The sequence below is a fragment of the Heloderma suspectum genome, chromosome 2 (genome assembly GCF_057233095.1).
Source record: "Heloderma suspectum isolate Gila_16-S chromosome 2, 16-S_ref, whole genome shotgun sequence".
In the NCBI taxonomy this organism is placed as follows: domain Eukaryota; kingdom Metazoa; phylum Chordata; class Lepidosauria; order Squamata; family Helodermatidae; genus Heloderma; species Heloderma suspectum.
In genome coordinates, this window is record NC_139459.1 from 407,107,914 (window position 1) to 407,178,888 (window position 70,975).

The window sequence follows — 70,975 nt, forward strand, 5'->3', positions numbered from 1 at the left end:
TCAAGACTCATAGAATAGCAGGGTTGGAAGGGGCCTACAAGGCCATCGAGTCCAACCCCTGCTCAATGCAGGAATCCAAGTCAGAGCATCCCTGACAAATGGCTGTCCAGCCTCGTCTTGAAGGCCTCCAGTGTGGGAGAGCCAACCGCCTCCCTAGGGAAATGGTCCCATTGTCATGTTGCTCTGACAGCCAGGAAGTTTTTCCGGAGGTTCAGCCGGAATCTGACTTCCTGTTGCTTGTGTCCATTCTTCCATGTCCTGCATTCTGGGAGGGCTCATGTAATTGAGTTTTAATAGAAGCATTATAGCTTCCAAATCCTGGGAAGTACTAGTTCCCCTCTACTCAGCACTGGTTAGGCCTCACCTGGAGTACTGTGTCCAGTTCTGGGCACCACACTTTAAGAAGGACGCAGACAAACTGGAGAGGGTTCAGAGGAGGGCAACAAAGATGATCAGAGGACTGGAAACAAAGACCTGTGAGGAGAGACTGAAAGAACTGGGCATGTTTAGCCTTGAGAAGAGAAGACTGAGGGGAGATAGGATAGCACTCTTCAAGTATTTGAAAGGTTGTCACAGAGAGGAAGGCCAGGATCTCTTCTCGGTCATCCCAGACTGCAGGACACGGAATCATGGGCTCAAGTGACAGGAAGCCAGATTCCGGCTGAACATCAGGAGAAACTTCCTGACTGTGAGAGCAAGATGACAATGGAACCAATTCCCTAAGGAGGCGGTGGGCTCTCCCACACTGGAGGCCTTCGAGACGAGGCTGGACAGCCATCTGTCAGGGATGCTCTGACTTGGATTGCTGCCTTGAGCAGGGGGTTGGACTCGATGGCCTTGTAGGCCCCTTCCAACCCCACTATTCTATGATTCTATGCGTTTTTCTTGTTCTGTTGTTATGGCAGCACAGAAATTCTAGGATGCAGGCTGAGGCAGGAGCTAAAGGTAGGCATTGGCCCACTTGGCACGACTGTGCCTGGGGAAATAAGCCACCGTGGCTTATTTCCCCCATTCATGTGCCAGTCACAGGTCGGGGGATTCACATAATTACCCTCATCAGCACAGCCAGGGTGGCTTGTTGCTGTGGTTATGGAGACAGGACAGCCCAGATGTTTCGGATGGCTTGTTATCCGCAGCAACAAGCCACCCTGGCTGGGTTTGCCCAACACAACAAGCTGAGCTGAGAAGGGTGGTCTGCTAATCCCCCCGGGCCGACCAGCAGCTGCAGGCTGGGTCACAAGTCACCATGGCTTGTTGAGCACCCTGCGATTGTGCGAAGCAGGTCAGTGACTTGCAACCCCCTGGGATGTGGCCCACGACAGACATCTCAGAGCAGAAATCTCAGATGCAGCGCAAATTACGTCAGGAGGAGCTAGAAGAGACGGCAACTCTGGTGAGGTCATGACAACCACCACCACCACCCCGGAAAAGGTTTCTTCACTGAGTTACTCCCTAACTTAGAGGCGGATTGTTCTATTTTAACACAGCCACATCCAGGCACAGCCCCCACCTTCTCTTAAGAATCAAAGACCAGCAAAGCAGCCCTCCCCAACCTGGCGCCTTCCAGATGTTTTGTACTTCAGCTTTGGCCAAAGGCCAGGAATGCTGGGAGTTGTAGTCCGAAGCAGCTGGAGGGCACCAGGTTGAGCAAGGCTGCCTTAGAGCAATGCCCAGCCGTTGAATGGACCTGACTCCTCCCCCTCGGTGGGTCACTATTTCTCTCTCGGGTCCAAGGGTTGCACATGCCTAATTCCAGCACTGGAACACTCAGCTGCCCCAGATGTTTTTTAACTGATCGTGGCTCTTGTCCCCGGAAGTCGGCTACCTTCTGTTGCCCACAGAACCACACCAGCCGTGAAGTGGGGATTGGCTATCGTGCTTCTGCCTTTGGATCGGGATCACTGGTAGCATGAGGAAAGTTCTAGAGACGTAACACAGAGATATAGTTGTCAAAGAAGCAACAATTGGATATTTTTGTTTCGTTATATGACATTTTCTTCTTTTTTCTATTTTAGAGCAGACACAGAATACTGGAAGATCCTGTCCTTCTTGATTGCAGTTCAGGAGATCAACCAGAATCCCAGGTTCTTACCCAACATCACCCTGGGCTACAACATCCATGACGACTATTTTGAAGCAAGAATGACCTCTGACGCTTTGCTAGACCTGCTCTCTCCTGGCCAGGCAAATGTTCCCAACTACAACTGTGGAAGATGGAATCCCCCGTTGGCTGTTCTGGAAGGGGCCGACTCTGACGTCTCCATCCAGATTTCAACTGTGTTGGGCATCTACAAAATCCCACAGGTGAAGAGGGGTGTTTGCAGGCTGAATCTCATTCTCCTTTGAGTTTCTCTGCAGAATGATCAAAATACTATCCAGAGAACTTCAATGTTAACTTCTCTCCCCCTGAAAATAGGAGGCATGGGGAATGATCTGGATTCACAGTGAGGTGCAAAAGGTTAATGCCCCCCTATCCCCACACCAGGGACGCAATCAGTACTGGGGGGGGGGACTCTGGGTATTTGTGAAAGAAAAGTCCTGCATCAAGGGCAAATCACATGATTAACTATCCTGGGTTCTGTTTCTTTGCTGGGAAAATGGGGTGAACCATTGGGAATTTCCTTCAATCATGGAGATGCAGGAGATCATAGAATCATAGAATAGTAGGCTTGGAAGGGGCCTACAAGTCCATCGAGTCCAACCCCCTGCTCAATGCAGCAATCCAAGTCAGAGCATCCCAGAGCATACCAAGCAATCCAAGTCAGGGAAAATTCTGGAGCAGATTATCAAGCAATCCATCTGTAAGCACCTTGAAAACAGTGCCGTGATTACTCGAAGCCAACATGGATTTGTCAACAACAAATCCTGCCAGATGAATCTGATCTCATTTTTGGATCAAGTCACCTCCCTTGTGGACCGTGGGAATACTGTAGACATCATATACCTCGGCTTCAGCAAAGCTTTCGACAAAGTGCCCCATGATCTCCAGATGAGCAAACTAGCTCAAAGTTCAACATTTTTATTAATGACTTGGAGGAGAAGGTGCAGGGAATGCTGATCACATTTGCAGATGACACCAAATTGGGCGGGATAGCTAATACTTTGGAAGACAGAAACAAAACTCAAAGTGATCTGGACAGACTGGAGCGCTGGGAGAAAACAACAGAATGACATTTAATAGGGATAAATGCCAAGTTCTGCACCTAGGAAAAAGAAACCAAATGCACAGTTACAAGATGGGGGATACCAGGCTCAACAACACTACAAGCGAGAAGGATCTTGGAATTGTTGTTGATCACAAGCTGAATATGAGCCAACAATGTGATGTGGCTGCAAAAAAGGCCAATGCTCTTTTGGGCTGCATGAATAGAAGCATAGCTTCCAAATCCCGGGAAGTACTAGTTCCCCTCTACTCAGCACTGGTTAGGCCTCATCTGGAGTACTGTGTCCAGTTCTGGGCACCACACTTTAAGAAGGATGCCAACAAACTGGAGAGGGTTCAGAGGAGGGTAACAAAGATGGTCAGGGGACTAGCCCTATGAGGAGAGACTGAAAGAACTGGGCATGTTTAGCTGTGAGAAGAGAAGACTGAGGGGAGATAGGACAGGGCTGTTCAGGTCTTTGAAGGGTTGTCACAGAGAGGAAGGCCAGGATCTCTTCTCCATCATCCCAGAGTGCAGGACATGGAATAATGGGCTCAAGTGACAGGAAGCCAAATTCCGGCTGAACATCAGGAGAAACTTCCTGACTGCTAGAGCAATACGACAATGGAACCCATTCCCTAGGGAGGCGGTGGGCTCTCCCTCATTGGAGGCATTTAAGACGAGGCTGGACAGCCACCTGTCAGGGATGCTCTGACTTGGATTCCTGCATTGAGCAGGGGGTTGGACTCGATGGCCTTGTAGGCCCCTTCCAACCCTACTGTTTTATGATTCTATGATTTAGTTGGGAAGCAAAACAAACTAACATTCTCTTTCTTCCTTTGTCAGGTCAATTATGGTTTTGTTTCTCATGTTCTGAGTGATAAAACTCAGTTCCCGTTTTTCTACCCAACGGTCCCCAAAGAAGGAACCCAGTACCCGGGGATTGTCAAACTGCTCCTGCATTTCAGATGGACAATGACAGGTCTCTTCGCTCCAGACACCGACAACGGAGAGAGATGTGTGAAGACCTTGACGCCTGAGCTCAGCAGGAACGGTGTCTGCGTTGGTTTCACGCAAACCATCCCAGAAGTGAATAATAAAAAAGTGGTGATCCGTTATCCTTCATTCCACAAGTGGAGACAAGTCAATGCTTTTGTTTATTGTGCAGAGACGAGTTCCTTCTTAAATGGATTACACATTATGCAAAATATAATTAAAATGTTGATGAAACCTGTTGTAGGGAAAGTCTGGATCACAACCGCTTTGTGGGACATCACCTTGGAGTTGATTCACGAAGTATCTTTCCAACACATCCATGGTCTTTTTTCCTTCTTCATCCAGACAAAGACTCGGACAAAATATGCTGATTTTCGATCCCTTTTCTCTCCTATCAAAACGTTTGGGGCGAAGGCATTTAGCTGCTCATACGCGAAGCGTGCGTGGTCTGTGAAAGGCTGGACAAGATGCAGGGAGAAGGAGGACCTGGAGTTCCTGCCCCAGGAGGACCTGGAGAGGTTCCTGTCCCTAGACAACCATGTCATTTACAGTGCCATCCAGGCTGTGGCCCGAGCCTTGGATGCCGCTTCTTCGTCCAGCTCCCAGAGGAGGGCGGTGGAGGGGGGAGGCAGGCTGGACGTGCAGAGGCTGCAGCCATGGCAGGTACTCCCTTTCCCGTCTCGGATAGCTGTGCTGACTGTGACGGTCTGTTGTCCGGTTCCAGCCTGAGTGCCTTGGATTTAGAACCCAAGAATATCAGCAAATGAGGGGAAAGGCTGGATTTAACAGAGCCCCTCACTGGCCGACCCCTCTGTGCTGCCTGGGCCCACTCCTCGTGCCCCCCGCCCCAGAGGAGGACCCCACCCACCCACCTGCGCTCTGCCCGGGAGCTCCCTTGGGCCGGGGGAACAGCGGTGCCTCTCTCCGAGCCCTCTGGCCGCCTGACTGGGCAGCTACTTGGGCGCCTCCCGGGCGCCACTGGGGCGTGTCCCTCCCTCCCTCCCCCGTCTGCCCTAATCGTTCTGGTGACAATTACGCTAGTGCCAAGCTGCACTTGCCCCCATTATTTCTCCACTATGTGCAGAACTGTTTCTTGCATAGAATCATAGAATAGCAGGGTTGGAAGGGGCCTATAAGACCATCAAGTCCCACCCCCTGCTCAATGCATGTTTTTATAGATAATAATTTTGTGGTGGGAGCATTTTTTAAACTTAACTTGTACAATTCCATCATCCCTGAGGCAAGAAATTCAGATTTTTCTCCATAGCACATTATGAACATATAATATTTACAGCACAATCTCCTGTTACCCAGTTTTTTTCTACGCCCCAGTTGTAACCTTCCCTTATAGGGGAGAGGCTCCAGCCCCTTGATCATTTTACTTGCCCCTTTCTGCAATTTTTCCAGCTCTACAATATCCTTTTTGAGGTGCAGTGACCAGAGCTGGACACAGGATTCCAGCTGTGATCACATCATGAATTTGTACGCAGGCAGTAAGATGTTGGCAGTTTTATCTGTAGCAGTGTTTCTTGCGTCTGTCTTCTTAACAGTTGTGCACTGGGAGCATTTTTGTAACCCACTAGTACAATTTGATGCCTGAGGCAAGAAATTCAATGTCTTTCCCAAGCACACAATACAAAAATATTTTCTATGGCAAATCCTTATAAGGCAAATCCTATTGAGCTCAGTCAAATATACTCCCAGGTAAGTGTGTCTAGGACTGCAGTTTTAAGAACATGAGACGAGCCCTGCTGGATCAGACCAAGGGTCCATCTAGTCCAGCATTCTGTTCACACAGTGGCCAACCTGCTGTTGACTGGGAACTCACAAGCAGGGCATGAGCGCAACAGCACCCTCCCACCCATGTTCCCCAGCAACTGGTGTACACAGGCTCACTGCCTCTGGTCCTGGAAGTAGCACATAGCCATCAGGACTAGTAGCCACTGATAGCCTTTTCTTCCAGCAATTTGTCCACCCCCCTTTTCAAGCCATCCAAACTGGTGGCCATCACTACATCCTGTGGTAGCAAATTCCATAGTTTAACTCCACATGGTGTCAAGAAGTCCATCCTCTTATTTGTCCTGCATCTCCTACCAATCAGCTTCATGGGATGACTCTGGGTTCTACTATTTGAGAGGAAGAAAAATGTCTCCCAACCCGCATTATCCACACCATGCATAATGTTGCACACCTCTGTCATGTCTCCCCTTACCCCCGTTTTTCCAAGCTAAACCATCCCAGCTGCTGTAACCTCCTCTCAGAGGGGAGAGGCTCCAGCCCCTTGACCATTTTAGTGGCTCTTTTCTGCACCTTTTCCAGCTCTACAATATCTTTTTTTAGGTGTGGTGACCAGAACTGGACACAGCATTCCAAGTGTATAGGGGCAGTATGATAATGCAGTTTTATTCTCAATTCCTTTTCTAATCATGCTTAACATGGAGTTTGCCTTTTTTACAGCGGCTGCACACTGGGTTGACATCTCCATCGAGCTGTTCACAACCCCAAGATCTCTTTCCTGGTTGGTCACCACTAGCTCAGATCCCATATACCTGAAGTTGGGATTTTTTGCCCCAACGTGCATCACTTTACACTTGCTTACACTGCACTTCATTTGCCATTTGGATACTCATTCTCCCAGTTTGGAGATATCCTTTTGGAGCTCTTCACAATCCCTTTTTGTTTTAACCACCCTAAATAATTCCCTGTGGGACCCCACTATTTACTTCCCTCCATTGGGACAATTGAGCATGTATTCCTATTCTGTTTTCTGTTCTTTAACCAGTTACTGATCTGTAAGAGGACCTGCCCTCTGATTTCATGACTGCTAAGCTTTCTCAGGAGTCTCTGATGGGGGACTTTGTCACAAACCTTTTGGAGGTCCAAGTAAACAATGTCTACCAGATCACCCCTGTCTGTGGGTTTATTGACACTCTGAAAGATCTCTAAAAGGTTAGTGAGACAGGACTTACCTTTGTGGAAGCAGTGTTAATTCCAGTGTTGAAGGCTTGCCTGTCTATATGCTTACTAATTTTATCTTTAATGTGTTCAACAAATTTTCCTGAAAAAGACGTTAAGCTAACAGGCCTGTAATTTCCCTTATCCCTCCTGGATTCCTTTCTGAAAATTGGTGTTCCATTGGCCATAGAATCATAGAATAGTAGGGTTGGAAGGGGCCTACAAGGCCATCGAGTCCAACCCCCTGCTCAATGCAGGAATCCAAGTCAGAGCATCCCTGACAGGTGGCTGTCCAGCCTCGTCTTGAAGGCCTCCAGTGTGGGAGAGCCAACCGCCTCCCTAGGGAAATGGTCCCATTGTCATGTTGCTCTGACAGCCAGGAAGTTTTTCCGGAGGTTCAGCCGGAATCTGGCTTCCTGTAACTTGAGCCCATGATTCTGTGTCCTGCACTCTGGGATGATCAAGAAGAGATCCTGGCCTTCCTCTCTGTGACAGCCTTTCAAGTACTTGAAGAGCGCTATCCTATCTCCCCTCAGTCTTCTCTTCTCAAGGCTAAACATGCCCAGTTCTTTCAGTCTCTCTTCATAGGGCTTTGTTTCCAGTCCCCTGATCATCTTTGTTGCCCTCCTCTGAACCCTCTCCAGCTTGACTGCATCCTTCTTAAAATGCGATGCCCAGAACTGGACACAGTACTCCAGATGAGGCCTAACCAGTGCTGAGTAGAGGGGGACTAATACTTCCCGAGACTTGGAAGCTATGCTTCTATTAATGCAGCCCAAAAGAGCAGTGGCCTTTTTTGCAGCCACATCACATGGTTGGCTCATATTCAGCTTGTGATCGACAACAATGCCAAGATCGTTCTCGCTTGTAGTACTGTTGAGCCAAGTAGCTCCCATCTTGTAACTGTGCCTTTGGTTTCTTTTTCCTAGGTGCAGAACTTGGCATTTCTCCCTATTAAATGTCATTCTGTTGTTTTCTGCCCAGCGCTCCAGTCTATCCAGATCGCTTTGAATTTTGTTTCTGTCTTCCAAAGTATTAGCTATCCCGCCCAATTTTGTGTCATCTGCGAATGTGATCAGCATTCCCTGCACCTCCTCCTCCAAGTCATTCATAAACATATTGAAGAGCACTGGGCCCAGGACTGAGCCCTCCGGGACCCCACTCGTTACCTCTCCCCAGTTGGAGAAGGTCCCATGGATAAGCACTCTTTGAGTCCGATCCTGTAGCCAACTGTGGATCTGCCAGATTGTTGTTTCGTCTAGCCCACTTTGAGCAACTTTGCTCATCAGGAGATCATGGGGCACTTCCAGTCCTCTGGTACAGAGGCTGATCTTAGGAACACGTTGCTTATTTTGATTAGAAGATCAGCAATTTCATATCTGAGTTCTTCATGAACTCTAGGATTGGTGCCATCTGGGGCTGGTGGTTTATGTACTTTCAATTTATCAATAAGGTTGAGAACTCCATCTTTTGTCACCTCCATTTGCCTCAGTTCCTCAGACTCCCTTCCTGAAAACATCAGTTCTGCCCTATATCTTCTGCAGTGAAGACAGATGAGAAGAATTCATTCAGCTTCTCTGCGGTCTCCTTGTCCTCCTTCAGAGCCCGCCCCTTCTGGGGCTCCAGTCCGCTCGACACTATGCCCTCTTCGATGTACAGGGCAACACCCCCCTCAGCACACCCTTCCCTGTCCAAGTTAAAAACTTCACATTGCCACCTTGAGAGGGTTTTACCCTTAAAGGAAGCCTAAACATTGTTATACTTATTTATTTATTAATTAAATTTATTGGTCACCCAGCCACGCTGGGCGATGTACAACAAAACAGTTAAAACAATGAAATTCTACATTAAAAACATCATAAAGAATACTCTAACCCACCCTGAACGCCTGCCTGAACCACCACGTTTTTAATGCGTGGCAGAAGCTCATTAAAGAGGGGGCATGGCGGAGTTCCCTAGGGAGGGAGTTCCGCAGAGTGGGGGCCATCACAGAGAAGGCCCTCTCCCTCGTCCTCACCAGCCTAGCTGTCCTGGCTGATGGGACAGAGAGAAGGCCATCCGAGGCTGATCCTGTTAAGCGTCCTGTCTGGTGTTGCTGGAGGCGCTCCTTAAGATAGGCTGGGCTGGAACCATATAGGGTTTTAAAGGTCAAAACCAAGACCTTGAATTTGGCCTGGAAAACAACTGGGAACCAGTGCAACTCCTTCAGCACTGGAGTAATGTGATCTCGCCGGTGGCTGCCTGTAATCAGGCGAGACGCCGCGTTCTGTACGAGCTGCAGCTTCCGAACTGCAGCTACCCTTCTTCAAGGGTAACCCCACGTACAGTGCATTACAGTAGTCTAGACGAGAGGAGACCAGGGCATGTACTACCGATGGGAGCAGATGGTTGGGAAGGAAGGGGCGCAGCCGCCATATCAGATGAAGTTGGTACAGCGCTGTCCGGCTCACAGCTGACACCTGAGCCTCCATGGACAGCTGGGAGTCCAAAATGACCCCCAGGCTGTGGACCTGGTCTTTCACGGGTAGCCGTACCCCATTCAACACCAGGTCAACATCCCCCAGCCTCCTCTTGTCTCCCACCAAATGTACCTCGGTCTTGTCAGGGTTTAGCTTCAGCTTATTCCTCCCCATCCAGCCACTCACTGTCTCCAGACATTTGGGCAGGGCTTCTACGGCCAACCTTGGTGAAGATTTGAACGAGAGGTAGAGCTGCGTGTCATCCACATATTGGTGACACCACACCCCAAACCTCCTGATAGCTCCCAGTGGCTTCACATAGATGTTAAATGGCATCGGGTCCGAAACCTCTTCTCCCAGTGCTACCCTCTGGTACCTTCTAGAGAGGAAGGACCGGAACCACCACAATACGGTGTCTCCAATGCCCAACCCCTCCAGGCGGTCCAGGAGGATACTGTGGTCATAGGAAAGATGTAGTATTTGTTGTTGTTGTTCAGTCATTCAGTCGTGTCCGACTCTTCGTGACCCCCTGGACCATAGCATGCCAGGCCTTCCTGTCCTGCGCTCTCTCCTGGAGTGTGCTCAAGTCCATATTCATTGCATTGGTGATGCTATCTAGCCTTCTCGTCCTCTGCCATCCCCTTCTCCTTTTGCCTTCAGTCTTTCCCAGCATCAGGGTCTTTTCCAGAGAGTTTTCTCTTCGCATTAGATGGCCAAAATATTTGAGCTTCAGCTTCAGTATCTGTCCTTCCAATGAGCACTCAGGGTTGATTTCCTTTAGGATGGACTGATTTGACCTCCTTGCAGTCCAGGGCACTCGTAAGAGTCTTCTCCAGCACCACAGTTCGAAAGCATCAATTCTTCGGCGCTCAGCCTTCCTTATAGTCCAGCTCTCACAGCCATATGTTGCTACTGGGAAAACCATAGCTTTGATTAGACGGACCTTTGTCGGCAAGGTGATGTCTCTGCTTCTTACTATGCTGTCTAGGTTTGCCATAGCTTTCCTCCCAAGGAGCAAGCGTCTTTTAATTTCATGGCTACAGTCACCGTCTGCAGTGATCTTGGAGCCCAAGAAAATAAAATCTGTCACTGCTTCCATTTCTTCCCCTTCTATACACCAGGAAGTGATGGGGCCAGATGCCATGATCTTCGTTTTTTTAACGTTGAGTTTCAAACCAGCTTTTGCACTCTCCTCTTTCACCCTCAGCAAGAGGCTCTTGAGATCCTCTTCGCTTTCTGCCATTAGGGTCGTATCATCTGCATATCTGAGGTTGTTGATAATTCTCCCGGCAATCTTAATTCCAACCTGTGATTCATCCAACCCGGCGTTTCTCATGAAGTACTCTGCATATAAGTTAAATAAGCAGGGTGACAATATGCAGCCTTGTCGTACTGCTTTCCCAATTTTGAACCACTCGGTTGTTCCATGTCTGGTTCTTACTGTTGTTTCTTGACCCTCGTACAGGTTTCTCAGGAGACAGGTAAGGTGGTCTGGTACTCCCATCACTTTAAGAATTTGCCACAGTTTGTTGTGATCCACACAATCAAAGGCTTTAGCGTAGTCAATGAAGCAGAAATAGACGTTTTTCTGGAATTCTCTTGCTTTCTCCATGATCCAGCGAACGTTGGCGATTTGATCTCTAGTTCCTCTGCCTCTTCGAAACCCCACTTGTACTTACGGTAGTTCTCGGTTCGCATACTGCTGAAGCCTAGCTTGTAGGATTTGGAGCATCACCTTGCTGGCATGTGAAATGAGCGCAATTGTGCGGTAGTTTGAACACTCTTTGGCGTTGCCCTTCTTTGGAATTGGAATGTAAACTGACCTTTTCCAGTCTTGCGGCCACTGTTGAGTGTTCCAAATTTGTTGGCATATTGAATGCAGCACTTTAACAGCATCATCTTTTAGGATTTTAAATAGCTCGGCTGGAATACTGTCATCTCCGCTAGCTTTGTTGTTACTAATGCTTCCTAAGGCCCACTTGACTTCACTCTCGAGGATGTCCGGCTCAAGTTCAGTGACCGCACTATCATGGCTATCAGGGACATTCAGATCTTTCCTGTATAGTTCTTCTATGTATTATTTCCACCTCTTCTTAACCTCATCTGCTTCTGTTAGGTCCCTGCCTTCTTTGTCCTTTATCATGCCCCTCTTTGCACAAAACGTTCCCTTGAGATCTCCGATTTTCTTGAAGAGATCTCTAGTCTTTCCCATTCTGTTGTTTTCCTCGATTTCTTTGCATTGTTCATTTAAGAAGGCCTTCTTGTCTCTCCTTGCTATTCTCTGGAACTCTGCATTCAGTTGGATATATCTTCCCCTTTCTCCCTTGCTTTTTGCTTCCCTTCTTTCCTCAGCTATGTGTAAAGCCTCCTCAGACAGCCCCTTGGCTTTCTTGCATTTCTTTTTCTTTGGGATGGATTTCGTTGCTGCCTCCTGAACAATGTTATGGACCTCCGTCCATAGTTCCTCAGGCACTCTGTCTATCAGGTCTAATCCCTTAAATCTATTTGTCACCTCCACTGTATATTCATAAGGGATATGATTGAGGTCATACCTGAATGGTTTAGTGGTTTTCCCTACATTCTTCAATTTAAGACGAAATTTTGCAACAAGAAGCTCATGATCTGAGCCACAGTCAGCTCCAGGTCTTGTTTTTACTGACTGTGTAGAGCTTCTCCATCTTTGGCTGCAAAGGACAGAATCAATCTGATTTCGATATTGACCATCTGGTGATGTCCATGTGTAGAGTCGCCTCTTGTGCTGTTGGAAAAGAGTGTTTGCTATGATCAGCGTGTTCTCTTGGCAAAACTCTATTAGCTTTTGTCCTGCTTCATTTTGTACACCAAGGCCACGCTTGCCTGTTATCCCGGTGATTTCTTGACTTCCTACTTTAGCATTCCAATCCCCTATGATGAAGAGGACATCTTTTTTTGGTGTTAGTTCTAGAAGGTGTTGTAGGTCTTCATAGAACCGATCAACCTCAGCTTCTTCGGCATCAGTGGTTGGGACACAGACCTGAATTACTGTGATGTTGAATGGTTTTCCTTGGATTCGTACTGAGATCAATCTATCGTTTTTGAGATTGTACCCCAGTACTGCTTTTCCCACCCTTTTGTTGACTATGAGTGCTACTCCATTTCTTCTAAGGGATTCTTGCCCACAGTAGTAGATATCATGGTCACCTGAATTAAATTCGCCCATGCCTGTCCATTTGAGTTCGCTGATTCCCAAGATGTCGATGTTCAGTCTCGTCATCTCATGTTTGAACACCTCCAGCTTACCTTGATTCATTGATCTGACATTCCAGGTTCCTAAACAATATTGTTCTTTACAGCATCGGATTTTCTTTTCACCACCAGACACATCCACAGCTGAGTGTCCTTTCGGCTTTGGCCCAGCCACTTCACTCTTTCTGGCGCTACTTGGAAATTCCCTCTGCTCTTCCCCAGTAGCATATTGGACACCTTCCGACCTGAGGGGCTCATCTTCCGGCATCATCTCTTTTAGCCTTGTGATAGGTTCCATGGGGTTTTCTTGGCAAGAATACTGGAGTGGGTTGCCATTTCCTTCTCCAGTGGACCACATTTTGTCAGAACTCTCTGCCATGACCTGTCCATCTTGGGTGGCCCTGCACGGCATAGCTTATGGCTTCACTGAGTTACGCAAGCCCCTTCGCCACAACAAGGCAGTGATCCATGATGGGGTAAAATACTACATCTTTCCTGTCATAGGAAAGATGTAGTATTTGCCCTTTTTTAAAATAAAACTAAGAAGAAAGATTAAATGTATTTTAGGAGCCGGACAGCTCCATGAAAACGTAAAGCCAGTATAAGGCTGCAGTGAAAAAGGCAAACTCCACGTTAGGCATCATTAGGAAAGAAATTGAGGATAGAACTGCCAATATCATACTGCCCTGATACGTACCTATGCTAGGGTCCAAAATTATGCACGGTCCTCCTCTCCATTTTATCCTCACAACAACCCTGTGAGGTAGGTCAGGCGGCGAGTCACCCAAAATCACCCAGTGAGCGTCATGGCCGAGTGGGGACTAGGACCAGGATCTTCTGACTCCCAGTCCAGCACTCTCACCACAGCGCCATTCTGGCTCTCGCGCAGTAGAAGGCTCCCCCGCGCCCAAGTTTCCACCACTTGGTTTTCTTTGGTAGAGCCTTTAGCTAGTGTTCTCTGGTATCAAAGTACAGCCGACTTTCCGAAAATATATACCATACCACCCAATAGCCAAAGTTCTCTGGGTAGTTTACGAAGATTAAAAACCATAAAAATACAATACTGTGACAAAAAATAAAAACGATTCGTATACAACATGTAAGCGTGCACACGCGCACACACAGACATATATACATACATGCATACAATTTTAATAACCAAGAATAAGAAACCCCAGGGCCAGTAAAAACAAAACAAAACCCATTCGTGTGTTGTCAAATGCCTGGGAGTAGTCAGGTCTTAACCTGGCAGCAAAGAAATGACAGTGTCGGCACCAGGTGGGCCTCGGTGAGGAGCATGTTCCACAATTGGGGGCCACCACTGAGAAGGCCCTCTGCCTTGTTGCTACTCTCCAAGCCTCCCTCAGAGGAGGACCTCAGATGACGGTCACAGGGTATGAGTAGGTTCATTCCATGAGAGGCACTCAAAGCTTTATTATTGCTGTACATTGTTGCACAAATGTTTTGTGTGAGCTCAGTAGTGGGGGCAGACTAGGGCTGGATGGCTAGCCCTGGGGCCCATCATGGGCTTGATCCGACCTGGAGAACATCACCATAGGAAATCTTTATTTGTACGGTTGTGTGACTCCCCCGCCCCTGCCCCCACTGTTCTCATGACCTTAAAGTCACTTCATCCTCTGTGGAATGGGGGTTGCCACATGAAATAGGAGAACGTGGGTCCGCAGGAGAGCTTTTGTGCGGCTGTGTGATTTCACCATCCCCTCCTTTGAATGCAAGATCTTAACGTTCATGTGCCCCAGTTTTCCCCTTCTGTGATACGGCCTGCTGGCTGTTGGGGACCCAAAAGACAGCTCCGCCTCCTCTGAACCCCTTGGTCGTGCCTTGGTGGACCCTCTGGTCTCCGCCTCTGCTGACCCAGCCCTCCACCCGCTGCCCACCAGCCTCAGTGGGCACCAGCTGACACTGTGGAGGATGCAGCCTTAGTTACGTAACCGACAATTTGCTGGCTTCTAAAGGTGCCCCAAACGTGCCCCATGGGGTGGCCGGCCTCCCTTTCCCCGAGGTTCAGGCCAAGCCCAGGGTATAGAATTCTCCCCAGGAGACAAAACGTCAAATGGGTTTAGCTGCCCATCTCTAAAGGAGACGGAGGAAGGAAATCGGGTCCCTTATGAAGGTCAAGGGATGCACTCAGCCACTTGCTTCTGGAACCAGTCCTGAACCGTGGGAAATGGGCAGAACCGAGGCATCGACCGTGGTTGCTTGTCTCCTCCATGCCGGTGTTCCCTCTGCCGTTCCAGCTTCACCCTTTCCTGAGAAACCCCCAGTTCTACAACCGTTCCATGGATGGCGTGTATCTGGACGAGAACGGGGACCCGGCAGCCGACTTTGACATCGTGAACTGGGTGGTGTTTCCCAATAGGTCCGTCGTCAGGGTGAAATTCGGGAGCATGGAAAGACGGGGACCCCCAGGCCTCACCGTCGCCCTCTATCAGGACGCCATTGTGTGGCCCAAGTGGCTCAGCCAGGTGGGGAGAGTCGTCCCCTTCATTCCACAGGCTTCTTCACACCTTCAGCGCACGTCACAGGCCCTGGGTCAGGCCTGTCTGCGGGAGCGCGGGGGAGATGGGGAGGGCACGTGGGCTGTGCCGCCTCGCCGCGCCTCGTGGCGCCTGAGCCGCCTCAGGCGGGGAGCGGCGAGTTGCGGCGCCCGGTTTCCTCCTCCTCTTGCGACTCAGCCGGCAGAGCGCCGCCTGCACTGTGGCGAAGCAGCGGAGGCTTAGAAATAGCCGTGAAAAATAACGACTTTAGACTCGACACAACACAAGGGAAGCAACGGAGGAAGGGGAGGAAGGGGAGGCCCTGGCGGAGTGAACGGGGGGGGGCAGCGTGGAGTTCTTCCAGCTGCACGTGCTTGTGCTCCGCCGCAGGCTTCAGGTTAACCCCTAGAGGTCCTGCTGGGTCCTTCTCAGCTCGATCTCCATTTCTGCTGATCAATGCATCCTGACGCATTGTCCTTGTTGGTCCGTGTCTCTGTGTTCAGCCCCTGCCGCATTCCCGGTGCGTGGAGAGCTGTCGCCCTGGATTCAAGAAGGTGGCTCAGGAAGGAAGGCCCGTTTGCTGCTACGACTGCGCTCCCTGTGCGGAAGGGACCATCTCCACCCAGGAAGGTGGGTGACTCCAGAGGAGAAGGCAGCCCTGAGGAGGAGGGCAAAGATCCACCCAGACATGGTCTCTGAAGGTTTCCTTAAAGGCATTTCTGGAGTTGGATCTTGCAAAGTCCACAATTTATTTCACAAAGCAAGCCACATGGGGGTGGATGGGGACGCAGTGGATGGGTAGGGATTTGCACCATCACCCACACTTGACATAGTGTGCAAGCCCTCCATGGCCGAGATTGTTATGTTCGCCCCACTTCTTGGCACGACGAGAACTCCCAGGGGTGGAGCGCTCGCCAGGGTTGGGTTTCCTTCGGAAGGAGGTCAGTGGAGGCTTAGTCGCATGTTGAAATATTTGCCTTTATTCACAAGCACACATAAAAACTTAAGACCCCTGCTGGATCAGACCAAGGTCCTATCTCGCCTGGCATTCTTTTCCCCCTGTGGCCAACCAGTTGCCTCAATGGGAGGCTCACATGTAGGACACGAGAGCAACAGCACCCTCCCGCCCATGTTCCCCAGCATACTGCCTCTGATACTGGAGGCAGTACAGAGCCATCAGGACTGGAGCCATCGACAGTCCTCTCCTCCCCCATGAATTTGCCCAATCCCCTCGTAAAACTGTCCTAGTTGGCGGCCATCTCTGCATCTTGTGGTAGCAAACTCCACAGTTTAATTATGCATCCTTTGTAGAAGTCCTCCCTTTCTCTGCCTTGAATCTTCCACCACTCCGCTTCATTGCATGACCCTGGTTGAGCAGAGCTTGAGCATAGGTGGAGGCACAGCTTAAATCATGCTGGATATGGATGATGGGAGTTGTAGTCCAAGACATCCAGAGGGCACCAGGAAGGCTGGCTTGAACACTCAAATGGGCAGCCAACATCCACTGCTCCCATATCAGTCTCCCGAGAGAGAGAGAGAGAGAGAGAGAGAGAGAGAGCAGCAGCAGCGCAACTTTAAGATGCTTGGAGAGCTCAAATTCTATCTCTTCCTCTGTCTCACCAAACTGTCTCCTTTACATCGGAGATAACACAGGGGATCCCGCCAGAGGGAGGGAGATTGGAGGCCAAGCCCTGCCCCCTGAGGAATTCATGGAGGTTGCACATGCCAGATGGGGAACCTCTGCAGGTCAGATAAGGCCCCCGGGCCGGAGGTTCCCCATCCCTGGGTTGAAGTCATGTTGAAACACATGAGACACCAACTGTGGCTTGTTCACGTGGGAGAACGAGGAGGCCCAGCAGGCCGGTCTGTGTCCTGCGTGAAGTGAATCTGTGCTGTGAATCACCCAGAGGTGATTGCTTGGGCGCAATGTAACGGGACAGAGATGGCTAAAGATGCAAGGAAGATGGCCCTCCTGTTCTTTCCAGATGCGGACCACTGCACCAAGTGTCCGGACAATCAGCATCCAAACACAGACCGAGATGGATGTATGCCCAAGGTTGCAACCTTCCTGTCCTATGAAGAGCATCTGGGGATCATCCTGGCTTCCTTGGCCCTATTCCTGTCCTCAACCACGGGATTTGTACTGGGAACCTTTATTAAATTCCTAGAAACTCCACTAGTCAAAGCCAACAACCGGGACCTCTCCTACATTCTCCTCGTCTCCCTCCTGCTTTCCTTCTTGTCCTCCTTCCTCTTCATTGGGAGGCCAAGGAAAGCCACCTGCCTTCTTCAACAAACAGCCTTCAGCATCATCTTCTCCGTTTCCGTCTCTTCTCTCTTGGCCAAAACGATCACTGTGGTGCTGGCCTTCCTGGCCACAAAGCCAGGGAACAGGGCGAGGGGGTGGCTGGGGAAGAGTTTGGCCAACTCCATCGTCCTTTCCTGTTCTGGTGTCCAAGTTGTCATCTGCGCCATCTGGCTGGGCATCTCTCCCCCGTTCCCTGACTCCGAAATGCACTCCCAGCCTGGACAGATCCTACTCCAATGCAACGAAGGGTCTGTCGCCATGTTCTATGCCGCCCTTGGCTACATGGGCTTCCTGGCTGCCATCTGCTTCACAGTGGCTTTCCTAGCCCGGAAGCTGCCCGGGGCCTTCAATGAGGCCAAGCTGATCACCTTCAGCATGCTGGTCTTCTGCAGCGTGTGGGTGTCCTTTGTGCCCACCTACCTGAGCACCAAGGGGAAATACATGGTGGCCGTGCAGGTCTTCTCCATCTTGGCCTCCAGTGCTGGGTTGCTGGGCTGCATCTTTCTTCCCAAGTGCTACATTATTATTCTGAGGCCTCATCTGAATACAAAAGAGCATCTCATGATGAAAATAAAAGTCTAAATCTGATTCATGTTGTTATGAAACACCCTTTATTCCGGGGAAAAAATTATATGGTACTCTGCGCTTGGAAAGAGAGGCTTCACTCCGTCTTGGGAAGGCACCATAGAAGCCTTTTGCCCATTTTAATCTTGCTAGCAATGGTTCTGGTTTAACTGTTTTACTTGGGCTCTCGGCACTGCCTGCGAGGTTTTCCCATTGTGAAATGTGTTGTGGGTTCCTTTCAGGGCCGAAAGGCAGTATAAAAAATGTCTGTGGATAAATAAATTGAAGACATAAGTAAACCTTAGACACCAGGCCATGCACTCAAGGCAGAACTCTTTCTATGTGACCAGGGGTGTCCCTGCCTCCAGAAGCCGGCCCTTGAAGAGGTGCCAGGCAAATGCTTTCAGCAGCCTCTTTCTGTAGTAGCAATGCAAAGGGTCAGACTAAGTAGCCTCATGCCTCATGTTCTTGCTGAGCTCTTGCTCTCTGAAATATATGTTTGTAAGCTGACGAGACATAGGAATTTCTTATCTTCTCAACAAGGCTAAGGTCAGCATAGAGTTGTATATAATGTTCCCTGCTTATCATGTCCTATAACCCATTTCCTGGGATATAAACAATGGTGCTAAGAGAGGAAATGTTGAGGACTGCGACCCCACACGGGAGGGAGAGGAGGAGCCGTTTCCTGTGTGTCACAATATCTATAAAAACAATCTGCTGATGTAAATCGGGGCTTTTGGCGCTTTGGAAGTGATTCCAGCCATAAAGCCCGTGCGTTAATAAAGAAAAACTGTTTTTCCTTCACTCCATGTTCTCTCTGACTTTGCTTTCTGCAACATTTCTGCTTACCTTCCTGCGAAAGCCAGGAGGCGGCAGAATTGTCAGCCAGTTGACTCCCAAACGGACACCCAGGCAACCATTTCACAGCTCCATCTCAGTTCTGACAAACCACGGGAGAGAGGGTTTTGCCGCTGTTTGATTCTTAATGGTTAAACTGAGGCTGGGGGCAGCTGCGGCCTCCAAGCACCCCAGTGGCCAGGGCTCTTTGGCCCATAGGAGCCTTGCGTGTCTCCCACAACAGCAGCCTTGTGGCATCACACACTCTCCCCCCCGGGGGAAAAAGGGACCAGCCTCCCTCCATGTTCGACCGGCGTCTCCCCCTCTCAGGCATGCTGGGAAGACGTATGTGACAAAGAGCACATACGGCCAGCAGTAGCCTTTGGCGTGTAAAAACGGACCTGGCCTCTCCGCCCGGCGAGTCAGCCTGAAGGAGTGCGAGTGATCTCATTTTTTGATCAAGTCACCTCCCTTGTAGACCGTGGGAATGCTGTAGACATCATATACCTCGACTTCAGCAAAGCTTTCGACAAAGTGCCCCATGATATCCTGATGAGCAAACTAGCTCAAAGTGGGCGAGATGAAACAATGATCCGGTGGATCCACAGTTGGCTACAGAATCGGACTCAAAGAGTGCTTATCAATGGAATCTTCTCAAACTGGGGAGAGGTAACGAGTGGGGTCCCGCAGGGCTCAGTCCTGGGCCCAGTGCTCTTCAATATTTTTATTAATGACTTGGAGGAGGAGGTGCAGGGAATGCTGATCAAATTTGCAGATGACACAAAATTGAGAGGGATAGCTAATACTTTGGAAGACAGAAACAAAATTCAAAGTGATCTGGATAGACTGGAGTGCTGGGCAGAAAACAACAGAATGGCATTTAATAGGGACAAATGCCAAGTTCTGCACCTAGGAAAAAGAAACCAAATGCACAGTTACAAGATGGGGGATACGTGGCTCAACCACACTACGAGCGAGAAGGATCTTGGAATTGTCGTCGATCACAAGCTGAATATGAGCCAACAATGTGATGTGGCTGCAAAAAAGGCCAATGCTATTTTGGGCTGCATTCATAGAAGCATCGCTTCCAAATCCCGGGAAGTACTAGTTCCCCTCTACTCAGCACTGGTTAGGCCTCATCTGGAGTACTGTGTCCAGTTCTGGGCACCACACTTTAAGAAGGATGCAGACAAGCTGGAGAGGGTTCAAAGGAGGGCAACAAAGATGATCAGGGGACTGGAAACAAAGCCCTATGAAGAGAGACTGAAAGAACTGGGCATGTTTAGCCTTGAGAAGAGAAGACTGAGGGGAGATATGATAGCACTCTTCAAGTACTTGAAAGGTTGTCACAGAGAAGAAGGCCAGGATCTCTTCTTGATCATCCCAGAGTGCAGGACACGGAATAATGGGCTCAAGTGACAGGAAGCCAGATTCCGACTGAACATCAGGAAAAACTTCCTGAGTGTCAGAGCAATACGGCAATGGAACCAATTACCTGGGGAGGCGGTGGGCTCTCCCACACTGGAGGCCTTCAAGACGAGGCTGGACAGCCATTTGTCAGGGATGCTCTGACTTGGATTCCTGCATTGAGCAGGGGGTTGGACTCGATGGCCTTGTAGGCCCCTTCCAACCCTACTATTCTATGATTCTATGAGTGGGCGCCTGGCCAGGCGTCGCCTCCTGGTGACCGGGCAGATCGCAGTTGCCCAGATTTCCTCGCGGGACTGACTTCCTTTGCTCTCTCAGAGACGTAACTCAGATCACTGAAGTTTACGAGAAAGGGTTCACCGACTGCTTGGCATGTAACCCGCCCAGAGATAGCATTGGGGTCTTTTTGCTTTCCTCTGCTTTCCTCCCCCTTTTCACTGCCAGTATGAAAGCGTCTGCCGCCCTCCGTTCTCTGCCGCTTGCTCTCTGAGACTTGTGCCACTGCTCAGGCAACAGAACACGTGTTTGCGCCAGAGCTCGCCCATGTCTGGTTGGTTCACTGGACCATCAGCTGGCCAGCGAACTGAAACGAGGGGCCTTTCGCCCCTCTTCCCACACCCTTCGCCCCCCCTTTGCGGCAGGCCCACTGCTGCCAGGCCCCCCTCCCCCGGCTGGGGACCCCTGTGCTGTGGCTGCGTCTCGCATGCCAGCCTGGGAGGCCCGCCGACCCACACTAGGAGCTGGGGGGGCACGGGGTGCAGCTGGCCAGGGGCTGGGGGGGACGACCGCAGGCGCTGGCCCTCTTCTCGCGCTCCTCCGCGCCGATGCTCCCCCGTCGGTTCTTCTCTGCTTCTCTGTGCTCCTCCTCAGCCTCCTTCCCCGCAGCTCGTCCTCCGAGCGCCCATGGAAACGCGAGCGGAGCCCAGCCCTTCGCCTCTGTCCTCGGAAGAAGGGCCTCATGCAGGCCCGGCTCCAGCCCTCTTAGAATCATAGAAACATAAAAAAGTAGGGTTGGAAGGGGCCTACAAGGCCATCGGGTCCAGCCCCCTGCTCAGTAAAGGAATCCAAGTCAGAGCATCCCTGACAGATGGCTGTCCAGCCTCGTCTTGAAGGCCTCCAGTGTGGGAGAGCCCACCACATCCCCAGGGAATTGGCTCCATTGTCGTATTGCTCTTACAGTCAGGAAGATTTTCCTGATGTTCAGCCGGAATCTGGCTTCCTGTAACTTGAGCCCATTCTTCCGTGTCCTGCACTGTGGGATGATCAAGAAGAGATCCTGGCCTTCTTCTCTGTGACAACCTTTCAGGTACTTGAAGAACGCTATCATGTCTCCCCTCAGTCTTCTCTTCTCAAGGCTAAACATGCCCAGTTCTTTCAGTCTCTCTTCATAGGGCTTTGTTTCCAGTCCCCTGATCATCTTTGTTGCCCTCCTCTGAACCCTCTCCAGCTTGACTGCATCCTTCTTAAAATGCGATGCCCAGAACTGGACACAGTACTCCAGATGAGGCCTAACCAGTGCTGAGTAGAGGGGAACTAGGACTTCCCGGCATTTGGAAGCTATGCTTCTATTCATGCAGCCCAAAAGAGCATTGGCCTTTTTTGCAGCCACATCACATTGTTGGCTCATATTCAGCTTGTGATCGACAACAATGCCAAGATCCTTCTCGCTTGTAGTGTGGTTGAGCCACGTATCCCCCATCTTGTAACTGTGCATTTGGTTTCTTTCTCCTAGGTGCAGAACTTGGCATTTGTCCCTATTAAATGTCATTCTGTTGTTTTCTGCCCAGTGCTCCAGTCTATCCAGATCACTTTGAATTGTGTTTCTGTCTTCCCAAGTATTAGCTATCCCACCCAATTTGGTGTCATCTGCAAATTTGATCAGCATTCCCTGCACCTCCTCCTCCAAGTCATTCATACAAATGTGGAAGAGCACTGGGCCCAGGACTGAGCCCTGCGGTACCCCACTCGTTACCTCTCCCCAGCTTGAGAAGGTCCCATTGATAAGCACTCTTTGGGTCCGATTCTGTAGCCAACTGTGGATCCACCGGACCGTTGTTTCATCTAGCCCACTTCGAGCTAGTTTGCTCATCAGGAGATCATGGGGCACTTTGTCGAAAGCTTTGCTGAAGTCGAGGTATATGATGTCTACAGCATTCCCATGGTCTACAAGGGAGGTGACCTGATCCAAAAATGAGATCAGATTTGTCTGGCAGGACTTGTTGACAAATCCATGTTGGCTTCGAGTAATCACAGCATTGTGTTCAAGGTACTTCCAGATGGATTGCTTTATGATCTGCTCCAGAATTTTCCCAGGGATTGATGTCAGACTGACTGGTCTGTAGTTCCCAGGTTCCTCCTTTTTGCCCTTTTTGAAGAGAGGGACAACGTTAGCCCTCCTCCAGTCATCTGGCACTTCCCCCGTCCTCCATGATTTCTCAAAGAGAATAGACAGTAGTTCTGAGAGTTCTTCTGCCAGGTCCTTTATGACTCTAGGATGCAGTTCATCTGGCCCTGGAGATTTGAACTCATTCAAAATCATTAGGTGTTCCTTGACCATACGCCTGTCGATCTCAAGCTGCAATCCTGCCCCTTCAGCCTGTACTTCGCCTTTGCCAGGGGGGTCATAGACCCTCTTTTGGGAGAAGACTGAGCTAAAGTAGGAATTGAGCACCTCTGCCTTTTCTTTGTCATCTGTTATCATTTTGCCATCCTTATTTAATAGCTGAACCACCATTTCTTTCCTCTGCCTTTTACTCTGCACGTAGCTGAAGAAAGCCTTTTTGTGGCTTTTAGCATCCCTCGCTAACCTCAGCTCATTCTCAGCTTTAGCCTTCCTGACGCCATCCCTGCAATTCTGTGCCACCTGTCTGTACTCTTCCTTTGTTACTTGGCCTTCTTTCCACTTCCTATATGTGTCTTTTTTTGTTTTCAGGTCATCCCTAAGCTTTTTGTGAAGCCACATTGGCTTCTTCTGTTGTCTTCCACCTTTTCTTCTTGTTGGAATGGTTTGTGATTGTGGCTTGAGAATGTCCTTTTTTAAAAGCTCCCACCCATCTTGGACTCCTTTTCTCGCTAGCATCGCTTGCCATGGGACCTTGCTGATCATTGTTCTGAGTTTATGAAAATCAGCTTTCCTAAAATCCAGGGTACGCGTTTGACTACACTCAGCTTTTGCTTCCCTTAGAACCAAGAACTCAAGTGCAACATGGTCGCTTTCCCCCAGAGTTCCTGTAACCGCTACTTTATCCACTAAGTCATCTCTGTTGGTTAGGATCAAGTCAAGGATAGCCGATCCTGTAGTTCCTTCCTCTACTTTCTGTAGGAGGAAGTTATCCGCCACACAAGTCAGGAATTTCCTGGAGGGGCCATGTTTTGCAGAACATGGCCCCTCCAGGAAATTCCTGACTTGTGTGGAATTCCACGTCCCTTCCACGCCCCCCTCTTCCCCCCGCCTGCCCGCCGAGGAGGGCCGCGCTGCCGCCCTCTCTGCCCGGGGCTTCCGATCAGGGCTGGCCGGAGGTTCACTCCCCGCCGGGCAGGCTGCTGCGGATGCCCAGATCCCCAAGAGGGACGCCGCAGGATGGACTCCGCTGCCAACGCGGCACCCGGGCTCGTCCTCCGGGAGGGGCCACTGCGCCAGGCGGGCGAGTCCGCTCTCGTTGCATCGATGGCTGCGAACGTGGCCGCTGCCCATGGCTCCAACAGCAGGACAGGCCATGATCCCATACATGTTGACTTAGAAGGAAGGGAGTCCTACAGTCACGCCTTCCCTTTTAAGCCGATGCAAGGGCAGAGCCTTTGCCAGGAACATCTTGTCTTCGTGGCCAAAGCCTTCTCTGTTTGGATCCATCATCGTTTGGACTTTTGGAGGCACTCTGCACCGGGACTGGAACTTTGGATTGTTAAGGACTTGCCATGGAAAGTACTGGGAGGCTTTTTCAGAGACTTGGACTCTCGTTGCTGTGGATGGTGTGTGTCTGTTTGTCATCAGCTCAGTGTAGGCAGGCTGGGTTTGGTCTACGACTTTTGGACTCTCCTCTGCCCGGATGTGCAATATGGATTTCAGTTTACCCAGGACCACTCAGTTGATCAGGCTGAGAGGTTTGGGATCTTATAAGGTAGAGAAGAACACACACACAACCAATGTAGATGCAAGAAAAGGAGATTTATTGAAATAAAAGAAATACGCAAAAGTCGAACCACCCCAGACGCACACTCTCTGAGGCTGAAGAGGTCGCACACCTCTTAGGCAAGAGCTTAACACAAAACAATCCTCAAGAAGCTGCGCCCTTCTTGGTCAAGACATAGTTACTCTGTTTTCCGCCTCCCAGCTGAGCAGAGCAGAGCAAGCTGCTCCAGCTGGTCCAGGGACTACAGAAGCAAGCAAGCTCCCAGACAGCGAGCAAACAGGGGGAGCAAACAGGAGTTGGCCAGGGGAGTACTACAAGGCTATCGTGTCCAACCCCCTGCTCAGTGCAGGAATCCAAGCCAGAGCATCCCGACAGATGGCTGTCCAGCCTCGTCTTGAATCCTCCAGTGTGGGACAGCCCACTGCCACCCTGGGTAATTGGTTCCATTGTCGTATCGCTCTAACAGTCAGGAATATTTTCCTGATGTTCAGCTGGAATCTGGCTTCCTGTCACTTGAGCCCATGATTCCATGTCCTGCACTCTGGGATGATGGAGAAGAGATCCTGGCCTTCCTCTCTCTGACAACCTTTCAAGGACTTGAAGAGCGCTATCATATCTCCCCTCCGTCTTCTCTTCTCAAGGCTAAATATGCCCAGCTCTTTCAGTCTCTCTTCACAGGGCTTTGTTTCCAGTCCCCTGATCATCTTCGGTGCCCTCCTCCGAACCCTCTCCAGTTTGTCTGCATCCTTCTTCAAGTGTGGTGCCCGGAACTGGACACAGTACTCCAGAGGAGGCGTTTTAGAACCATCAACTCAAGTGCAACATGGTCGCTTTCCCCCAGAGTTCCCGTAACCGCTACTTTACCCACTAAGTCCTCTCTGTTGGTTAGGATCAAGTCAAAGGTAGCCGATTCTCCAGTTCCTTCCTCTACTTTCTGTAGGAGGAAATTATGAGAACTCCACAGAGAACTCCCCCAAAGGGCCAAGTGTATCAGTGCTCAAAATACGGTAGAAAGAGCTGGCAGTTTCGGTGCAAAGTCCACCCTCCCTTTTGAGTATCTGGCCACGCTTTCAGCAGCCACCCCGTCTCCTTCAGTGGACAAGCTGGTTTTCTGCATAGGATTCCTACTGCACTTGCCGCATCTGGTCTGGCAGTGGTGGTGGTTCTGTGGCACCTCTGCTTTGCCCTGGCTGTTCCGGGGTCCTCCTTGCTGCATGTGGCTGCTTAATGAAAAGCGCTATAGAACTGGTGGCCATCACTCCATCATGTTGGTGAAGTCCAAATCAGCCCCCCGCCAGGAGCCATGGATGTAGACAAAACACACTCGAGTGGTGGGTTAGGAACAGAACTTACTGGACATATAACAAGCTTACGTCTCGAGGTAAGTTGGCTGAGGCCAGCCCCATGGTCAGCATCACGTGCAGAGGGAAGAAAGAAGAGTTGAGGGAGGAGACAAGGAAAAGGCAGAACGACCCCCCCAGAGATCCCCTCCCACCTGACTCAGGTACGTATCCACCCTTCAGGTTCAGGTTAAGTGACTCGTGGCCCTTGTCCCTCCAACAGTTGGTAGCGAATTCCATCGTTTAACTATGCCCCGTGATGATAAGATGACGATGAAATGTATCCCACACCTTTCCTCAAAAGTACAAGGGGTAGCTTAAACAAATAAGAACTAGTGTTAGCTGTTGCTAGGCAACACAGGTTCATAGGGAGCTAGGAAAAACATAAGAGGAAGTACAAAGTACAAATCAACATAGTACAAAATTAGACAAAGGTACAGCCTGAGTGAAAAACAAAATACCACCTAAGCAATCAAATAAAAGCAGCAGCTCTTAAAAGCGAGCCGCGGGCTTTAAAAGCAGCAAGCCACATCGTCCAAGATCGAGAGTCGTGGGGGGATGGCATCATTCTCTGGCTCCAGTCAGTCACGCCAGCCCTCCCCGGGGTTCTCTTGTAGCAGCCATATCGGGGGTCAGACTAAGTAGTCTCATGCGGTCTCATGCTTCCTGTTCTTGCTGAGCTCTTTCTCCCTTGAATATATTGTTGTAAGCTGACGAGACACAGGAATTCCTTATCTTGTCAAAGGTCATACAATTGTATATCTTGTTCTCTGCTGTTCTCTTCTGTTCTCTCCTTATCATGGCTACCCTATAACCCAGTTCTTGTATTATAAACAATGGTGCTAGGAGGAAAAATGTTGAGGATTGCAACCCCATGCGGGAGGGGGAGGAGGAGCCGTTTCCTATGTGTCACAATGTCTATAAAACCAATGTGCTAATGTAAATCGGGGCTTCTGGCTCTTTGGAAATGATTCCAGCCTTAAGCCCGCGCGTTAAATAAAGAATCTCTTTTTCCTTCACTCCGTGGTCTCTCTGACTCTGGGTTCTGCAACATAAATGGTGCCGTGACTCGGATGTGGCAGGCTCTGAGCCAGACTGGTGGCAGTTGCCTGCTCTTGATCGCCGCACCGGGAGGATGAGCTCGGCGCATGCCTCCCTTTCTTGGCGCCACCGACCTTTTTGTCGAGTGAATGGGAGAAAGCCTGCACTGGGATCGCCCAAACGGCAGCGAGCGGCAAGAGAACCTTGGGAAGCGGAGGAAGGAACTTGAGCCCTGCCTGTATCGCAGCTGCAATTGAGTTGAAACCCACATTGGAAGCCTTCAGGAGAAAGGCAAGTATATGGGAAAAAGAGGGCCCCGCCTTTAGGGAGAAAGGCCACTGGGCAGAAAAAAAGAGGGCCCCACCTCATGAAGAAGGCCAGTGTTGGTGGTACACGTATACAAAAGAACCTACTCCTTGCGGGTAGAAGGGGGGCCTGATCACACCCCCGAGTGGGCGCCAGTACCCAGCACACCAGTACTCAGTAGGAAGCTGGGGAAGCCGCTTTCCGCTCTGGTAAAAAGTGGGAAAAGTGGGTGGCAGGGACATATGGATGCAGTGGAGAGATTGATGATTGTGCGAGTGGCTACTGCAGTTTCTGACGCATACCGTTGACCGTCCAGGTGCCCAGGCCAGTAGCAAAGTGCGTGGTGTGTAAAATCCTCTTGTGTCGGCCAGTGAGACCCCTTACTCACTGACCAATCCCCATTCCCTAATTGTGTCTGTCTTCAATTTAGGAGGGAGGCTATGGGTGGTGGGGGAAGCAAACCTTGCACCCCCTTGGGATGTATGCTAGCAAATTTTAAGAAAGGTTTTAGTGGAGATTATGGGGACCCCCCCATGAATCCTCAATGGTTGCAGACTTTGTGTGAAATAGAGTGGCCGTCTTTTGGTGTAGGATGGCCTACTAAAGGCTCTTTGGAGCCCAGCCGTGTATATGCCATTGTGGTTGGGAGACCTGGGCACCCCGACCAATTTCCCTACATAAACTCGTGGGATTCCATAGTCCGCGCTTCTCCTCCATGGCTAAAGAAATGCCTAGAATCCCAGGCAAAAGTTTTGGTGCTCAGAAAAGAAAAACTGGCCAAGAAATTACAACCAGTGTTAGAAGCCCCGTGTGAAGGTCTGGCAGAGCTAACGGCGTTTCCACCTGCTTATGCCCTGCTTCCACCACGGGCCCATGTTACTGTGAGACCGCCCCGTCGAGATCCAGATCCTGTGGCTCCTGAGCCCCTGCCATCCCCCCTGCAGAGGCATTGCCCCTCGCTTTGACTTAGAACTGCCGCCATCAGTTTCAAGGCCCACCGGCAGTAATTCGCCGATTTCAGCTACGGTCCTCAACTCCCAGATACTGTCTGCCGAGACTTTCATCTCTACGGGATCGGGAGGTTCCCCTCTTACACCTCAATCAGCATTAATAAAAGAAACTGAAGAATTGAAGTGTTGGGCCGAAGATTTAATAAACTCGGCAGTGACCCTTAAAAAGATGTGTTCTCACAAAAAAGAGGAGGCGAGCTCGTCTACTGCTCAAGACTTGCACCCCCTTGAGATGTATGTCAAACAAAGAAGAAAAAAGTTTTTTTAAAAAAAGATTCAGAATAGAGAGAGAAAACAGCAAAAAGCTCAAGGTCGAGCTGAGAGGAAAAAAAGAACAAGATCTGAGGCTGTTAATTAGAAAAATGTTGTTGCAGGACAGCCTGGCTTTTAACGAAGCGTGGGAGCGTGGGAGTGTGAGGCCGAAGAAGTAGCTGTTAGCCTAGCGCGCCGAGGGGGGGGGGCAGGAAAATTGCCCACAATGTTCTGAGTTGTGCAACATCATCACCTCCCCTAATTGAGATGAAATCCCTAAGAAATGGAAACTGAAAATGAAGACCCAGAAGATGAAAGCGCAAAATGGAGAATAAAGGTGAAGAATCAGCCCCCAGGGCACAGGCTAGACCCCTCTCCGAGTGGAAAGTGTGCCATAAGCCTGGCATAATAATACCTCTTCCTTCTTCATCATTTAAGTTGTGAGACACACCAAAAGCTCTGTTGTTTTAACTTAACTGATAATGGCAATGCTGTAGATGAACAGATCAACAAGCTGCACAATATAGTAGCTAACAAAGCAGTAAGACAAAACAATTAGCTCAGTTGGTTAGCCCCTTGGCTTCCAGATCTTAGCTGGCTTGAAGCACTGTTCATCCCAACTCTACCAGTGTTGTTCATACAAGTTCTGTTATGTCTCTGCGTTCCTTGTCTTATGCGCTGTTCAACCAATCTGGTTTATGTCTCCGCTAGTAAAACTGCTGCCCTCTACGCTCTAATAGCCCAGCAAGAGGCGAAGTAATATGTATGTCACAAAAAGCTTTGTATGGTTATCAGTAATGCTATAATTGTAATGAAATTATGCATTTAAGGGGGGAATGTAGCAGCCATATCGGGGGTCAGACTAAGTAGCCTCATGCAGTCTCATGCTTCATGTTCTTGCTGAGCTCTTTCTCCCTTGAATATATTGTTGTAAGCTGACGAGACACAGGAATTCCTTATCTTGTCAAAGGTCATACAATTGTATATCTTGTTCTCTGCTGTTCTCTTCTGTTCTCTCCTTATCATGGCTACCCTATAACCCAGTTCTTGTATTATAAACAATAGTGCTAAGAGAAGAAATGTTGAGGATTGCAACCCCACGCGGGAGGGGGAGGAGGAGCCGTTTCCTATGTGTCACTGTTGCAGAACCCAGAGTCAGAGAGACCACGGAGTGAAGGAAAAAGAGATTCTTTATTTAACGCGCGGGCTTAAGGCTGGAATCATTTCCAAAGAGCCGGAAGCCCCGATTTACATTAGCACATTGGTTTTATAGACATTGTGACACATATGAAACAGCTCCTCCTCCCCCTCCCGCATGGGGTTGCAATCCTCAACATTTCTTCTCTTAGCACTATTGTTTATAATACAAGAACTGGGTTATAGGGTAGCCATGATAAGGAGAGAACAGAAGAGAACAGCAGAGAACAAGATATACAACTGTATGACCTTTGACAAGATAAGGAATTCCTGTGTCTCGTCAGCTTACAACAATATATTCAAGGGAGAAAGAGCTCAGCAAGAACATGAAGCATGAGACTGCATGAGGCTACTTAGTCTGACCCCTGATATGGCTGCTACATTCCCCCCTTAAATGCATAATTTCATTACAATTATAGCATTTCTGATAACTATACAAAGCTTTTTGTGACATACATATTACTTAGCCTTTTGTTGGGCTATTAGAGCATAGAGGGCAGCAGTTTTACTAGCTGAGACATAAAACAGATTGGTTAAACAGCTCATAAGACAAGGAACGCAGAGACATAACAGAACTTTATGAACAACACTGGTAGAATTAGGATGAACAATGCTTTTAAGCTAGCTAAGATCTGGAAGCCAAAGGGTCAACCAAGTGAGCTAATTGTTTTGTCTTATTGTTTTGTTAGCTACTATATTGTGCAGCTTGTTGATCTGTTCATCTACAGCATTGCCATTATCAGTTAAGTTAAAACAACAGAGCTTTTGGTGTGTCTCACAACTTAAATGATGAAGAAGGAAGAGGTAATCTATACCAGCTTTATTTTCTAGAACTGCACCTCTTAGATCACGCAACTCTTTATTTAACAATGACAATGCTTGTGAGGTTGCATTTATGCTTTTGGCTAAGCTGCAAGCTAACCGGTTGATTTCCAGACCATCAGCCACGGCTAAACCTGGAACCTCAACTAGTGACATTGCTAAGGCCAATTTTTCTGAGTCAGAATATCACTGCACATGACTATTACAATTTTTAGTTAGTTGGAGTGCTCGAGGCTGCCGTTGACGGATTTTCTCGGGCTACAGGGGAAGAATTGGCACCAGTTCAATTGGCGGCTGAGGCAACATGGGTGGTTATCAGACAAGTTGGCAGGAATGAATGACCAAGTGCGGGAATTACATGTCTAAAACCATCCATGAGGCAAAAGTATGTGGGCATCATTAAAAGATATGTTTTGAATTTTATTACAGTGGAAGGGGGCCAGGGATAGCTTTATATTTTCTGGAAAAAATTTTGACAATTAAGCATTCGTGCACACGTAGCATTTGTTTCAGCAACGATGGGGGTGCGTAGAGTGAACTCTGTAGGGGGTAGGATCTTTGCAACCACGCCCCAATTAGCATTTTGGGAATAAGTTAAACTTACACCATAAACTCTTAACATGGTATCTTTTTGAATTTTCCTAGGATGTCTACAGACAGGTATTAGGCAAGAGCTAATAAGCCTGTTTGCAGGTATACCTCTTGGCAAACAAAAATGTTTTACTCTCGTGATGTTAGTCAGGTGGAGCCAGTAATTATCAGCAAATCACTGGGACAAACTTTTTTTTCCAGGGGCAGACCCCCCTTTTGCACCTTATTAAGGAAACACAATGCAACACTACTAACACTACAACACACATGTTTGATCTTCTTTGGGATCTGACCATACGCTGGGCAGCTATTCACCTGGCAAGCTGCAGTAGGGTCTAGTCCCCTTCTTCAATTCTCCAGTTGCAGGTCTGACCGTACGCAGGGGGACAGTTTCCCAGTGTGTCCACAGTAAGGTCTAGCCTGAGTCTTCTTACTGCTTTTTCAGAATGATTTTTAAAGGATTTTCAGGATTTCTGTTTATATTCTACTCTCCCCCTCTCGCTCTCTTGACTCGTGTCCAATGTATCTAGGGTTTAACTCTAGCTGCTTTCATAGCTGCGGGGGTGGAAAGTATGACAGTTTTCAGTCTTCTCTATCTGGGAGTCAAAGGGTTATTTTTCCCTCTTTAACTCATACTTTAACTCTTGGTTGGAAAGGATGAACTTCTGTGATGGGAATTGGGGGCTTATTTTTTAAGACAAAGCGACGCTGGGCTTGAAGAACTTCGCTCAGTGTTTGGACTTCTTGTTTAAGGCTAAGGTTTGCTTGCTCTTGATGCTGCTCCAGTGTCAATTATGAAGTCAATGTCACGGCCCCTCACAGTCAATGTCACGGCCCTTCTCAAGCTGTCTCCCTCTTCGCCCATTCTGGCCCCTTTGTTTTTTTCCTTTGTGTATTTGATTTATTTTATTTGGGCATTCATGCCACTAATGTCCATCTTGTCCACACTGGGCACACTGGTTCTTTTTTAAGAATCTTCTGCCTCTGCCGGGTCTTCTTCTTTTCTTCTTTCATCCATGTCTTCTTGGGCCTCTGGGTTGAGGGAGGTATACTGGCGATAGGCATTTGAAAGACACTCCAAGTACGCTCTGGGGCCTCGGTGGCACCTTGCAGCACTTTAGACACTTTGGTCATATTAACTGACTTCTTCATACCTGCTTTCATGGCTTCTAACAGCAGGGTTTGATACTGGGTGAGGCGCTCTAGCCCCACTTGTGTTTTGGGATTCCAGCGGGGGGGGGGGGTACTTACAAGGAGGCTTTATTGGGTAACTTACAGCACACAGGCGTACTTAATGGTTGGATCAGACAGCTTCTCTGAACCACGAGCTATTGGGCTAAATGGGTTTTATACCATACATGTTACCCATGAGGCAGCACAACACTAGCAAGCATTTTCAGCATAGGCTAGAAGTGTTTGGTTCTCAGGCACAGCTTCCTGTAAACAATTTCGCTTCTCAGAGTGCTTGATAACACTTTTATTTATTAGTATGGGAAGACAAATTTTTTCTCTTTTTTTTACTTTCTTTTTCTTTGCTGATCTGCCTGTATTGCAGATCATGTTTCAAACTTTTTACACAAAACTTTCTGCTCCATGCACCAGCCTTGTCTCTTTATTTGTCTTTTTCAAGTTAAACTTACTTAAACCTTTCTGCCTTACACTAGTCCCAATGACACACATTTGGGATAGGCTCTTCTTCTCCTTCTAGTTACATTTTCTTTATCTTAAAGAACTATTACATTATTGTGGCTACTTTACCCCAGGTAATAAGCTCCAGGCACAATCAGCTGCTTTTAATTTACCCTGGGGGCAACTATGGCCACGCTTCTTTTTTACAAATGTTTTTTCTTTGCCTTTTGCCTTTTCTTTTTCTCTCTTCTCTATCTGTCTTCTACTTTCTCTATTTTTTCTTTTCTACTTGCTTTTGTCTTTTCTCTTCGTCATCCATTGGGAACTACACTTAGTATCATTTGGAGTTGCAACTAACACTAATTTGCAAATATCACATATATTTCATGATATTTAAGAAATCATAAAATATACACAACAAACTTTTTCTGCAATTTAACACAATGAATGGAAAACACTTTTTGCATGGTAAGGCATGATGGAGCAGATCCAGCAATTATACTGCTCTTCTGGCTGAAAGCTCAGGGCTCATCAAAATCAAGGGAAAGGCATACCCACACACACAAAGAGTTCTAGGTCACCATTTTTGCATCGGCAACTCTATGCTGCATGAGTTTTAGCAGAAGGAAATTTAAAAGTTATAAATCAAACTTAGCCTGCTGTACACTGAGCTGACTACAAACATAGACACATGGTCCACAGCGATGAGAGTTCAAGTTTATCAAAAGCTTCACAGCACTGTCCATGGCAAGTCTTTGACAATTTAAAATTTTAGTTCATGTGCAGAGTGTCTCTAAAAAGCCCAGATGATGATGGAGGCAAACAGTGAAGGCTCTGGGCAATGAAGATGCGATGTTTCCAGCAAAGGCTCTCTACTTTTGCATGAGTTTAAAAAGGGAAAGTGTGGCCCTACACCCCTTTTGACAGACAAGGGCCTTTAACTTTTTAGCAAGGCCTCTGTCTAAACAGAGCGGCACAGCTCAGCTCTCTAGCCGTGACACTTTAACCTGGGCAACTCCTTTGTAAATTTTATTTTACTTCTGTCAGGTTCTCTCACAGACATTTTAAAAACTTACTCTTTTTTTTTTTTTCTTCTAACCTGGTACACGAAAGCACTGAAACACTGAGTGCCGAAACTCAGGACGCTGGGGGGTGATGGGCATCGCCTTATACTTGCATTTTTCAAGCAGCCATTAATCTTCGGGGAGGCGGTGGGGTGATTTGCAGGACTTCAAAGGCAAGCTTCTCAGTTTGTTTGTATTTGTAAATCCCAAGCTCAAAACAGGACACGATGAGGTACAGGGCCACCAAATTCTTGCTTTGGCACGGGCAACAAATAACTCGGGTTAGCTTTCTTCGCTGGGGTCTCAAACAGGAAAACAGTCTTAATTTAAAGTTGTAACATCACTGACAGCGTCAGCCAGCCAGCTACACAGATCTCATTGTTTTTCAAGACAGTTGCTCCAATATCTTGTTTTCTTCTCAATCAGGTTGGGTCTCCCAGCTTACACAGTTTATTGCAGCTTCCAGGAGCATGGTAGTAGCGCGATTTTGGCTTGGCCAGGAACATGCTGTCTGGTTTCTCGGTCTCTTCAGCACACACACTCAGGCAGTGTAACACTGGACACTCAAATCAGTGAGATTTCTTCATTGCAGGGAATCCCACGGCAAAAGCTTAATGGTTACGCTCTTCAGAAATCATATACCTGATGGTCAGTAGCTACAGGCTCTATGCAATTCTAACACAGTTCAAAGCTAAACACGGCTACCTTGACAGAGATCTTCAACGTGGTCTCTCCGCTTCATTCTGCCTTGGGCCAGTCTTATGGCACACTTTCCACTCGAAGAGGGGTCTAGCCTGTGCTCTGGGGGCTGATTCTTCACCTTTATTTCTATTTTGCCTTCATCTTCTGGGTCTTCATTTTCAGTTTCCATTTCTTAGGGATTTCATCTCAATTAGGCGAGGTGATGATGTTGCACAACTCAGAACACTGTGGGCAATTTTCCTGCCCCCCCCCCTCTCGGCGCGCTAGGCTAACAGCTACTTCTTCGGCCTCACACTCTCACGCTCCCACGCTTTGTTAAAAGCCAGACTGTCCTGCAACATTTCTCTAATTAACAGCCTCAGATCTTGTTTTTTTTTTCCTCTCAGCTCGACCTTGAGCTTTTTGCTGTTTTCTCTCTCTATTCTGAATCTTTAAAAAAAAACCTTTTTCCTTCTTTGTTTGACATACATCCCAAGGGGGTGCAAGGTTTGCTTCCCCCACCACCCATAGCCTCCCTCCTAAATTGAAGACAGACACAATTAGGGAATGGGAATTGGTCAGTGAGGAAGGGGTCTCACTGGCCGACACAAGAGGATTTTACACACCACGCACTTTGCTACTGGCCTGGGCACCCGGACGGTCAACGGTATGCGTCAGAAACCGCAGTAGCCACTCACACCATCATCAATCTCTCCACTGCATCCATATGTCCCTGCCACCCACTTTCCCCACTGTTTACCAGAGCGGAAAGCGGCTTCCCCAGCTTCCTACTGAGTACTGGCGTGCTGGGTACTGGCGCCCACTCGGGGGTGTGATCAGGCCCCCCTTCTACCCGCAAGGAGTAGGTTCTTTTGTATACGTATACCACCAACACTGGCCTTCTTCATGAGGCGGGGCCCTCTTTTTTTCTGCCCAGTGGCCTTTCTCCCTAAAGGCAGGGCCCTCTTTTTCCCATATACTTGCCTTTCTCCTGAAGGCTTCCAATGTGGGTTTCAACTCAATTGCAGCTGCGATACAGGCAGGGCTCAAGTTCCTTCCTCCGCTTCCCAAGGTTCTCTTGCCGCTCGCTGCCGTTTGGGCGATCCCGGCGCAGGCTTTCTCCCATTCACTCGACAAAAAGGTCGGTGGCGCCAAGAAAGGGAGGCATGCGCCGAGCTCGTCTTCCCGGTGCGGCGATCAAGAGCAGGCAACTGCCACCTGTCTGGCTCAGAGCCTGCCACATCCAAGTCACGGCACCATTTATGTTGCAGAACCCAGAGTCAGAGAGACCACGGAGTGAAGGAAAAAGAGATTCTTTATTTAACGCGCGGGCTTAAGGCTGGAATCATTTCCAAAGAGCCGGAAGCCCCGATTTACATTAGCACATTGGTTTTATAGACATTGTGACACATATGAAACGGCTCCTCCTCCCCCTCCCGCATGGGGTTGCAATCCTCAACATTTCTTCTCTTAGCACTATTGTTTATAATACAAGAACTGGGTTATAGGGTAGCCATGATAGGGAGAGAACAGAAGAGAACAGCAGAGAACAAGATATACAACTGTATGACCTTTGACAAGATAAGGAATTCCTGTGTCTCGTCAGCTTACAACAATATATTCAAGGGAGAAAGAGCTCAGCAAGAACATGAAGCATGAGACTGCATGAGGCTACTTAGTCTGACCCCTGATATGGCTGCTACAAAATGGCTGCTACAAAATGTCTATAAAAACAATGTGCTGATGTATTTCGGGGCTTCTGGCTCTTTGGAAATGATTCCAGCCTTAAGCCCGCGCATTAAATAACGAATCTCTTTCTCCTTCACTCTGTGGTCTCTCTGACTCTGGGTTCTGCAACACTCTCTCCACCAGGATTTGAACCCAGGACTTGAGGCTCTTTCCAGGGCTATGAGGGAGCCTCCTTGGTGTCCGCTGCAGGGAACGTTACTCCTCAGCCAGAGATCTGGGGGGGGAGGGGGCATGAATCCTGCACCCCCTCGCAGTCTCGCCAGCCCGGTTAAGAGAGGTGCAGGGTTCTGGCTGCACCCAGTCCAGCCAGCTCCTCCTGCACCTCACGCCATGCAGCCTCGTGGCCCATGCCGCACTTGCCCAGCCCTCCCCGCCACGCTTGCCTCCCCAGAAGCTCTGTCTGCTGTGGCCTTGTGTCTTTGAAGCCCCATGGCTTCCCGGCCCCTGCCTGGCTGTGGGGAGGGGGCCAAGGAAGATCCCAGCTTGTGGGGCAGCAAGGGAGGGGGGGTCTTTGGCGGGAGCAGCGAGAGAGCTTGCGATGGCTGAGCCCTTTGGGGCCGTGGGACTCTCCCTTTTCCAGAAGAGCATCTGCAGACGCAGACCGAGTCCCCCAAAGTTTTAGGCCATCACGATGTGTTTGTCTTCAAGGAGCCACAGGAATCATAGAATCATAGAATAGTAGGGTTGGAAGGGCCCTACAAGGCCATCGAGCCCAACCCCCTGCTCAATGCAGGAATCCAAGTCAGAGCATCCCTGACAGATGGCTGTCCAGCCTCATCTTGAACGCCTCCAGCGTGGGAGAGCCCACCGCCTCCCTAGGTCATTGGTTCCGTTGTCATATTGCTCTATTGCCCATCTTCCAGGAAGTACAGCCCGTGGTCCCAGAATCCAAATCTCTCTCGTCGGCACCACCTTCGTAGCCAGTCATTCACCCAGAGTATTTTTCGTTCCCTTTCTTTCCCTCTTCTAACTACTTGAGAGATGGATGAGAAAACTATCTGGGCCCCCAAGTTCTTGGGTTTCCTTCCCAAAGCTTCAAAGTCTGACGTGATTTCTTCGTAGCTCCACTTGGCGGGATCATTTGTTCCCACATGGATGAGAAGAAAGGGATACCTGTCAGTGGGCTTTATGAGTGCAGGCAACCTTTCAGTCACGTCTCTTATCTGTCCTCCCGGGAGACAACATACCTGGCGAGTCCACGGGTCTTCGCGTCATACTTGGGTCTCGATCCCACGCAGCAAGGAGTCTCCCACTACTACCACTCCTCTCTTCTTCTTCTTGTAGGCCTGGGTTTCATCGCCTCTGTTTGACTGACCTTCAGCCTCTTGCTCACTCTCATGCAGGTTCCCCTGTGATTCTTCCTCTGCAGGCTGTCCTCCAGTCTCATCCGCAAGTACCTGGAATCGGTTCCACAGCTCCACTGCTTCCACTGGTGCAGAGTGGCGTCTAGTTCTTCTTCTCCTGTCACCCTTTTCCAAGGAGTATCCTCTACTCCACTTTTCTTCACCTCAGCATTTCCCACTTCTGCCTCATCTTGCTGTTGCTCTTCAAGCTTCTGGTCTGCCCTTTGCTGCTGTAGTTCCCCCATTCTGTCCAAGAACTCTTCGTGTTCTCTTATTCCCCGGAGGGTCGACAGTCGCCGCTCCAGTCCGCTTACTTTTTCTTCCAGCAGCGTGATCGACTTGCACTTGTTGCAGGTGTAGGCCATGTTGTCCTCAGGCAAGAAAGCAAACACAGCACACTCCTTGCAGGTCACCACCACTGGAGAGTCCTGTCCTTCCATAGCCTCTTGTCCCTTTTGTGTCTGGCTTTGTGATTGTTCTAGACTAGCCTGTGCCTGCTCCTCTGCTCAGTAGAGGTTAAAAGCAGAGTCCCACTGGTGTGGAAGTGTGTGTTACAAGACAAATAAATGAAAAAAACGTTAGTTAAAAAATAAAAAAAATGTTAGGGGCCTCCCCCTTGACCTCCCCTGCCGCACTCCCCTGGCCAACTCCTGTTTGCTCCCCCTGTGCGCTCGCTCTGTTCACTCGCTCTCTGGGAGCTTGCCTGCTTCTGTAGTCCCTGGACCAGCTGGAGCAGCTTGCTCTGCTCTGCTCTGCTCAGCTGAGAGGCGGGGAACAGACTATGCTTCTATATGCATAGATTCAAACACCTTACATATTCAACATCTTACCCCATATTTATTTGCAAGTAGAACTTGCCTGGTAAACCTCATGCTGACTATTTTTTGGCCATCCCAGCTCGGAGAACTATAGGATCCCTGCCAGCGGCATGGATGTGCTTTGCGATTCCACTGCGATTTTGGTTGCACTACTTGTAAAATCCAGATGATCCCGCAGGATCAGTGCCCGCGTAAATGGTTCACACCATGATGTAAAGCTGCAGATCTGGGGTTCTTAGCAGTGCATACTTGGACACAGATGAGTTCTGTGCCTTGACTGGGGTTGGGGGGTGAGGTGGGAATCCAGGTAACAGTTCAGAGGATCCATATTGAATTGTGCCTTATATCTGTGTTTTTACACCATGATGGTGCCACGAAGCCCCAAATCTGTGATTTTTGTGGTTCATTCCCTCGGCATGGATGTGTATCACACGATTAGCAACAGTCTGATACTGCAGAAGGCGCCTTCAGGGCTAACTTATCCAAGACCGACTAATTCAGGTTCATACACAGGGATGTCAGAGAAGTCCACCGCAGACTCACGTGAGGCTGGATTGTTTGGAATCAGGGCTCCGGAATCCGTGGCGGAATGACTCCACTTACCTCCGCTCCAGGAGGATTCTGGCTGGAACAGCAGTCCGGATCCAGAGCACTGGCGATACGGTCATGGTGGCCAGAGTGCGGCTCCGCGGAATCCTCGGGGATCTGATTCCGGGGATCTGATCTGGAACCGATTTCCTCCCCCTCGGGTGGATTCCCCACTTGATCAGAAGGTGGGGAATCCGTATATCCCTAGTCATACATATCATGGAGACATGCTTAGTCCTGGCCCTTTCGAAGGAGATTCGTGGGTGAAGGTCAGGCCAAGCTCGCCTCCCCCCCCTCCGACTGGCCCATGTCAAGAGGATGGAGCCACATCGGCCAGTCCTCGCAAACATGCTTTCTTCCAGCCGTGCACCTGCGCATGGAAGTGAGCAGAGTTCAGGACTTGGCAGAGGGGGTGCCGCTTCTTCCCCTGTATAATTACCCAGATCATAGTGATTTATTCTTCTTCTTACCAGAGCCCAAGGGACTTCCACTCTCGGAAAAAGAAGTCACCCTTGAGTCCACTGCCATAGACATCAGACTCAAGAGCAACGTGAGGAGACGTCTGGCAGCCAGTGCATAAATGCCCCCTGTGCTGCTGGATGCTTTGCGGGAGGCTCGGGGCAGGCGAGGAGGCCTGTGTGGGCGTGAGGCTGCCTTCCTGCCATCCCCTTCAGACGGGAAGTCGTGGCTGGCGGGGCTCCCATCTGTGCCAGGAAATACACGGAAGCCCCGGTTTGGAAAGAGCGCTTTGACTTCTTCTGTTCATTCTTCCAGTTAGCGGAGAGGAGCCAGGCGGAGGCTGTGCCAGGCACATAGCATGACTCCGCTCTTGCTGCTGCCGCTGCTGCCCCAGGCAGCCTGTGGGACGCTCAAGGCCAAATGCCCCTTGACTCTGGAAAGGGCTGGAATAGACCCACGGAACCATTACCGGCCAGGGGACCTCCTCCTGGGCGGGGTCATCTCCGCAACGTATGCTTTCTTTGAGCCAGACACTTTCAGCAAGACTCCTGCTATCAGAGGTCGCTCGTAAGTCATTGTGTGTGCGATGGAGTTCCTGCTGCTCCACCCAGTGCTGATTTCATGAGCTCCAGTTATCCCGAATTCCTGCGGGCTGTACCTGGTCCCTGGGAAATGGCTGCCCTCTCTTGCCTTCGGGGAGGGGTCAGTGCTAAGGCCCCATTCCGAACATGATCTGCTGGTTCATTTTTCAAGGTGCAGGCACACACCACGGACATGTTGGCCCTTCCGCCCTCTTGCTAACGTGCAGAATGAATGCCAAGCTTTCTTTCGAACCCTGTGAGCAGACCCTGGCTGCGGCTCGGGGGTAGAGCACTGCTACCCCCTGACTGCCTGCTAGGAGTGCAAAGGCCAGTCTGGACAGCGCGTCCTAAGCGGGACGGTCCATGTTCAGCACGGGGAGGAGAAGGTTAAGGGGAGATGTGACGGTGGTCTCCAACTGTCTGGGAGGCTCTCGTGGCAGAGATCTGGCAGAGTCGGTCCCTGCTGCTCCCGGGGGCGGGGCGAGAACCCACTGTGGCAGATCAAGCACATCTTTCACATCTGCATGATCTTCCCCCTGCTGCTCGGTTAGGAAATTCTGAGATCAAATGCCTCCAAGGGAAGTCTGGGATTAAAAAGGGGATCCCAAGGCCTAATATCCCCCCGTATGGGCTTCCCACCCAAGAGTGATCAAAACATTTTAGCCTGGGTTGCCAGATGAGAGACAGTTCTACCAGGCAATTAGAAATTGATCCTTTTATTGTTTAGAAAGGATTCCAGAGAAGGAGGTGTCAATGTTAAATTTAGGTTTATGACTTTCAATCAGTAGAGTCTCATGAAGTCGTCAGGTCAGACGGGCCATCAGATAAGTGACCAAGAGGCCTCACTGGAGACCGTAAATATGTAAGAGAAACAAGCCCGCAAGACAGGATGACATCAAGGGAATGGATTTGTGTCAAAACATACCTGTACCATGTCAAGGAAAGTTAAGATGCTTGCATAAGTACGTTGCTATGCACATGACTCTCGATAAGAAACTTCAACATTTGACACTCTTATTTAGAGTAGAAAGGTTATCCCTGGAATTCTTGGATAAGAAATATGAGCTGTAGTAAAATAGTTCAGGCATATTTTACAGCAGCCAAAAAGTATATAAAGGAGACTCAGAACACGCCACAGGGGAAGCCATCCTTTAGGATCAGCTTTCCCCAACGTGTTGCCTGTAGAATCAACCTGGTAAGCCTGGTACTGATTATCGTTGAGACCTAGCAAACGTGCTTCACTCTGCTTAGCAGCCTTGTTTAAGAATGATGTTCGATGTTTTTGTGTGTTTGAATTTATGCATGCACAAGCTCCCGTAGTTAGTATTGTGATGCTAATACTTTGTAGTCAAAGGAAAAAGACAAAGTCTTGTCTGAGAGGGTGTCTCTTAGGAACTGGAATTCTGTACTACCTGGATCAGAGTGAAGTATTGAACTGGCTCTAGCTGGTACCTGGTTGTAAGAGAAATCTGATTGTATACACAGTAGACAGGTGATCCATGGTTGCCCACGCACTGGCAATATAGTGTGAGAGAATTTCTGAACCAGGGCAGATGCCGCACAACGGGTGGAAATAGCAGGAAAACCGATTTCAGCAAAACAGGAGGAGAACCTTGCTAAGGCGAGGGCAGCTGAGCGGTGGAACAGTCTCTGCCTCGGGAGGTGGCGAGTTCTCCCTCTTCGGAGGTATTTAAGCAGAGGTTGGACGCCCACTTGTCAGGGATGCTGCATTTCTGTCCTGCACTGCAGGCCCTGCATTGAGCAGGGGGTTGAACGAGACGACTGCCAGGATCCCGTCCGACTCTACGCTTCTCTTATTGTTCTCCTCATGATCCCCGGCGTGGAACTTGCCTTTTCCACAGCAGCGGCAGATGAGGTGGGCCTTTTCCTTGAGCCGTATACTTTCCGTACATTGGACTGCATGTGTCCTCCTAATGCCTCTCAGTCCTGGGCCCAGTGCTCTTCAACATTTGTATGAATGACTTGGAGGAGGAGGTGCAGGGAATGCTGATCAAATTTGCAGATGACACAAAATTGGGAGGGATAGCTAATACTTTGGAAGACAGAAACAAAATTCAAAGTGATCTGGATAGACTGGAGCGCTGGGCAGAAAACAGAATGACATTTAATAGGGAGAAATGCCAAGTTCTGCACGTAGGACAAAGAAACCAAATGCACAGTTACAAGACGGGGGATACGTGGCTCAACCACACTACGAGCGAGAAGGATCTTGGCATTGTTGTCGATCACAAGCTGAATATGAGCCAACAATGTGATGTGGCTGCAAAAAGGCCAATGCTCTTTTGGGCTGCATTCATAGAAGCATCGCTTCCAAATCCCGGGAAGTACTAGTTCCCCTCTACTCAGCACTGGTTAGGCCTCATCTGGAGTACTGTGTCCAGTTCTGGGCACCACACTTTAAGAAGGATGCAGACAAACTGGAGAGGGTTCAGAGGAGGCCAACAAAGATGATCAGGGGACTGGAAACAAAGCCCTATGAGGAGAGACTGAAAGAACTGGGCATGTTTAGCTGTGAGAAGAGAAGACTGAGGGGAGATAGGACAGGGCTGTTCAGGTCTTTGAAGGGTTGTCCCAGAGAGGAAGGCCAGGATCTCTTCTCGATCATCCCAGAGTGCAGGACACGGAATAATGGGCTCAAGTTACAGGAAGCCAGATTCCGGCTGAACATCAGGAAAAACTTCCTGAGTGTCAGAGCAATACGGCAATGGAACCAATTACCTGGGGAGGTGGTGGGCTCTCCCACACTGGAGGCATTCAAGACGAGGCTGGACAGCCATCTGTCAGGGATGCTCTGACTTGGATCCTGCATTGAGCAGGGGGTTGGACTCGATGGCCTTGTAGGCCCCTTCCAACCCTACTATTCTATGATTCTATGATTCTATGCCCATTCCCCCAGTTTGGGGAGATCCTTCTGGAGCTCTTCACAATCCCTTTTTGCGTTAACCCCTCCAAATGATGCTCCTTCCTGATTCTGGAGCATTTCTGAACGGGTTCTAAAGCACAGAATAGTTGCCAGACACCCCAGTGTTCTGCTGCTTTTGGCATGGAAGGAAAGGCGTCATTCCAGCTTGGAAATGGGGACGAGACGTCTGCTGTCTTAAAAGCTGGGCCTCACCTTCCGAGCAGAATGGTGTTTGTGATACAAAGCCATCACCTACAGTACCGAGGCTCCAAATGCCAGCCTAGCAGAGTCAGGCGTGTCAGTCTTCATTTTCAAACCTCTGCTAAGCTTTTGTGTAGCCACATTGGCTTCTTCTGATGTCTTCCATCCCCCTGCCCCCCGGAATTGTTTCGGATTGCGCCTTCAGTACCTCCCATCCCTCAGGGTGGACACTGAGCCCATAGAATCCCAGAGTAGTTCTGATTCTGATGTGGAGCAGCCGCTCCTGGGAGAGGAGCGTGCTCATCCTTCCCAGGGCCAACAGCTGCCAGAGATTCCTCCCACCGACATTCCTGGCATAGATAGCAGTCCCAGAAGTGAGAGAGCGCGGGAAGGAGACTTGCTGGACGCAGGGAGCAGCGCCAAATGGAGGGCGCAGAAAGGAGGTGTAGTTCCCAGTTGGCGCGCAAACAACGGTTGCGCCCAGAGGATCCAAGAGAAAAGGGGAGGGACTCTCCCTAGCCCATAAGTTCAGGGTCTGCCAGTGATTCAAACGGGGACCAACTGTTCCAACTTAGGGCATAGGTACTCTGCTGCTCATAGCTAATTGCTAACAGTAGAGTTGTCAAGTTGTAAAAGAGGAATAAAGCTTTGAAAAGAATCCCTTTGTCTGTGTCTGGACTTGGCTACTGGATTAGACTGAAAGAGGCCTCCAAGGAGCCCTTGACACGCTCTCCCTCTTAGGTCTTCCTGCTGCGGAATCCTACTGATCATTGCTCTGTGTTTATAGAAATCAGCTTTCCTGATGCTCCACGTGCATCTTCGACTACCCTCAGCATTGCTGTTCCTTACTCCGGGCGTTGCTAGAGAGACAGCGAGAGCCACGTACCTCATATGCTCCAGTGGCCTCCTTGCACTTTCTTTAGGAGCCTTATCGCGGCCCACTAGAGCTGCTCGCTCCGTCCCTGCGACAGGCAGGAGCCCTCACCGGCAGCCCCCCCGGGCCTTGGTCTCCACCACCACAGCATTCAGCTGGAAGCCCCCCGGTCGAACTCCCCGGTCTTCAGGCTCTTCCCAGTCTCCGTGAGGTGCAGGCCATCTCCCGCCAGCAGCCCGTCATCCAGAGAGTGTGAACAGTGGTCCCAGAAACCAAGTCGCTCCCAGCAACACCTCCCCATGGCCAGTAGCTCACCTGCAGAATCCTCCTCCCCTTCCCCGCCCTCTGCCTGGGCTGGAGGGGGGATGAGAAGGCCACTGGGCCCACAGCCCTCGAGCGCCCTTGAGAGTCCAGGACGATGTGGTCACGGCTGCGCGAGGCGGTGTCCGCAGTTCCCACAAGGGTGAGTGGGAGCGGATGACTGCCTGTGGACCTGAGCAGCTTGGGCAGGTGTTCATCCGCATCTCCCGCTTGTGCTTGGGGGGCAACCGACCCCCTGAGCCGGTGGGTCTGGCCGGCACACGGCTCTTCTGTTCCTCGCAGGAGGCAGTCACCAGCCATGGCATCCTGCTCTTCCTCCTGGGGAAGGGAGCGATTCCATCCCATCAGTTCCATAGGCGCCAGCGTCTTGCTGCCTGTCCTGCGAGGTCTGCTGTGGATCTCCCCCGGGGGCTCAGAGCCGCCCCGTCTTCAAGAGCCGCGGAGGGGCTCCTCAGTGCCAGCGGCGCAGAGCGCCTTCCGGATCTCTTCCTCCGGGCTGGCCCCGTCATCCCTGCAGGTCGCTCCCCCCTTCGCTCGCCCTGCTGCTCTTTCAGCGGCTCCCCACACTTGTCCTTCCAGCGCTTCCTGCTTCTGTCCACGAGCGCTTCATGCGCTCTTATACACTCGAGTTCAGCCGCTCGCTCTTCCAGGCCCCCCGCCTTGTCTTCTAGTAATGCAACCAGCTTGCACCGGTTGCAAATGTACGCCATGTTTTCGAGAAAGACAGGCGTTACTCTCCCACTTTGGAGGAAAAGCATTAACTGCTTTTCTGAGGTCCTCAGAGGAGTCTTTTGATAGTGGCATGACGAGTTTCCACATAAGCGCATGGTGGAGACCAAACTCACAGAGTTTCTGATCCTTTTATAGCGTGGCCCTCTCAAACTCACCCCTGAAGAGCCATCTCATTACTTCAACCCTGGATTCTAATTATGCTGCTCCGGGAAGCGTCATGGCAGAGATGACCAGCGTTGCATAGTTTCCCCTACCCGTCTCCCGCTCACATCCACCAGTGGTGAACCAGCCACACTGAAGCCAGGCACAGACCGGCGGGTGGGCGGGCGGGCAGGAGGCGCCTTGGCCTGCAGGGAGGGAAGGGGCTGGAGTGGCCTCCTGCTGCTAGCGCTCTGGAGTCAGGCGGCGGCTGCCGCCTCCATGTCCCTGACCAGAACTAAGCCTCCTCGTCCTCCCCGCAAACACGTGGGAAAATGACACACACCGGGGACTAAGCTGCAGGGGAGAGATGAAGGCGTCTGAGGCTGCTGTGCGTGACTGGAAACAGCCGACTGCTGCGTTGCTCCACAGGGGCGACCCAGCACCATTCCGCGGCTGGGGAGGCGGTTCCCGGCCCTGTCCAGGCTCCCTCACTGTGCTGGCCGCCTCTCTCCTCCCGGTCTGCGCATCCTCGGCTGCAGGGGTGTCGCGCGGCTGAGACGTGTCACCACTGCGTAACCGCGGCTGGCCGCCTCTCTCCTTCCGCTCTGTGCCGTCTTGATCGCGCACTACGTATAGACGGGCCCCTCCACTACTGTGAGGGAAATGGGGCTACTGATATTATGAACGGGGAAAGGAGGCCACTGGCTGTGAAAGCCGCCCTACTGCAGGTGGGGAGGAAGAGGGAAGGGGGCAGCCCCACCCCTGACCACCAGGCCACAGCCCCTCGCGGGTGCTGGAAGAGGGGGCATCTCTGGGGAGGTCCTGACAGCTCCCCCCCCACACACACAGAAAAGCTTTCTTCACTGAGTTACTCCCTAGCGTAGCTGCGGATTGCTCCGTTTCACCACAGCTGCACCCAGGCACCCCCCTTCTTCAAAGAATCAAAGACCAGCAAAGCCCCCTCCCCTCAGAGCAGCCCTCCCCACCTGGCGCCTTCAGATGCTTCAGACTTCCGCGTTGGCCGATGGCCAGGAATGCTGGGAGTTGTAGTCTGAAGCAGCTGGAGGGCACCAGGTTGAGCAAGGCTGCCTTAGAGCAATGCCCAGCTGTTGAATGGACCTGAATCCCCCCCCCCGGTGGGTCCCGAGTTCTCTCTCGGGTCCAAGGGTTGCACATGCCTAATTCCAGCACTGGAACACTCAGCTGCCCCGGATGTTTTTAAAAAATGGATCGTGGCTCTTGTCCCCGGAAGTCGGCTACCTTCTCTTGCCCACAGAACCACACCAGCCATGAAGTGGGGATTGGCTATCGTGCTTCTGGCTTTGGATCGGGATCAGTGTTAGCATGAGGAAAGTTCTAGAAGCATAACACAGAGATACAGATGTCAAAGAAGCAACAACTGGATTTTTTTGTTTCTTTATGTGACACTTTTTCTGCTTTTTTGTTTTTAGAGCAGGCACAGAATACTGGAAGATCCTGTCCTTCTTGATTGCAGTTCAGGAGATCAACCAGAATCCCAGGTTCTTACCCAACATCACCCTGGGCTACAACATCCATGACGACTATTTTGAGGCAAGAATGACCTCTGACGCTTTGCTAGACCTGCTCTCTCCTGGCCAGGCGAATGTTCCCAACTACAGCTGTGGAAGACGGAATCCGCCGCTGGCTGTTCTGGAAGGGGCCGACTCTGACATCGCCATCCAGATTTCAACCATGCTGGGCATCCACAAAATCCCACAGGTGAAGAGGGTGTTTGCAGGCTGAATCTCATTCTCCTGTGGGGTCCCCTCCAGAGTGATCAGAATATTCCAGATGATCCTCAGCCAACCCTCACTCTCCACTGCCAGTCACACACAGTCACTGCATCTTGATCTTGGTACAAGGGAGGCTGCTGCTACTGCAGCTTTGGGGTGGCATATAGGACAATCCGTCCAGCACACCCGAAGCACAGGCACTGATGACTAAGAGGAGTAGAAAGCTCACACTCTCACGTGGCAGGAACAATAGCCACAAATGCAGGTATTTTCTCTAAAAGCAAAAACGAAGTTACAGAGTACATTAAAGGCATTTGCACATCTATGCAACTTGCTTGATCTAAAGCATTATAGCACCTCACCCCTTAGGGGACTGACTCAATCGATACTACCCTTCTTATCTGCTACTCCAGGGTGGGGAAGACGGACCATGGGCGCTACCAGGCGGCCGTTGGGGAGTGCCAGAAATGGTCATTGTACTGAGAACAACCAGTCTCCACTTTTCTTTTTCAACATTTGGGCCTGATTTTGGAGGAGTTATTGTTGTCATATTTATTTATATCCCGCCTTTTTCCCAATGCTCGCATCATTGTTGTGCAACATCTATAAATAACTGCCAGTTAATAGACGTAATCTGGCCAGGTTTCAGAAATGCCCGGTGAGAATTGAAATTTAGTGCAAAACAATCTAACATTCTCTTCCTTCCTTGGTCATAGAATCATAGAATAGTAGGGTTGGAAGGGGCCTACAAGGCCATCGAGTCCAACCCCCCGCTCAATGCAGGAACCCAAGTCAGAGCATCCCTGACAAATGGCTGTCCAGCCTCGTCTTGAAGGCCTCCAGTGTGGGAGAGCCCACCACCTCCCCAGGTAATTGGTTCCATTGCCGTATTGCTCTGACACTCAGGAAGTTTTTCCTGATGTTCAGTCGGAATCTGGCTTCCTGTAACTTGAGCCCATTATTCCGTGTCCTGCACTCTGGGATGATCGAGAAGAGATCCTGGCCTTCTTCTCTGTGACAACCTTTCAAGTACTTGAAGAGTGCTATCATATCTCCCCTCAGTCTTCTCTTCTCAAGGCTAAACATGCCCAGTTCTTTCAGTCTCTCTTCATAGGGCTTTGTTTCCAGTCCCCTGATCATCTTTGTTGCCCTCCTTTGAACCCTCTCCAGTTTGTCTGCATCCTTCTTAAAGTGTGGTGCCCAGAACTGGACACAGTACTCCAGATGAGGCCTAACCAGTGCTGAGTAGAGGGGAACTAGTACTTCCCGGGATTTGGAAGCGATGCTTCTATGAATGCAGCCCAAAATAGCATTTGCCTTTTTTGCAGCCACATCACATTGTTGGCTCATATTCAGCTTGTGATCGACGACAATTCCAAGATCCTTCTCGCTCATAGTGTGGTTGAGCCACGTATCCCCCATCTTGTAACTGTGCATTTGGTTTCTTTTTCCTAGGTGCAGAACTTGGCATTTGTCCCTATTAAATGCCATTCTGTTGTTTTCTGCCCAGCACTCCAGTCTATCCAGATCACTTTGAATTTTGTTTCTGTCTTCCAAAGTATTAGCTATCCCTCCCAATTTTGTGTCATCTGCAAATTTGATCAGCATTCCCTGCACCTCCTCCTCCAAGTCATTAATAAAAATATTGAAGAGCACTGGGCCCAGGACTGAGCCCTGCGGTACCCCACTCGTTACCTCTCCCCAGCTTGAGAAGGTCCCATTGATAAGCACTCTTTGAGTCCGATTCTGTAGCCAACTGTGGATCCACCGGATCGTTGTTTCATCTAGCCCACTTCGAGCTAGTTTGCTCATCAGGATATCATGGGGCACTTTGTCGAAAGCTTTGCTGAAGTCGAGGTATATGATGTCTACAGCATTCCCACGGTCTACAAGGGAGGTGACTTGATCAAAAAATGAGATCAGATTTGTCTGGCAGGACTTGTTTTTGACAAATCCATGTTGGCTTCGAGTAATCACGGCATTGTTGTCAAGGTGCTTCCAGATGGATTCCTTTATCATCTGCTCCAGAATTTTCCCAGGGATTGATGTCAGACTGACTGGTCTGTAGTTCCCAGGTTCCTCCTTTTTACCCTTTTTGAAGATAGGGACAACGTTAGCCCTCCTCCAGTCATCTGGCACTTCCCCGGTCCTCCATGATTTCTCAAAGAGAATAGACAGCGGTTCTGAGAGTTCTTCTGCCAGTTCCTTTATGACTCTAGGATGCAGTTCATCTGGCCCTGGAGATTTGAACTCATTCAAAGTAATGAGGTGTTCCTTGACCATATGCCTGTCGATCTCAAGCTGCAATCCTGCCCCTTCAGCCTGTACTTCGCCTTTGCCAGGGGGGTCATAGACCCTCTTTTGGGAGAAGACTGAGCCAAAGTAGGAATTGAGCACCTCTGCCTTTTCTTTGTCCTCTGTTATCATTTTGCCATCCTTATTTAATAGCTGAACAACCATTTCTTTCCTCTGCCTTTTACTATGCACGTAGCTGAAGAAACCCTTTTTGTTGTTTTTAGCATCCCTCGCTAACCTCACCTCGTTGTCCGCTTTAGCCTTCCTGACGCCATCCCTGCAATTCTGTGCTACCTGCCTGTACTCTTCCTTTGTTACTTGGCCTTCTTTCCACTTCCTATATGTGTCCTTTTTTGTTTTCAGGTCATCCCTAAGCTTTTTGTGAAGCCACATTGGCTTCTTCTGTTGTCTTCCACCTTTTCTTCTTGTTGGAATTGTTTGTGATTGTGCCTTGAGAATTTCCTTTTTTAAAAGTTCCCACCCATCTTGGACTCCTTTTCTCGCTAGCATTGCTTGCCATGGGACCTTACTGATCATTGTTCTGAGTTTATTAAAATCAGCTTTCCTAAAATCCAGGGTACGCGTTTGAGTACACTCGGCTTTTGCTTCCCTTAGAACCAAGAACTCAAGTACAACATGGTCGCTTTCCCCCAGAGTTCCTGTAACTGCTACTTTATCCACTAAGTCATCTCTGTTGGTTAGGATCAAGTCAAGGATAGCCGATCCTCTAGTTCCTTCCTCTACTTTCTGTAGGAGGAAGTTATCCGCCACACAAGTCAGGAATTTCCTGGAGGGGCCATGTTTTGCAGAATTTGTCTCCCAACAAATATCGGGTCAGGTCAGTTATGGTTTTGTTTCTCACGTTCTGAGTGATCAAACTCAGTTCCCGTTTTTCTACCCGACGGTCCCCAAAGAAGGAACCCAGTACCCAGGGATTGTCAGAGTGCTCCTGCATTTCAGGTGGACAATGACAGGTCTCATCGCTCCAGACACCGACAACGGAGAGAGATGCGTGAAGACCTTGACGCCGGAGCTCAGCAGGAACGGTATTTGTGTTGCTTTCACGCAAACCATCCCAGGGCTGACTACACAGCAAGCAAGGCTCTATAAACCTTCATTGCAGAATTGGGGACAAGTCAACGCTTTTGTTTATTGTGCAGAGACGAGTTCCTTCTTAAATGGATTACACGTTATGCAAAAAGTAATTAAAACATTGATGAAACCTGTTGTAGGGAAAGTCTGGATCACAACTACTTTGTGGGACATCACCTTGGACTTGATTCATGATGTATCTTTCCAACACATCCATGGTCTTTTTTCCTTCTTCATCCAGACAAAGACTCGGACAAAATACGCTGATTTTCGATCCCTTTTCTCTCCTATCAAAAAGTTTGGGGCGAAGGCATTTAGCTGCTCATACGCGAAGCGTGCGTGGTCTGTGAAAGGCTGGACAAGATGCAGGGAGAAGGAGGACCTGGAGTTCCTGCCCCAGGAGGACCTGGAGAGGTTCCTGTCCCTAGACAACCACGTCATTTACAGCGCCATCCAGGCTGTGGCCCAAGCCTTGGATGCCGCTTCTTCGTCCAGCTCCCAGAGGAGGGCGGTGGAGGGGGGAGGCAGGCTGGACATGCAGAGGCTGCAGCCATGGCAGGTATTCATAGAATCATGGAATCATAGAATAGTAGGGTTGGAAGGGGCCTACAAGGCCATCGAGTCCAGCCCCCTACTCAATGCAGGAATCCAAGTCAGAGCATCCCTGACAGATGGCTGTCCAGCCTCGTCTTGGATGCCTCCAGTGTGGGAGAGCCCACCACCGCCCAAGGGAATTGGTTCCATTGTCCTAGTGCTCTGATGGTCAGGAGGTTTTTCCTGCTGTTCAGCCGGAATCTGGCTTCCTGTCACTTGAGCCCATTCTTCCATGTCCTGCACTCTGGGATGATCGAGAAGAGATCCTGGCCCTCCTCTCTGTGACAACCTTTCAAGGTATTCCCTTTCCCATCTCAGATAGCTCTGCTGACTGTGACAGTCCGTTGTCCACTTCCACCCTGAGTGCCTTGGATTTAGAACCCAAGAATATCAGCAAATGAGGGGAAAGGCTGGATTTAACAGAGCCCCTCACTGGCAGACCCCTCTGTGCTGCCTTGGCCCACTCCTCGTGCTCCCCCCCCCGGAGGAGGACCCCACCCACCCGCACTCTGCCCGGGAGCTCCCTTGGGCTGGGGGAACAGCGGTGCCTCTCTCCAAGCCCTCCGGCCACCTGACTGGGCAGCTACATGGGTGCCTCCCGGGCTCCGATGGGGCATCTCTCTCCCTCCCTCCCTGTCTGGAGTGCCCTAGCTGCTTCTTGCAGTCCCCTCCAATAGCCAACTGAGGACACAGATGACAAGGATTCTTTCCAAGGCTTTATTCCTTTATGACTCTTTCAGATATTAATCACTAGCGACTAAGCAAGGAACAGCACTGGGGAAAGATAGCAGAGTAGCATAAGCTCCAGGTAAGGCAGTTGGTCCCCGTTTGAAGGAGAACCACAGGAAGACCCTGAACTTATGGGCTAGGGAGAGATCCTCCCTCTTTCCCTTGGGTCCTCTGGACGCAACTGTTCTTTGCGCGCCAAACGAGCAGAGCGCCTCCTTTGTTCTGAGGCTCTAGGGGCTCAGTTTCCACCCTGACACTCCCCTTCCGTCTGCAGGAGTGCCCACGGGTGTCGCGCCGGACCCTTCACTGGGGGTCTGGGTGGCTCCTGTCCTGGCAGTGTTGGACAGGCGTGGAGAGCCCTAATCTTTCTGGTGACGCCCCGTCTCGTGCCGAGCTGCACTTGCACCCATTATTTTCCGCCATGCGCAGAAGTGCGCCTTGCATGTTTTTACCAATAACAGTTTTGTAGTGGGAACATTTTATTTTAAATCAACGAGTACAATTCCATGATGTCTGAGGCAAAACGTTCAGATTTTTCTCCAAAGCGCATTGCTAAGTGCTCAGTTATGTAACATACATGAGACAGAGTACTCCCTTGGAGGCCCAAACAACAAGAGACTGTTTATTGAGGGACGGGCTAACACTGAACGAAACAGGAAAGGGAAATAATCACAAACACAAGCTGAAGGGGTGGAGTCTAAACTCCAACCCATAATAACTGGAGACAGTATTGGCCTCCACAGTTTCCAGTTACTACACACATGCTAAACTTCCGTATTTACAGCATAATCTCCCCTCACTCGCCTTTTTGCTAAGCTAAACAGGCCCAGTTGTGGCCTTCCCGCACAGGGGAGATGCTCCAGCCCCTTGATCGTCTTGGTGGCCCGTTTCTGCACTCCTTCCAGCGCTACCATATCCTTTTTGAGGGGCAGTGACCAGAACTGGATGCAGGATTCCAGCTGTGATCACATCAGGAATTTGTACGGCGGCGGTGAGATGTTGGCAGCTGTATACGGAGCGGTGTTTCTTGTAGCTGTCTGCACGTCAAGAAGGTAACAGTTGTGTGCTGGGAGCATTTCTGTACTCACCTTGCACAATCTGATGCCTGAGGCAGGACATTCAGTGTCTCTCCCAAGGCCACACTAGAAATATAACGTATCTGGCAAATCCGTGTAAGGCGAACCCTACCGAGCTCCATCAAAGACACTCCCGGGTAAGTGTGCCCAGGACGGCAGGCTCAGTTACATCCGCGACGCCTTGCTGCCTTTTCACGGTGTCCGCAATGTGCCCCATGACTTGACCGGCCCCCCTCTGCCTGAGAGCAAGACCAGGCCCGGGCTGCAGGCGATAATCAGGCCTGGACCTTGCGAGAACCACTCAGGGGGCTGACTGAGAGCGGAAGCAGCACGCGCATGGAGGCGGCAGGGTCACCCACTCCCTGGCTCACTCTCGCCCGGCCGAGGCGATTCTTGGGTCAGACAACCCAGGAATCACCCGTATGTATGAGCTGGCTGTGCGTGTCCGATGGCTTCGCCTCCCCAGACTCCGAGAGGGCAGCCAAAGGGCGCTCGGGGATGAAATCAGGTCCCCCGCAAATGATGGAAGACACAGCCAGCCACTTGAGTCTGAACCAGCCCCGAGCCTGGCGAGACCCGGGCGCGACATGGGCAGAACCGAGGCATCGACCGTGGTGTCTTGTCTCCTCCATGCCGGTGTTCCCTCTGCCGTTCCAACTCCACCCTTTCCTGAGAAACCCCCAGTTCTACAACCGCTCCATGGACGGCGTGTATCTGGATGAGAACGGGGACCTGGCAGCCGACTTTGACATCGTGAACTGGGTGAAGTTTCCGAATAAGTCCGTCGTCAGGGTGAAATTTGGGGGTATGGAAAGACGGGGACGCCCAGGCCTGACGTTCACCCTCGACCAGGACGCCATTCTCTGGCCCACGTGGCTCAACCAGGTGGGGGGAATCACGCCTTTCCTTTCAGTGCTCTTCTCTCCATCCCTCCACCTCTACTAAGGCCACAGACTCCGGGGCGCCAGGCTGTCGAACGCCGCTGGGGGCAGCAACCAGGAGCCGCTCTTCAGGAGCTCGCAGAGGGGAGCCTTTGCCCGCCTCTGCTTCCCAGCTGCGCGGCAGAAGGACTGCCTGTGAATACAGGCTGCGGGTTACCTGGCGCTGACAATATTTCAGCACCAGTGTACATGGCACTTTACGGACCCGAAGAGGACCGGTCCCTTGAATTCTGTCGCCAGGGAAACCCGAGAGGAAGGGGAGTAGAAGCCGGGGCGGGGGATTGGGAAGCGAGGGGCACTTCCTGCAGTTGCCGTCTTTAAGCTTAGTTATGGGCTTCAAGTTAAACCCCAGAGGTCCTGCTGGCTCCTTTCCAACTCTGTCGAGTTTCTCGACGTAAATTGGCCCTAACGTTTTTTCCTCGATGGTCCTTGCTTCTGTGCTTAGACGGTGCCGCATTCCCGGTGCGTGGAAAGCTGTCGCCCCGGATCCCTCAAGGCGGTTCAGGAAGGAAGGCCCGTTTGCTGCTACGACTGTATCCCCTGCGCGGAAGGGACCATCTCCGCCCAGGAAGGTGGGTGAGTCTGAAGGAAACGACAAGTCCTGTGAAGGTTTTCTTCACGCCATTTCTAAACGCGGATCCTTTATTGCACCGGCTGTGATGTGTTTCACAAGGTGTCTCACAAGAACTGGAGTTGGACCGGGGGGGGGACGCAGTGGATGGGGCAGGGATCAGCACCACCAGCATACATGTGTCTCCCGCACTTTGAATCGGGAAGAAATTAAAAGCCAGATTATGAAATCAAAGACGGATCCTCAGGACTTCATATGATTTCTAAGGGAGCACCCCCAAACCACACTCAAAACACAGAAAACAGCTGCCTCGTAGAAGCATAGAACAGTAGGGATGGAAGGGGCCTATAAGACCAGTACTCCAGGTGAGGCCTAGCCAGTGCTGAGTGGAGGGGAACTAGTCCTTCCGGGATTTGGAAGCTGTGCTTCTATTACTGCGGCCCAAAAAGCATGTGCCTTTGCGGCAGCCACATCACAGTGTTGGCTCCTATTCAGCGTGTGATCGACCACCATTCCACGATCCTTCTCGCCTGCCGTGTTGTTGAGCCAGAAGCAAACCCTCGAAGACTCTGGCGGCAGAGGAATGCCTCCAGGGGGCTCAACTGGGGGAAACGAGAGTTGCCCGCGGTCGGGAAGGGCGGCTGTCTGGCTCGGCCAGCTGAGAGAGGGAGGTCCCGCCCCGCGCCTGCCGCTCCCCTGCGTCGCCTCACACGCCTCGCTAACCGGTCCGAAGGGCTCCGCTCCGGCCCGACGTCTCCCCGTGGCTCTGCGTCTCGCCTGGCGTCCCTCAGGTCGCAGCCCTCCAGCCCTCCTCCTCCCGCTCGCTGCTCCTCACGGGGGCTGAGGATGCGGCGTCGCGCCCGGCCGTCTGGGAGCTGGCCACCTGAGAAGCACGCCTGCCCACAGCTGACCGGCCAGCGGAAAAGCCTCCCCCACTCTGGCTGCTCCTCTTCTGCCGAGCTGCTAACTCTCTCCCCGCGCACAGGTTCCGTCCCAACAGATGCTGCCGCAGCACAAGGACGTGGGTCCGAGGCATGGATCCTCGTGGTTTCATGTGATTTCTAAGGGAACCCCCCCACCACAGTCCAGCCACAGGGCACGTCTGCCCCCACGGGCTGAGCCAGCAAAACCACAGATCTGCCACCGGGCGCCAGCATAGTGCAATAACGTGGGTCCGGGGCACGGATCTTCGTGGGTCCTCACGATTCTTACAGGGAAATAGCCCAGACCACCCGGCCAGGTCCGGGATGTGAGCGGCAGGCGTCCTCGAGCAGGACACCGGGGCCAAGGCTGAGGCAGGTGGGCCGAGAGCCAAGGTCACCCGTTGAGGGTCGGACACAGGCGAGCGGCAGGAGGGCCAGAGGCGAGAACAGGGTGCCGAGGGGGCAGGGCTCGGGCACAGACAAGGTGTGGCAGGGCCAGAGGGAACAGCGGGGTCCGGCCGGCTACGGTCAGCTACTGGCAAGGTGCCGCAGGGCCAGAGGCAGAGGCGCCGTCGAGAACAGGCGAGGGTCAAGAACAGCAAGGCGTGGCGAGGCCAGGAACAAGCGGCAGAAGCATGCTGCTGCCCCCACGAAGACCCGTGTTGCTGTCGCAAAGCTTGGAGGGGCGAGGAGACCTTTCACAGGGCTTCCTGGGGCTCCCAGCCGGTCTGCATTGGAGGCCCTGCGGGCACCTGCTGGCCTAGGGCTTAATCCTGCAAGCCCTGCAGTGTGGGCCAGGCTGCCTCCTGCATCTGGCCACCAACTGGAGCTGACGCACCAGGACGTCGCAGAGCGATGGCCTTGTAGGCCCCTTCCAACCCTATTATTCTATGTGCGTCCACGGACGCCATCACTGCAAGCACAGACCCGCCACTTGTGGGCGTCGCTGCAGCGCAAAAGTTGGACCCGAGGCACAAATACTCATGGATGCTGACGATTTGTACAGGGAAAATCTCCCGAACCACAGTCAAATCATGGGGCACATCTGCCTCCAGGGACTGAACCCAGAAAATTTTGGATTCGCCACTCGTTGGTGCCTCCACGGCATGGAAACATGGATCCGAGGCATGGATCCTCCGGGATCCTCATGGTTTTTGTAGGAAACATACCCCAAATCACCATCCCATCCCAGAGCAGATGCACCTCAAGGGACTGAACCACAAAAATCGTGGATCTGCCACTCGGCATCAATGCAGCACAAGATGTGGATCTGAGGCATGGATCCACACGGTTCCCCTTGGTTCTTACACAAGATCTGTCCCAAACCCCAATCAAATCACAGAACACATCCTTCTCCATGGATTGCCCAATGAAACGGCCCAGAGAGCTGTGGCCATTGGGTGGTACAATGCAGTAAATGAATAAATACAATTCACGGATCCACCACTTCACAGCGCCATCACGGCACAAAAACATGCATGGCGCAAAATCACGCATGTGTTGTGCAGATCTTCATGGACCCTCATGATTTTTGCATGGGATGCCCCCCAAAACACTGTCACTTCATAGATGTCACATCCATGGCCATAGATCAAACCATAAAACCAGAGGTCCCATGCTCATGGTGCCATTATGGAACACAGCTTTGGATCTGAAGCACTGCCCATCTTGGAGCCCGCAGGTTTCTGTGGGGATTCCATGATCACCTCCACCAGATCACAGACTGCATCTGTGTCCACAGACTGAACCATAAAAACTACAGAAAAGGCACGTCATGGAGCTGGTCTACTGGATTTTTTCAGGGGATATCCGGAGAGCTATAATCAAATCAGGAAACACATCCATGCCCAGGGAATGAACCCCCGAAATCACAGATTTGGGGCTTCGTGGCACCACCATGGTATAAAAACATAGGTATGAGGCACAGTTCAATATGGATCCGCTGAACTGTTACATTGGATTCCCACCTCGCCCCCCAATCCCAGTCAAGGCATGGAACTCATCTGTGTCCAAGTATCCAAAATCACAGTGGGATCGCAAAGCACATCCATGTCAGTGGCATGGATCCTACAGTTCTCTGAGCTGGGATGGCTCCCAAAATAGTCAGCAAGTTCTACTTGCAATTAAATATGGGGTAAGATGTTGCTGAATGTGTAAGGTGTTGGAATCTCTGCATGTAGAAGCCTTGTATCCAGTACAGTTATGCTGGTGTTTTTATAGTAAAGGAACAAAAGATAAATCATAGAATCATAGAATCACAGAATAGTAGGGCTGGAAGGGGCCTACAAGGCCATCGAGTCCAAACCCCTGCTCAATGCAGGAATCCAAGTCAGAGCATCCCTGACAAATGGCTGTCCAGCCTCGTCTTGAAGGCCTCCAGTGTGGGATCTTGTCCGAGACTGTGATTCAAGGAAATGCAAACTGTGTACGTCCTCTATCCAAGATAAAGCGATTTATCTTGCCCTGCGATGGTATCTGGTTTTAAGAGGAATCGGATTATGTGTAGTTAGACAGGTCAGTCAGGGTTGCCCACATTCTGAGAACGTCACTGCAGAGAACCTCTGAACTGGCACAGATGCCACAGACATGTTTAAACACACGAAACACCAACTGTGGCGTGTTCACGTGGGAGAAGGGGAGGCCCAGCAGGCCTGCCTGTGCCATGCGTGAAATCGAGGCGTGCCGTGTGTCACCCCCCAGCAACAGCTGGATGGAAAGTAAAAGCACAGAGACTGCTGAGGACGGAAGGGAGATGTGACTCTTGTGCCTTTCAGATTCAGGCCATTGCACCAAGTGTTCCGGCGATCAGCATCCAAACCAGGACCGAGATGGATGTATGCCCAAGGTTGCAACCTTCCTGTCCTACGAAGAGTATCTGGGGATCATCCTGGCTTCCTTGGCCCTATTCCTGTCCTTAACCGCAGGCCTTGTGTTAGGAATCTTCATTAAATTTCTCGAAACCCCAATAGTCAAAGCCAACAACCGGGACCTCTCCTACATTCTCCTCGTCTCCCTCCTGCTTTCCTTCTTCTCCTCCTTTCTCTTCATTGGCCGGCCAAGGAAAGCGACCTGCCTCCTCCGACAAACAGCCTTCAGCATCATCTTCTCCGTTGCCGTCTCTTCACTGTTGGCCAAAACGATCACTGTGGTGCTGGCCTTCCTGGCCACAAAGCCAGGGAACAGGGTGAGGGGGTGGCTGGGGAAGAGTCTGGCCAACTCCATTGTCATTTCTGGTTCCACTGTCCAAGTTGTCATCTGCACCATCTGGCTGGGCCTCTCTCCCCCATTCCCGGACTCTGACATGCACTCCCAGCCTGGAGAGATCGTCCTGCGGTGCAGCGAAGGGTCTGTCACCATGTTCTATGCTGCCCTTGGCTACATGGGCTTCCTGGCTGCCATCTGCTTCACGGTGGCTTTCCTAGCCCGGAAGCTGCCCGGGGCCTTCAATGAAGCCAAGCTGATCACCTTCAGCATGCTGGTCTTCTGCAGCGTGTGGGTGTCCTTTGTGCCCACCTACCTGAGCACGAAAGGGAAATACATGGTGGCCGTACAGGTCTTCTCCATTTTGGCCTCTAGTGCTGGGTTACTGGGCTGCATCTTTCTTCCCAAGTGCTACATTATTGTCCTGAGGCCTGAGCTGAATACAAAGGAGCATCTTGTGACAAAAACAAACGTCTATGATTCTTAGAATCATAAGAAAAGCCCTTCTGGATCAGACCAAGGGTCCATCTAGTCATAGAATCATAGAATAGTAGGGTTGGAAGGGGCCTACAAGACCATCGAGACCAACCCCCTGCTCAATGCAGGAATCCAACTCAGAGCATCCCTGACAGATGGCTGTCCAGCCTCGCCTTGAATGCCCTGAGTGTGGGAGAGCCCACTACCTCCCCAGGTAATTGGTGCGGGGGAGTGGGGTACCGCAGGGCTCAGTCCGGTGCCCAGTGCTCTTCAACATTTGTATTAATGACTTGGAGGAGGAGGTGCAGGGAATGCTGATCAGATTTGCAGAGGACACATTGGGCGGGATAGCTAATACCTGGGAAGACAGAAACAAAATTCAAAGGGATCTCCATTGCCTGGGGTTTGCAACTCCAGGGCCAGAACTACGTGGCAGCGAATGTGAAGCGCTTTCACGCTTGATGCGGATTTCACGAAATGGGCTTTGGTCCGCCAGGAGCACAAGAAGCAAAAAATGTGGAGTCAACCCGGCCGTGAAACCCGCCTTTCACAGGACAGACAGCAGTCTGCTCCGCCTCACTCTGCGGCTGGATGGGCGGCGTCCCGCTCCTCGAAGGGAGCGCTATCAACCCCGCAGATGCTGCGCGACTGAGAGGCTGCAGGTGTCGCCACTGCGTAACCGCGGCTGGCCGCCTCTCTGCTTCCGCTCTGTGCCGTCTTGATCGCGCACTACGTATAGACGGGTCGCTCCACTACTGTGAGGGAAACGGGGCTACTGATATTATGAACGGGGAAAGGAGGCCACTGGCTGTGAAAGCCGCCCTACTGCAGGTGGGGAGGAAGAGGGAAGGGGGCAGCCCCACCCCTGACCACCAGGCCACAGCCCCTCGCGGGAGCTGGAAGAGGGGGCATCTCTGGGGAGGTCCTGACACCCCCCCCACACACACACACAGAAAAGCTTTCTTCACTGAGTTACTCCCTAGCGTAGAGGCGGATTGCTCCGTTTCACCACAGCTGCACCCAGGCACCCCCCTTCTTCAAAGAATCAAAGACCAGCAAAGCCCCCTCCCCTCAGAGCAGCCCTCCCCACCTGGCACCTTCAGATGCTTTGGACTTCCGCGTTGGCCGATGGCCAGGAATGCTGGGAGTTGTAGTCCGAAGCAGCTGGAGGGCACCAGGTTGAGCAAGGCTGCCTTAGAGCAATGCCCAGCCGTTGAATGGACCTGAATCCTCCCCCCCTGGTGGGTCACTATTTCTCTCTCGGGTCCAAGGGTTTATTTGTTATTTATTTGTTTGTTTGTTTGTTTATGTATGTAAAACATTTGTATCCCACCCTATATCATTAAGATCTCAGGCCGGCGTACAGATAAAATCAGTTTAAGCAGTATAAAACAATAAATAATTTAAACAGCTAAAAACATATTAAACCATTAAACATGTTAATACCAATTAAAATCTAAAACAATAAAACAATTAAAATCATGTGTTACTTTAGGGAATGCGTTTAGCCCTCAAAAGCTTTGGTAAAAAGCCATGTTTTTACTTGGTGCCGAAACGAGACCGATGTCTGCTCCAATTGGGCCTCCAAGGGGAGGGCATTCCACAAGCGGGGTGCCACAGCAGAGAAGGCCCTCTCCCACATCCCACCATAGCGTACGTCTCCTACTGGTGGGACACAGAGGAAGGCCCCTCCAACAGATAGAATCACATAGAATCATAGAATAGTAGGGCTGGAAGGGGCCTACAAGGCCATTGAGTCCAACCCCCTGCTCAATGCAGGAATCCAAGTCAGAGCATCCCTGACAGATGGGACAGATGGACACCACACTTTAAGAAGGATGCAGACAAACTGGAGAGGGTTCAGAGGAAGGCAACAATGATCAGGGGACTGGAAACAAAGTCCTGTGAAGAGAGTCTGAAAGAACTGGGCATGTTGAGCCTTGAGAAGAGAAGACTGAGGGGAGATATGATAGCACTCTTCAAGGACTTGAAAGGTTGTCACAGAGAGGAAGGCCAGGATCTCTTCTCCATCATCCCAGAGTGCAGGACATGGAATAATGGGCTCAAGCTACAGGAAACCAGATTCCAGCTGAACATCAGGAAAAACGTCCTGACTGGTAGAGCAATACGACAGTGGAACCAATTCCCTAGGGAGGTGGTGGGCTCTCCCACACTGGAGGCGTTCAAGATGAGGCTGGACAGCCATCTGTCAGGGATGCTCTGAGATGGATACCTGCATTGAGCAGGGGGCTGGACTCGATGGCCTTGTAGGCCCCTTCCAACCCTACTATTCTACGATTCTATGGCTGTCCAGCCTCCTATCGATCTCAAGCTGCAATCCTGCCCATTCAGCCTGTACTTCGCCTTTGCCAGGGGGGTCATAGACCCTCTTTTGGGAGAAGACTGAGCCAAAGTAGGAGTTGAGCACCTCTGCCTTTTCTTTGCCATCTGTTATCATTTTGCCATCCTTATTTAATAGCTGAACCACCATTTCTTTCCTCTGCCTTTTACTATGCACATAGCTGAAGAAAGCCTTTTTGTTGCTTTTAGCATCCCTCGCTAACCTCAGCTCATTCTCAGCTTTAGCCATCCTGACGCCATCCCTGCAATTCTGTGCGACCTGCCTGTACTCTTCCTTTGTTACTTGGCCTTCTTTCCACTTCCTATATGTGTCTTTTTTTGTTTTCAGGTCATCCCTAAGCTCCTTGTGAAGCCACATTGGCTTCTTCTGTTGTCTTCCACCTTTCCTTCTTGTTGGAATTGTTTGTAATTGTGCCTTGAGAATTTCCTTTTTTAAAAGCTCCCGCCCATCTTGGACTCCTTTTCTCGTTAGCGTCGCTTGCCATGGGACCTGACTGATCATTGTTCTGAGTTCATTAAAATCAGCTTTCCTAAAATCCAGGGTACGCGTTTGACTACACTCGGCTTTTGCTTCCCTTAGAACCAAGAACTCAAGTACAACATGGCCACTTTCCCCCAGAGTTCCTGCAACTGCTACTTTATCCACTAAGTCATCTCTGTTGGTTAGGATCAAGTCAAGGATAGCCGATCCTCTAGTTCCTTCCTCTACTTTCTGTATGAGGATGTTATCCGCCACACAAGTCAGGAATTTCCTGGAGGGGCCATGTTTTGCTGAATTTGTCTCCCAACAAATATGGGGGAAATTGAAGTTCCCCCATTACTACTACATCGTGCTTCCTTAAAACATTGGCTATTTGCTTTTCAAAAGTTTCATCCTCGTCTTCTCCTTGATTGGGTGGCTGGAAGTAGACTCCGACCACCAGGTTCCTTTTATGCTTTGCTCCATTTATTTTGATCCAGATGCTCTCGATGGCGCTACCAAGCTCATCCTCCTGCATTTCTGTGCAGAGATATGTATTTTTCACATACAGTGCAACCCCACCTCCCTTTCTGTTCCTCCTGTTCTTTTTGAACAAGTGATATCCTTCCATTGCTGTATTCCAGTCATGAGAGTCATCCCACCAAGTCTCAGTTATACCTATCAAGTCATAATTTCCCTCCTGTATTTTAAGAGTTCAAGTTTGTTCTGTTTGTTTCCCATACTCTGGGCATTCGTATATAGACATCGAAGACCATGTTCCCCCATTCTGTCCAAGAACTCTTCGTGTTCTCTTATTCCCCTCCCAAAGTCTGATGTGATTTCTTTGCAGCTCCGCTTGTCGGTATCATTTGTTCCCACATGGATGAGAAGAAAGGGATACCTGTCAGTGGGCTTTATGAGTGCAGGCAACCTTTCAGTCACGTCTCTAATCTGCCCTCCCGGGAGACTACATACCTGGCGAGTCCACGGGTCTTTGCGACATACTTGGGTCTCGATCCCATGCAGCAAGGAGTCTCCCACTACTACCACTCTTCTCTTCTCCTTGTTGTAGGCCTGGGTTTCATCGCCTCTGTTTGACTGACCTTCAGCCTCTTGCTCACTCTCATGCAGGTTCCCCTGTGATTCTCCCTCTCCAGGCTGTCCTCCGGTCTCATCCGCAAGTGCCTGGAATTGGTTCCACAGCTCCACTGCTTCCACTGGTGCAGAGTGGCGTCTAGTTCTTCTTCTCCTGTCACCCTTTTCCAAGGAGTATCCTCTACTCTGTTTTTCTTCACCTCAGCATTTCCCACTGCCTCATCTTGCTGTTGCTCTTCAAGCTTCTGGTCTGCCCTTTGCTGCTGTAGTTCCCCCATTCTGTCCAAGAACTCTTCGTGTTCTCTTATTCCCCGGAGGGTCGACAGTCGCCGCTCCAGTCCGCTTACTTTTTCTTCCAGCAGCGTGATCGACTTGCACTTGTTGCAGGTGTAGGCCATGATGTTCTCAGGCAAGAAAACAAACACGGCACACTCCTTGCAGGTCACCACCACTGGAGAGTCCTGTCCTTCCATAGCCTCTTGTCCCTTTTGTGTCTGGCTTTGTGATTGTTCTAGACTAGCCTGTGCCTGCTCCTCCACTCAGTAGAGGTTAAAAGCAGAGTCCCACTGGTGTGGAAGTGTGTGTTACAAGACAAATAAATGAAAAAAAAGTTAGTTAAAAAATAAAAAAAATGTTAGGGGCCTCCCCCTTGCCCTCCCCTGCCGCACTCCCCTGGCCAACTCCTGTTTGCTCCCCCTGTTCGCTCGCTGTCTGGGAGCTTGCCTGCTTCTGTAGTCCCTGGACCAGCTGGAGCAGCTTGCTCTGCTCTGCTCTGCTCAGCTGAGAGGGGGGAAACAGTCTATGCTTCTACATGCATGGATTCAAACACCTTACATATTCAACAACATCTTACCCCATATTTATTTGCAAGTAGAACTTGCCTGGTAAACCTCATGCTGACTATTTTTTGGCCATCCCAGCTCGGGGAACTATAGGATCCCTGCCAGCGGCATGGATGTGCTTTGCGATTCCACTGCGATTTTGGTTGCATTACTTGTAAAATCCAGATGATCCCTCAGGATCGGTGCCCGCGTAAATGGTTCACACCATGATGTGAAGCTGCAGTTCTGGGGTTCTTAGCAGTGCATACTTGGACACAGATGAGTTCTGTGCCTTGACTGGGGTTGGGAGCCGAGGTGAGAATCCAGGTAACAGTTCAGAGGATCCATATTGAATTGTGCCTCATATCTGTGTTTTTACACCATAATGGTGCCACGAAGCCCCAAATCTGTGATTTTTGTGGTTCATTCCCTCGGCATGGATGTGTATCACACGATTAGCAACAGTCTGATACTGCAGAAGGCGCCTTCAGGGCTAACTTATCCAAGACCGACTAATTCAGGTTCATACACAGGGATGTCAGAGAAGTCCACCGCAGACTCACGTGAGGCTGGATTGTTTGGAATCAGGGCTCCGGAATCCGTGGCAGAATGGCTCCACTTACCTCCGCTCCAGGAGGATTCTGGCTGGAACAGCAGTCCGGATCCAGAGCACTGGCGATACGGTCATGGTGGCCAGAGTGCGGCTCCGCGGAATCCTCAGGGATCTGATTCCGGGGATCTGATCTGGAACCGATCTCCTCCCCCTCGGGTGGATTCCCCACTGGATCGGAAGGTGGGGAATCCGTACTTCCCTAGTCATACATATCATGGGGACATGCTTGGTCCTGGCCCTTTCGAAGGAGATTCGTGGGTGAAGGTCAGGCCAAGCTCGCCTCCCCACCCCCCCCCGACTGGCCCGTGTCAAGAGGATGGAGCCACATCGGCCAGTCCTCGCAAACATGCTTTCTTCCAGCCGTGCCCCTGCGCATGGAACTGAGCAGAGTTCAGGACTTGGCAGAGGGGGTGCCGCTTCTTCCCCTGTATAATTACCCAGATCATAGTGATTTATTCTTCTTCTTACCAGAGCCCAAGGGACTTCCACTCTCAGAAAAAGAAGTCACCCTTGAGTCCACTGCCATAGACATCAGACTCAAGAGCAACGTGAGGAGATGTCTGGCAGCCAGTGCATAAATTCCCCCTGTGCTGCTGGATGCTTTGTGGGAGGCTCGGGGCAGGCGAGGAGGCCTGTGTGGGCGTGAGGCTGCCTTCCTGCCATCCCCTTCAGACGGGAAGTTGTGGCTGGCGGGGCTCCCATCTGTGCCGGGAAATACACAGAAGCCCCGGTCTGGAAAGAGCGCTTTGACTTCTTCTGTTCATTCTTCCAGTTAGAGGAGAGGAGCCAGGCGGAGGCTGTGCCAGGCACATAGCATGACTCCGCTCTTGCTGCTGCTGCTGCTGCCCCAGGCAGCCTGTGGGGCGCTCAAGGCCAAATGCCCCTTGACTCTGGAAAGGGCTGGAATAGACCCACGGAACCATTACCGGCCAGGGGAACTCCTCCTGGGCGGGGTCATCTCCGCAACGTATGCTTTCTTTGAGCCAGACACTTTCAGCAAGACTCCTGCTATCAGAGGTCGCTCGTAAGTCACTGTGTGTGCGATGGAGTTCCTGCTGCTCCACCCAGTGCTGATTTCATGAGCTCCAGTTATCCCGAATTCCTGCGGGCTGTACCTGGTCCCTGGGAAATGGCTGCCCTCTCTTGCCTTCGGGGAGGGGTCAGCGCTAAGGCCCCATTCCGAACACGATCTGCTGGTTCATTTTTCAAGGTGCAGGCACACACCACGGACATGTTGGCCCTTCCGCCCTCTTGCTAACGTGCAGAATGAACGCCAAGCTTTCTTTCGAACCCCGTGAGCAGACCCTGGCTGCGGCTCGGGGGCAGAGCACTGCTACCCCCCGACTGCCTGCTAGGAGCGCAAAGGCCAGTCTGGACAGCGCGTCCTAAGTGGGACGGTCCATGTTCAGCATGGGGAGGAGACGGTTAAGGGGAGACGTGACGGCGGTCTCCAACTGTCTGGGAGGCTCTCGTGGCAGAGATCTGGCAGAGTCGGTCCCTGCTGCTCCCGGGGGCGGGGCGAGAACCCACTGTGGCAGATCAAGCACATCTTTCACATCTGCATGATCTTCCCCCTGCTGCTCGGTTAGGAAATTCTGAGATCAAATGCCTCCAAGGGAAGTCTGGGATTAAAAAGGGGATCCCAAGGCCTAATATCCCCCCGTATGGGCTTCCCACCCAAGAGTGATCAAAACATTTTAGCCTGGGTTGCCAGATGAGAGACAGTTCTACCAGGCAATTAGAAATCGATCCTTTTATTGTTTAGAAAGGATTCCAGAGAAGGAGGTGTCAATGTTAAATTTAGGTTTATGACTTGCAAGTAGCAGGGTCTTGTAAAGTCATCAGGTCGGATGGGCCATCAGATAAGTGACCAAGAAGCCTCACTGGAGACCATAAATACGTGGGAGAAGCAAGCCCACAAGACAGGATGACATCAAGGGAATGGATTTGTGTCAAAATATACCTGTACCATGTCAAGGAAAGTTAAGATGCTTGCATAAGTACGTTGCTATGCACATGACTCTCGATAAGAAACTTCAACATTTGACACTCTTATTTAGAGTAGAAAGGTTATCCCTGGAATTCTTGGATAAGAAATATGAGCTGTAGTAAAATAGTTCAGGCATATTTTACAGCAGCCAAAAAGTATATAAAGGAGACTCAGAACACGCCACAGGGGAAGCCATCCTTTAGGATCAGCTTTCCCCAACGTGTTGCCTGTAGAATCAACCTGGTAAGCCTGGTACTGATTATCGTTGAGACCTAGCAAACGTGCTTCACTCTGCTTAGCAGCCTTGTTTAAGAATGATGTTCGATGTTTTTGTGTGTTTGAATTTATGCATGCACAAGCTCCCGTAGTTAGTATTGTGATGCTAATACTTTGTAGTCAAAGGAAAAAGACAAAGTCTTGTCTGAGAGGGTGTCTCTTAGGAACTGGAATTCTGTACTACCTGGATCAGAGTGAAGTATTGAACTGGCTCTAGCTGGTATCTGGTTGCAAGAGAAATCTGATTGTATACACAGTAGACAGGTGATCCGTGGTTGCCCACGCACTGGCAATATAGTGTGAGAGAATTTCTGAACCAGGGCAGATGCCGCACAACGGGTGGAAATAGCAGGAAAACCGATTTCAGCAAAACAGGAGGAGAACCTTGCTAAGGCGAGGGCAGCTGAGCGGTGGAACAGTCTCTGCCTCGGGAGGTGGCGAGTTCTCCCTCTTTGGAGGTATTTAAGCAGAGGTTGGATGCCCACTTGTCGGGGACACTGCATTTCTGTCCTGCACTGCAGGCCCTGCATTGAGCAGGGGGTTGAACGAGACGACCGCCAGGATCCCGTCCGACTCTACGCTTCTCTTATTGCTCTCCTCATGATCCCTGGCGTGGAAATTGCCTTTTCCACAGCAGCGGCAGATGAGGTGGGCCTTTTCCTTGAGCCGTATACGTTCCGTACATTGGATGGCATGTGTCCTCCTAATGCCCATTCCCCCAGTTTGGGGAGATCCTTCTGGAGCTCTTCACAATCCCTTTTTGCTTTAACCCCTCCAAATGATGCTCCTTCCTAATTCTGCAGCATTTCTGAACGAGTTCTAAAGCACAGAATTGCTGCTAGACACCCCAGTGTTCTGCTGCTTTTGACATGGAAAGAAAGGCATCATTCCAGCTTGGAAATGGGGACGAGACGTCTGCTGTCTTAAAAGCTGGGCCTCACATTCCGAGCAGAACGGTGTTTGTGATACAAAGCCATCACCTACAGTACCGAGGCTCCAAATGCCAGCCTAGCAGAGTCAGGCGTGTCAGTCTTCATTTTCAAACCTCTGCTAAGCTTTTGTGTAGCCACATTGGCTTCTTCTGATGTTCTCCATCCCCCTGCCCCCCGGAATTATTTCGGATTGCGCCTTCAGTACCTCCCATCCCTCTGGAACCCCCCTCCCTCTTAGGACTTCCTGCCGCGGAATCCTACTGATCATTGCTCTGTGTTTATTGTTGTTGTTCAGTCGTTCAGTCATGTCCGACTCTTCGTGACCCCATGGACCATAGCACGCCAGGCCTTCCTGTCCTGCGCTCTCTCCTGGAGTGTGCTCAAGTTCATATTCATTGCATCGGTGATGCTATCTAGCCATCTCATCCTCTGCCGTGCCCTTCTCCTTTTGCCTTCAGTCTTTCCCAGCATCAGGGTCTTTTCCAGAGAGTTTTCTCTTTGCATTAGGTGGCCAAAATATTTCAGCTTCAGCTTCAGTATCTGTCCTTCCAATGAGCACTCAGGGTTGATTTCCTTTAGGATGGACTGATTGGAACTCCTTGCAGTCCAGGGGACACGTAGGAGTCTTCTCCAGCACCACAGTTCGAAAGCATCAATTCTTCGGCGCTCAGCCTTCCTTATAGTCCAGCTCTCACAGCCAAACATCACTACTGGGAAAACCATAGCTTTGATTAGACGGACCTTTGTCGGCAAGGTGATGTCTCTGCTTCTTACTATGCTGTCTAGGTTTGCCATAGCTTTGCTCCCAAGGAGCAAGCGTCTTTTAATTTCATGGCTACAGTCACTGTCTGCGGTGATCTTGGAGCCCAAGAAAGTAAAATCTGTCACTGCTTCCATTTCTTCCCCTTCTATATGCCAGGAAGTGATGGGGCCAGATGCCATGATCTTATTTTTTTTAATGTTGAGTTTCAAACCAGCTTTTGCACTCTCCTCTTTCACCCTCAACAAGAGGCTCTTGAGATCCTCTTCGTTTTCTGCCATTAGGGTGGTATCGTCTGCATATCGGAGGTTGTTGATAATTCTCCCGGCAATCTTAACTCCGACCTGTGATTCATCCAACCTAGCGTTTCTCATGATGTACTCTGCATATAAGTTAAATAAGCAGGGTGACAATATGCAGCCTTGTCATACTCCTTTCCCAATTTTGAACCACTCGGTTGTTCCATGTCTGGTTCTTACTGTTGCTTCTTGACCCTCGTACAGGTTTCTCAGGAGACAGGTAAGGTGGTCTGGTACTCCCATCACTTTCAGAATTTGCCACAGTTTGTTGTGATCCACACAATCAAAGGCTTTAGCATAGTCAATGAAGCAGAAATAGACGTTTTTCTGGAATTCTCTTGCTTTCTCCATGATGCAGCGAATGTTGGCGATTTGATCTCTAGTTCCTCTGCCTCTTCGAAACCCAGCTTGTACTTCCGGTAGTTCTCGGTTCGCATACTGCTGAAGCCTAGCTTGTAGGATTTGGAGCATCACCTTGCTGGCATGTGAAATGAGCGCAATTGTGCGGTAGTTTGAACACTCTTTGGCATTGCCCTTCTTTGGAATTGGAATGTAAACTGACCTTTTCCAGTCTTGCGGCCATTGTTGAGTGTTCCAAATTTGTTGGCATATTGAATGCTGCACTTTAACAGCATCATCTTTTAGGATTTTAAATAGCTCAGCTGGAATACTGTCATCTCCGCTAGCTTTGTTGTTACTAATGCTTCCTAAGGCCCACTTGACTTCACTCTTGAGGATGTCTGGCTCAAGTTCAGTGACCGCACTATCATGGCTATCAGGGACATTCAGATCTTTCCTGTACCGTTCTTCTGTGTATTCTTTCCACCTCTTCTTAATCTCATCTGCTTCTGTTAGGTCCCTGCCTTCTTTGTCCTTTATCATGCCCGTCTTTGCACAAAACGTTCCCTTGATATCTCCAATTTTCTTGAAAAGATCTCTAGTCTTTCCCATTCTGTTGTTTTCCTTGATTTCTTTGCATTGTTCATTTAAGAAGGCCTTCTTGTCTCTCCTTGCTATTCTCTGGAACTCTGCATTCAGTTGGATATATCTTCCCCTTTCTCCCTTGCTTTCCGCTTCCCTTCTTTCCTCAGCTACTTGTAAAGCCTCCTCAGACAGCCACTTGGCTTTCTTGCATTTCTTTTTCTTTGGGATGGATTTCGTTGCTGCCTCCTGAACAATGTTACGGACTTCCGTCCATAGTTCCTCAGGCACTCTGTCCATCAGGTCTAATCCCTGAAATCTATTCCTCACCTCCACTGCATATTCATAAGGGATATGATTTTGGTCATACCTGAACGGTTTAGTGGTTTTCCCTACGTTCTTCAATTTCAGCTGAAATTTTGCAACAAGAAGCTCATGATCTGAGCCACAGTCAGTTCCAGGTCTTGTTTTGACTGACTGTGTAGAGTTTCTCCATCTTTGACTGCAAAGGACATAATCAATCTGATTTCGATATTGACCATCTGGTGATGTCCATGTGTAGAATCGCCTCTTGTGCTGTTGGAAAAGAGTGTTTACTATGATCAGCGTGTTCTCCTGGCAAAACTCTATTAGCCTTTGTCCTGCTTCATTTTGTGCACCAAGGCCATGCCTGCCTGTTATCCCGGTGATTTCTTGACTTCCTACTTTAGCATTCCAATCCCCTATGATGAAGAGGACATCTTTTTTTGGTGTTAGTTCTAGAAGGTGTTGTAGGTCTTCATAGAACCGATCAACCTCAGCTTCTTCGGCATCAGTGGTTGGGGCATAGGCTTGAATTACTGTGATGTTGAATGGTTTGCCTTGGATTCGTACTGAGATCATTCTATTGTTTTTAAGATTGTACCCCAATACTGCTTTTCCCACCCTTTTGTTGCCTATGAGTGCTACTCCATTTCTTCTAAGGGATTCTTGCCCACAGTAGTAGATATGATGGTCACCCGAATTAAATTCGCCCATGCCTGTCCATTTGAGTTCGCTGATTCCCAAGATGTCGATGTTCAATCTTGCCATCTCATGTTTGACCACCTCCAGCTTACCTTGATTCATTGATCTGACATTCCAGGTACCTAAACAATAATGTTCTTTACAGCATCAGATTTTCTTTTCACCACCAGACACATCCACAGCTGAGTGTCTTTTCGGCTTTGGCCCAGCCGCTTCACTCTTTCTGGCGCTACTTGGAAATACCCTCTGCTCTTCCCCAGTAGTATATTGGACACCTTCCGACCTGAGGGTCTCATCTTCTGGCGTCATATTTTTTAGCCTTGTGATACATTCCATGGGGTTTTCTTGGCAAGGATACTGGAGTGGGTTGCCATTTCCTTCTCCAGGGGACTTTCCTGATGCTCCAGGTGCACCTTCAACTGCCCTCAGTGTTGCTGTTCCTTACTCAGAGCGTTGCGAGAGAGACAGCGAGAGCCACGTACCTCATATGCTGCAGTGGCCTCCTTGCACTTCCTTTAGGAGCCTTATCGCGGCCCACTAGAGCTGCTCGCTCCGTCCCTGCGACAGGCAGGAGCCCTCACCG

General features: G+C 50.4%; 2 protein-coding genes across 2 annotated transcripts; both read left to right on the plus strand.

The window, feature by feature from the left end:
- The first annotated feature begins 1,909 nt into the window (after positions 1-1,909).
- LOC146356782 (vomeronasal type-2 receptor 26-like) lies at positions 1,910-18,166 on the plus strand. Its single transcript, XM_084830295.1, has 4 exons — positions 1,910-1,929; positions 2,016-2,304; positions 15,780-15,906; positions 17,262-18,166. The coding sequence occupies exons 1-4, from the start codon at positions 1,910-1,912 to the stop codon at positions 18,164-18,166; spliced, it is 1,341 nt and encodes a 446-aa protein (XP_084686421.1).
- A 28,489-nt stretch (positions 18,167-46,655) lies between these two features.
- On the plus strand, positions 46,656-58,869 carry LOC146356783 (vomeronasal type-2 receptor 26-like; the record flags this gene model as incomplete). The annotated part of the gene is made up of 3 exons (XM_084830296.1): positions 46,656-46,946; positions 54,133-54,259; positions 57,956-58,869. Coding segments are annotated over 3 exons (1,332 nt in total), but the record flags the coding sequence as incomplete, so codon positions are not given.
- Positions 58,870-70,975: the final 12,106 nt, after the last annotated feature.

Coding starts and splice junctions, on each gene's coding strand:
- LOC146356782 (XM_084830295.1), top strand. CDS start 1,910: ATGAGGAAAGTTCTAGAGAC. Junction 2,305..15,779: donor GCATCTACAAAATCCCACAG/GTGAAGAGGGGT, acceptor CTCTGTGTTCAG/CCCCTGCCGCATTCCCGGTG. Junction 15,907..17,261: donor GACCATCTCCACCCAGGAAG/GTGGGTGACTCC, acceptor TGTTCTTTCCAG/ATGCGGACCACTGCACCAAG.